The sequence below is a fragment of the Zingiber officinale genome, chromosome 5A (genome assembly GCF_018446385.1).
Source record: "Zingiber officinale cultivar Zhangliang chromosome 5A, Zo_v1.1, whole genome shotgun sequence".
In the NCBI taxonomy this organism is placed as follows: domain Eukaryota; kingdom Viridiplantae; phylum Streptophyta; class Magnoliopsida; order Zingiberales; family Zingiberaceae; genus Zingiber; species Zingiber officinale.
This window is the reverse complement of record NC_055994.1, coordinates 98,237,773-98,309,861: the sequence shown is the minus strand read 5'-3', so window position 1 is coordinate 98,309,861 and position 72,089 is coordinate 98,237,773. Positions and strand designations below refer to the sequence as shown.

Genomic DNA, 72,089 nt, shown 5'->3' with positions numbered 1-72,089 from the left:
CACAACCTGAATCAATTAGCCAACTTTGAGAACTAAAAAATTTAGAAGAGTTTGAGCAATTACCTTGATCATTTATAGATGTTTTTACTTACTCGAGTAGTTTTGAGATGTCATTGATGGTGATTTCCAGAGTTGCAATTTTGCCCGAGTTGTGGGATGATTGATCCTTTTTATTTAAGTGACCAGGCCTTAGGTGTGGATGAAGTCGCCAACATTTTTCCTTCGTGTGATTTGGCTTCTTGCAGTATCTACACACAACTTTGGATTCTTGGACTTTATTCGCCTTTTGTTCTTCTAGGTCTATATTGAAGCCATGACCCTTTGATTATGAGACTTCAAGTCTCATGCTTGCTGCAGCTCTTTGAATCATAGCCCTGACCTCTTGATAGGGAGGAAAACTTTTCATCCTCAAAATCTCTTGACGTAGAGGAGCATAAGTTTCTTCTAGCGACATAAAAAGGCCAAATATCATATCTTCCTCTCTTTGTTGTTGTAAAACTTTGAAGTCGGTTGTAATCGGCCTCAAAGTATTATATTCATTCCATAGATCTTCGTAGTCACCAAATAGTTGGGAAAGAATCTTTTCTTCCTTTTTTATATCTACAAATTTTCTTTTAATTTCGAAGATCCTTCCCAGATTTGATTCTTGTCCATACAAATTACTCATTTGTTCCCAGAGGACCTTCGACGTTGGGGCGCAAGTGACCATTGTTCTATGAGTTTTATCCATAGAATTTGATGGAAGAATAAATACCTCATCATCCTTCTCTTTCCAAGCTTTGAAAGAAAGGTCCGACTCTACAGGAGGATCATTTGTAATATACTTCAAAAGCTTCCTTGAGTTTAAAGATCTCTTAATATGAGTGACCCAAGAGGAGTAATTAGATGAATTGAGAATCATAGATGAAAAAAATATAAGGTTGTGCTGAACTTGCTTACAAATCTCCCATATCTGTACAACGTATAAAGGTTCGTCAAGGTTGATCGAACTAGTGCCGAGAATAAGCTTGCAACGTCCTATCAGAATCAATCAACTTGCTCTTATATATACATGTTGAAAATTGACAGTGATACAGATTGCATGAGATGAAGCACCGTTCTTAAAAAACTCACTCTTGTATTCATAAGATATGTTACAAGGAAAGTATTACAAAGAGGAATAAAAAACTTCTCTCAAAAGAAGGGAAGATTGCCCCTCTTGTTTGAGGATAAGAAACGTGGAGAAGGAGATGCTTAGCCTTTTTGTAGAAAATAGGAAATAGAAAATAGAATTTTTTAATTCATCCAGTGAGAGATGCAACTCCCATTTTATAAGAGATGAAATGATTATTTAGCCGTTGTCATCCAGCCAAATATTAATTATATTATAGCTAAAATAATGACAAGTAATTAATGGATGATGTGACACCAATTAATAGCTGATAAATTTGTCAAAAGAAGCTAATTTGATAACCAAACAATGGTTAGGTGGCCAAATAATGATTTGCATAATGGTGAATTTCCATCTGTTTTATCTTCCTTATTTTCAACACTAGCTAGTTATGAAGTGAAACCGATAACGATCTATTTATACTCAAAAATATCATTTATTTATTTTTTTCCATATTGTTGTAATTATGAAAATATAGTTGCTACAATGGTTTAGAAATTACATGATCATAGTTACATAGTTGCTACTATACGTAAGCAAGATGATTTAAGATTTAGACAATAAATATAGAAGAAAGATAATAATCGAACAATATTATGAGTATAGTTAAATCATTTTACAAGGTACTGCAACACCCTCTCAATAAAAAAAATTAAAAGGGGACATATGATTTCAAAAACTAAGGATACTTTTTTATTTATTTATGTATTTTATTAAATTATACGTAGAGTGAATAATTTTATTTTTTTAATAATAGATATAATTATGATTTTTTAAAAAGTATTTTTTATGTTTTTATTCGAGGCATCCCACATTTTTATTAATCACATTTAATTTAAGATATCCGACCTCGATGTCTGTCTCCATCAGCGAATGGGTTCGCTTCCGGTGTAAACAGCCAAACTTAGCTACTTCCTGTCGGACAGATTAGCAGCACTGGGAACTTTCAAAACGCATTTTTTTTTACCAAGAAAAAAAAGAGAGAGGCTTTTTCATTAACTTTATCGTATTCTGATTCGATTCGATCAATCACACACAACCGAAGACTAGCTAGCAGCAACCTTAAGTTCTATTCCAACTGGATAGATATAGCTCAATGGAATGCTCTTCCGATTCCATTCCCTTCCCTTTTGACTAATTAGCTGGTTAATTTTCTCCCTTTAATTTCTTTCCTGCAAAATCTCAATGTAGTTCGATATATGATGTAAGAGGATCCTAACTTTCCCAAATCATAATTTTTAATTCAGGTTGAACCACTTAAATCAAAGTTCGTTTAGAGATTTACAATTTATAGAACACGTCGTTTAAAATCTTCTCCGAGGCTCCTGAGATTTTTTTTTTTTTTTACAATTTTGGTGACTTTCCTTCATTTGCCGATTTTTTATTTGATAATTCCTCTCTAATCTTTGCTTATAGAATAATGGCTATTATGTTGAGTATCATTGGCCAACAAGATGAAGCCGGAGAAGGCACGAGAGAAGGCCGCGCAGAGGAGTGGAAAGGAAAGTTGGCGTGCCATTGTTGAGCGTGTGCAGCTTTGGCAGAGAAGGTCGGCGAGTCGTCGCCCACCACCAGCTGCAGAAAACAGAGTCACTCATTTGCTCATGACAGTAAAGAAAACAAAGAGAGACGACTGGACCAACCGGGACACGATGATGGTCCCGTAGATTGATAGGTAGACCAAGTGCTATGGACCATGGTGCATGGTGTTGACCAACAGAACGCATTTGCTAGGACAAGTATTGTACCAAAGTCAATGCCCTGCTTCCTTTCTAGCATGAGTACACACATTGGCTAGCCAGCCAGACAACATCGTAGAGTACAGTACGAAGCTGCTGTTCATTATCTTAACCCTGGTGTTCAAGGAGGTATGGTCCTGTGCTCGGAGAGATGGCCTCAACCCTCAGGGGCTCCTCCTCGCACAAAAGCTGAATGAAAAAAATCCTACTGTACCTAAACAGCTGGTTCTACACGTGAATCCTGACATGTGTGGGTTTCACCAGCTGATTGATCCCTGGAGGGGGAGAGGGTGAAGAAAAAAAGAAAGAAAGAAAGAAGCAGAGTAAAATAGCTCGTTACGTTGTGTGTTTACTTTGAGGTGTTCCCTTCTCTTCTCGGCATGTTTGTGGAAAGGGATGCAAGAAAGAAGTGGACTGGATTGGACCACGTACAATATGTGTCCCCTACCTTCCAACTGCTTCCTCCTCACTCTACACCAGTTACTGCCTCCTGCAGCAGCAGCGGCAGCTGCTTCTGCTGCTGCTGTTAAAACGCACCAATAAATGAGGGGGGAGGCTTGGCGTTTGCGGCCCCCCTCCATCCCTCTGCGACATGCATCATCATCACTGTCTCTCTTCTTTGCTTTCACTTGAGCCTGGGCGATTGCGGCCCCCCCTCATCCATCCCTGTACGACATCATCGCTGGCTGTCCCTTCTTAATTTGCTTTCACTCCGTGCACAGTGACGGTGCATGCATGGCTTTCACTTCGGGAATAGGGACAGTAAGATGCTATACGCCGAAGCGTTCTTCCTGGCCCTTTGCGGCAGAGGAGTGGTGAATCCACTTGCGGAGGGAATTGGAACTTGCGGGAAATGGGACAAGTTGGAGACGGAACAAATGCGAGATAAGGATTAAGGGAAAGAAAAGGAAAGGAAAGGAAAGGGGTTCTACTCTACACAAATCGAGCAGCGCGAGTGAGCCCCACTCCCTCCCATCCATCGCGTTGCAGTGCGAGGAAAAGCGATCCACTAGCGATCAAGATTTTTAAAAAAGAGAGATGAGAAGACAGGAGTCCCATAGTTGCTAAAGATTCCAGCAAACCCCGGTAATGGAGCATGCACCAGCTAGACGATTAATGAAGTGTGTATGTATCTATCATTCGTCCGAAAAGGAAACGGCGTCTGGCTCCGGGCAATTAAAAAAACCCGTCCGGGATAGAATTTCAGTGCCATGCGCAACGCCTGGTTGTGGTTGTGGTTGTGGTTGTGGCGAGAAGAGAACAAGAACCAAAAGATCGATCAGGGAACAACAACTTGTGAGATACTACACCGTGCCTTTTGGTGGATGCCTGAGGAAAGATATATGCGACGCCCTGTAAAATGAGTTGACGAGAATCCGATCGGAGGGGGTGACAGACACAGGGCTGGATTGGATCCTGTACGTTGCTGCATTCATGAAAGTTTTATTCTTTTGAGCCAGTAGGAGAGGGACCATCTCAGCTGCCTCAGCCTGAATTAAGATCGATAGATCGATCGATGAAGTCAACAGTGAAGAAAAAAAACAAGGACTGAATTATATATATATATATTTCTTTCTTTCTTTTAAGAAAAAAAAGCTAGCTTAAATTAAATATACCAACCAAATAGTGCTCTGGCTTCCTATATAAACGCCTTCATGAAAAAACCAAGCTTGGCCAAGGAAATAGGAGAAGAACAGCTAGCCATAAGTGGAAGATTTTGTTGGGACGACGCCACAACATCCATCGATCGATCGACATGTGCAATACTTCTCCTTCGTCTTTCTCCTCCTCCAAGAAGTCCCACCTCTTTGTCACTGCCAATAAACTCATGGAGGATCCATCATCTCCTGGAGATCTCCAAAGATGGCCTACTCCTCCTGAAGTGCGTCTCCATGTGATTGATACATGCAGTATCTCTGCGTACTACATTGATTGATATGCTTATGAATGATTGATACGAGTTATATATGTGTAGGTGGTGGAGGAAATTCGAGCTATAGGGAGGATTTCCGTACCTTCGGCCTTGACGGGCCTCATAATCTACTCTCGTGCCATGATCTCGATGCTGTTCCTGGGTTACCTCGGGGAGTTGGAGCTCGCCGGCGGCTCTCTCTCGATTGGGTTGGCCAACATCACCGGATACTCGGTGCTAGCGGGGCTGGCCATGGGCATGGATCCTATCTGCGGGCAGGCTTTCGGCGCCAAGCAGCGGAAGCTGCTGGGACTGACCCTGCAGCGCACTGTTCTGCTCCTCCTCTCCACCTCCGTCCCCATCGCCTTCTTCTGGCTCAACATGAAGCGCATCCTGCTGCGCTGCGGCCAGGACGAGGAGATCGCCTCGGCGGCGCAGGTTTTCGTCGTCTTCGCCATTCCTGATCTGTTCCTCCTGTCGTTCCTCCACCCCATCCGCGTCTACCTCCGATCGCAGAGCATTACTCTTCCGGTCACCTATTGCTCCTTCGCCTCCGTGGCGCTCCACGTGCCGCTGAACTATTTGCTAGTGGTGCGATGGAAGATGGGCATCGCCGGCGTGGCGCTGGCGATGGTGTGGACCAATTTTAATCTGCTGCTCTGCTTAATTCTGTTTATACTCGTCTCCGGCGTATACAGGGATTCGTGGGTCAGTCCCAGCGTTGATTGTTTGAGGGGTTGGTCGGAGCTGTTGAAGCTGGCCGTGCCCACCTGCGTCTCCGTCTGCCTCGAGTGGTGGTGGTACGAGCTGATGATCATGATGTGCGGCCTGCTAGCGAACCCCCGCGCCACCGTGGCCGCCATGGGGATACTCATCCAGACCACCTCGCTGGTCTACGTCTTCCCCTCGGCGCTGAGCTTCGGCGTGTCCACCCGGGTGGGGAACCAGCTGGGCGCCAACCGCCCTGAGAGGGCGCGCAACGCCACCGCCGTCGGGCTGGCCGCCGCCGCCCTGCTCGGCCTCGCCTCCATGGCCTTCACCACCTCGGTGCGACACCGGTGGGGGCGGCTGTTCACCGACGACCCGGACATCCTGGAGCTCACCGCCGTGGCGCTGCCCATCGCGGGGCTCTGTGAGCTCGGAAACTGCCCGCAGACGACCGGCTGCGGAGCGTTGCGCGGGAGTGGCCGCCCGGGCACCGGCGCCAACATCAACCTGGGCTCGTTCTACCTGGTGGGCACGCCGGTGGCCGTGTTGATGGGCTTCATGGCCGACGTGGGTTTCCCCGGACTCTGGCTGGGGCTGCTGGCGGCGCAGGCCTCTTGCGCCGCCCTCATGGGCTACGTCATCTTCAAGACGGACTGGGAGGTGGAGGCAGAGAGAGCCCGAGCCCTGACGAAAGCTGCTGCTCCTCCCGATTCCAACACCACCATCTCGTCTCTCCCCACCACAAATCCTGCTTCCTCCCCCGACGACATCAAGCAACAGAGCAAAGCAGCAACATTGGAGGAAGTCGTTTGCGTCAAAGGCACTGCAGAAACAGATCCACTCATTGATCGAGTGGAGTGATCTCATCACAGCGCATCGATCACTGTGAATATTTTTGGATACGGAGAAGATCGTTCGATCTTCCGCATCAGCTACGTACTACTGAATTGTTTCATCAACCTTTAATGGTTTCTCCTGCGAGATTCCAATTTACTCACACTCCCATCTGCTGCGTGTACGGATTGAGACTATGTATACGTGAATGTATTAATTATTGTATCCTCTGCTTCTTCAGAGGAGCCCTCTAATCAAAAATTTTCTGAGAGTTGACTTATTATCATGCCCTCCAAAATTTTATTGCCACCGATATTGTGCTCAGCACACGGATCAAGTAAAAGGGAAAGGGGAGGAAAAAGTATCTAAACTCATATCATATCGCTCAGGATGCAAACCAAAAAATTTCCTGACAATTGTCTTGTTTCTTAATTGATCCGGTCTAGGTCGAGGGATGGAACTTGGTTAAATTAATCAAGACGGATTAATTTCGGTCAGTTGGATACAAATTAGGTGGCTTTTGATCACATCGATCTGCCGACTTCTTTCAGATTGGGTTTAATAGACGATTGGACTTCTTTTAGGTCAACCTTTGGAATGCGTAGTCGCACAAAGGTCTAAAAAGACTCATGGAAGAGGTTAGGAGGGGCCAAGGCAAACATTGGCAATGCCTCTTTCAAGGCTCAAATCGATCTTGTTTGAAAGTGATAGAGATGATGCGCTAGACAGATGATTTTATCGTTGATTAAGAGAAGACTCTGAAATAAAGACTAAATGACACTTGACACTCCTTCTTGTGTACATCGTAAAGAGAGCAAAAGAGAACATTAGAGTAAGAACCAAGGAGGGGGTCCTTAGCGTAGGTCCCTGGTGTAGACATTTCGACGCTTAAGTAAATATAACAACTGAGCGAAAAGTGGAGAAGAAGATGAATAGTAGATGCGTGCATCCTCTAGCGTTGTAAAGCATACCTGGCCAATGGAGAGGAACTCTTTTTATACTGACCTTCAGAACTCCGTATCATGAGATGTCTGCTCGGGTTTATATTGAGAGTCTCACTTCTGAGAGATGGTTCATTCGAATACGTGTACTCTTATTTTGACCGTCACCTCACCTTAACTTTGACTACTACATCATCTTGACCATAGATTTCACATTACCTCTGGGTCCACTCACAATCGTATCATCAGCCCTCAAAGGAAATGTGTCAAAATGAATGGAATGGAGAAAGATAAGGAGAGTAGCTAGTTATGAAATTATTTGCCTTGACATTGGTCCACTCACAATCGTATCATCAGCCCTCAAAGGAAATGTGTCAAAATGAATGGAATGGAGAAAGATAAGGAGAGTAGCTAGTTATGAAATTATTTGCCTTGACATTGCAACCAGTTACCTTTAAATAAAAAGTGAAAGGATGACTCTAGTTCCCAAAGGGCACTACATCTCTTCCTTTCCTTACCAAGAAATACCTTCGTTGGTGATTGACGTATTAACAACCGTATCTCTTGGTGTTGTCGAGTCGAATCAAATTTTCAATTTGGATAGACCAAATTTGTATGTGACTCAGATGAAATTGACTTGAGATCTTCAATCAAGGGCTGACTTAATCCAAACTCGGTTTAACTTGATCTGAGCTTATCTTGATCAGAACTCGTCTTGACTTTGACTTTTAATTTAACTTGACTATGACACTAAAAGCAAGTAGAGATGACAATGGGGTGGACTGGGGATGGATTTATCATCCCTATCTCTGCCCCCGAATTTCATCCCCATTTTCATCCCCACCCCCATCCTCACTTTTTTGGATTTGGGGAATCCCGAACTCAAACCATCGGGAATCAAATCCCCATCCCCCACTCCATTTCCACTTTCATCCCTAAATTAATTTAATATTATTATTGTGTTTACTATTAATATTAATATTAATATTAGTATTAATAATAATTTTATTATTAATATTTTATTTTTTTAATATTAATATTATTATCAATAATAATAATAATAATAATAATATTATTATTATTATTATTATTTTCGAGGTAGGTTCGGGGATGAGAACAATATCCCCATACCCATCCTAAACTCGTCGCATCCGAGAAAAAAAATCCCTGAATTCATCCCCATCCCTGAATAAATCTAGGATCCCGTTCCCATTTCAGGTTTTCCCCATGGGACCTGAACCCATGGAGAAAATTGTCATCTCTAAAAAAAAAGTGAGTCAGATCGAATTCCACGAGACAAATTATCATCCATAAGTGAGTGAGATCGGATTCCACGAGAAAAATTGACATTCCTAAAAATAAGTGAGTGAGCCTTGGAATGGACTCTAACGGTGCCTAGTGAGCATAATTATTTTATTTTATTTTTTATTTTTAATTTGTTTACAATAACAAGCGGGTGAGCCATTTAAAAATGAAGGCCGGAGGCAGTGGAAAAGGGCCTGGTTCGAGAGGGAAGGGAGAAGAGGGACCCTTGACAATGTGGCCACGGAGCACTGCCATTATTGCTCCTGTGTCATCTTTGAAGATGACAAAACTTGCAGCAGCACTGCTGCTGCTGAGAAATCAACAAGGGTTAGTACTTACCTGCTGCCACTTCTTCCAAAATCTTTGAGGAACAACAGAGGCTACTCAATGACCTTGCTTAAGATAAGTTATCTTCTTGTCAATTTCAATTCCTTATCCTAATTATACTAAATAAGATTTATGAACTTCAAAGTTGTAACTTCAGTAGTATTTGAACAAATGCATGTAACTCCATTAATAATCTTTGTGCCAACTCTAAAGTGGGGAGGGAAACTCATAAATTAATAAAGGTTGTGTGTGCCACCCATGATCCCTTTGGCTCTCAAGTTGGAACTCTATGATATCCTGAGCTGCAATATATAATCATCATAGGCTTATAATACCTATAGTTATGTTGCACCAAATTATTATTGATCATGTTTGAAAATGGTGGAGATGACGCACTAGGAAGATGATTATGTTGTTAACTGGGAGAAGACTATAAGACGGAGAAGAAAATGACACCTTGCACTCCTCCAGGGCACTCCTTGCGCACCAGTAAAGAGAGCAAAGGAAATGTTAGAGCGAAAATCATGGAGGGGGTCCCTGGCACAAGCTCTCTAATGTCAACAACTCAAGTCACTACGGTAGCTGAGCGAAAAGTGGAGAAGAAAATGAACAGTAAGTGCGCACGCGCAATGTAGGGTGCGCGTGAGGATATTTTTATGTACCTAGCCAACGGAGAGAACACCTTTTATGTTATCTCTCATAACCTTCATAATAATGAAGCGATAGGGAATATTTATTGTCACAACATATCTAGTGATGGAAGATGTACATCCTGGAAGATATGCAGCCATCCTCTGAGGAATCATCTGTTACCGGTATATGAATTGCTTCTTATAACTTTTGCCATCAATAAGGCGATTGAGAGAATATGCCGTCAGAATGACGAGTGATGGAAGATGTATAGCCATCCTTTGAGGAAGGTTCTATCGCATGTATATATTCTAACAACAAAATATTCTCTAACAAGTAGCTGTTATTTTCTGACAGATTATTACGATTCCTTAATAATATTGTCTCCTAGAGGCAGTCCGACTGATCTAATTGCCAACCTGCTATATGATGTGAGACTGACAATAGAAAAAGGGAACTAAGTCTTTTAAGTATGACCGACTCTTAAATCGATTAGTTTTATACTCAGAATTGCCTCATACATTTGCCTTATATATAAGTGGGGTCGCTCAGCCTCGTAAGCTCGACCGACCGACCATAGTCTTGGAAATCATATTAGGTCTGGAGTCGACCGACCATATGCTGAGAATTGCCTTAGTGCTGAGATAAGGAACTATACCCTATAAACCTGACTGGCCATTGGAGTCGATCATGTTTATGCTGAGAGATAGGGAGCTATGCCCTATAAGTCCGACCGACGCTTGGGCCGACCGATTATATACTGAGAGTTATCTTAGTACCGAGATAGGGAACTATACCCTGTAAGCTTGATCAGCCAATGGGCTTGACCGGATTTATTCTATATGTCTTGGCACTGAGATGTGGAGCATTGAGATCCTTAAGTCTAATCGGCTCTAAAGCTGACTGGCTCTGTATTGAGTGTCTTAGCATTGAGGAGTGAGGAGTTGACTCCCGGTGAGAATGACTTAGCCATTTGCTTATATTTTGACCCTGATTGCCATCTCATCTTAATTTTAACTGTCACCTCATCTTGACTTTAACTTCCATATTCTTATTATTTGGTCATCTCATAACATACCATACCCTATCATTTACAATCCTAAACAATTAGGGTCATGTAGTCTGACAGTATATATTGTTAAATGCGTTGTAACCATCATTTTCTACAATATCTCCAAAGTCAATTTGTTCCTTGTTTAGGCATTAACAATCTTCATAAACACGCATTATCAACATGAAAATACTTTTGCATTCATAGTTAAATGAGAATTACAACCACAACACACATATAATAACATTATCCTCGATCACAGCAAACACATGAAATCTTGATAGTAATAAAAAAAAAATTGTTCCGATCACATCCCATAGAGTTCATTTGTCTATGGTCCTTGAGTCTGTTCCATAACCGGCAACACAGAGAATGCACTTAATGCTTAATTAAGTGGGAAATTAACTTTCTGGCAATGAGCACTAACCTTGACTTGGAAGGTGATGGTTTTCGTGTTGCATTAGGTAGTGTAATCACCATGGATTCAACCCCAAAAGGTTCCAGATTGTATATTAATTTAAGCATAGTTGAGATATGTGTCAGCGGAACCCGACAGTTTGACTAATGATATGTTTATCTACTAAAAGTCTAAAACACCAGTAGAACGCAGTTTGTTGAGTTTTAAGTTAATTATCTCTGTGGAATCATATCGTAGCACACCGAAAAGGAATCGTTAGATAGAATTAACAAGCATCTACCTATAAAGCTCAACTTTTAAGGTTATCGTGCAAAACTTGATCAGTGTCTAAATTGCTGCACTACTATTTGGGAGTAAAGATTTGTCAGAGTCTAACCTGACGCACTACGTTAATTTATTTAATCCTCTCCATCCATGGCTTACATAATCAAGATGCAGAAGGCATCTGTCGATAGAAATAATATAAGCATCCAGAGATAACTAAGCATCATTATCGTCAAGCATAACTAAAGTGGCACGATCTACTGAACCTTGAGACGTAGATCAATGGAGGACAAGCCGACAAGTGTCGTCTGTTGTTCCATGCATTTCATTGTCCAAATGCCATGCATCACTAATGAAGGTCCTAATTCCCTGGTATTCCTTTAGGTTTAATCTTGTTGGGTCGTCGATAGCTAGCAGAAGAGGAAAACCAGGAGAAAAGATATGGAGAAAGGAATAAAAGATTGATCCTGTTTTGTTGTTTTATGTAGGGTTCCTATGTGAACATGTCCAAAAGAAGTAAGTATGAATAGTTGAGTCATGTTCTCCCTCCCTCTCTCTCTTTGTCAAATCAAAGCTCTAGGTAGAGAGGAGTGAGTGCTTCTTATCCCTCCAACTTATGGACAAGCACAACAACCCAAAGCAAGTTCAAGTTGTCCACTACCGGCCATTCAGAAAGGGATGGGAGAGGTAGGGCACCCTTCTCCTGTAGGCAGTGCCATGCATGCACTTGTGCCCCCTCTAACCCACCCTAGTTCTATTTCTCCTCTAGGGACATCTCCCAACCCTAAAGATGGGAGCATAGCAGCATTCAATGAGAGTTACGACTTGTATACAAAGACAAGAGACAGATCATCATCATCATCAATTAATGTGCATGAACAACTCGAATAAAAGAGGATATTTACTAGGATGATGATCATCTAAAAAGGAAAGAATCTCATAGAGACTGATCGACCCACTACTCCCCCCAAAAAGAGAATAAAAGATCTACTCAAGTGTGTAACTTCAAGAATTTGCAACCTTTTGACATTGTAAAAAGACATGCACGATGCATGGTTCTAGAACACCGGCCGGCCGGCCTACTCGCACTTTGCTGCAATTAGCTACTTGACTTCAAACTCTTGACGAAACTCACGTAAAAGTATTGTCTTTACTTTAATTATCACACGTGAATGTATGAAAAATGTAACTGCTGCGTTTTCAACTTACAGTAGAGGTTCAGGATCAATCCGTGCACAGACAAAAGCTAGCTCCACATGGCTAATTGGCTTAGGCAGTTATCTAGGGAGTCAGGCATGTATTGCTAGCTGCTTGCTGATGAGCGGGATCAGAACACAAACAGTGGGTCCAAAGAATGAGAGCAGAGTGGTTGGTGGGAAATTTCACCTCCAATTAATCGGTTCGAATACAAGAGAGGAGGGTAGCTGCATGCCGCCCCTGCTTTCCTCAAAGCTACTTTCGGTCTCTCCGAGCGGAAACCGTGCACCGCCCTCGGAGCAATGGCGATGTATTGATTCTTTATGAGTCAATCATAAAGTCCCCCTTCCATAAATAAAGATATCTCTTGGGAGGTCAGTGGAAAAAAAGGCTCCCTAAGCCATGATTGCAGTTAATTTAAGCTGCGATCCACGTGGCCATAAGCTGGGATGTTTTTTCCGTGCAGAGAACAATGGCGACAACTGAGCATGCATTAGTTGGTGATGGTTAATTGACTACTGGTGGCATTGCGTTGGAGTTGACAGGTTCGGGGGATTAAGAAATATGGGAACGGTCAAAGGCAAAATAGAACTCGAACTGATCAAAGACTCTTCTGAGAAGAACAAGTATCTGATTCCCTGGGAAGGAAGGAAGGAAATATCGAGACGCAAGAAGAATCTGAGTTTGTGCCGACGCTGGATAAGCTCCAACTGACTCAGCCGTGCAATGCAAAATATATATATATATATATATAAATTTCAGCAGCCATTTTCATAGCAATTGGGCTTTGAGATACGGTTACCATCCTGTTTCTCTATTAACGCGCTTAACTGAAACCCGTTAACCCGCTTAACAGCCGGTGACACTGGAAAGGTTCTGGAAGTGTCGTGGGGCGGGCTGAGCCCGACGGGCCGGTACTTCTCTGGCAGTAGCAGGCCATTCCTGTAGAGATGGACAGGGAGAAGACGACGAGAGATCTCTTTCACTGCCAGCCGACCACGCAGTTGCAATGTGGGCTCTGCTCCGTTCGAGGTCGCATTCTTCTTGATCCTTTTCCGTGGCCCCAATGCGGCGATTGAAAGGGAGCCGCGAAGCCGTGGGAGCCTCGATTCGTGTTGGCCTCTTTCCTCGCCGCTGGTTAGTTGTGGTTGCGAAATAGTTGATGATTTTTATGGATGTGTTTTTTTTTTTTTTTTTCTGTTTATGATGTTCGACTGGTTTTACCTTGTTTAGGTCGAACCTTACTGCATCTGCAATTTGGAGCTTCGCGATTTCAGGATGAACAACGAAAAGAGAAACGCAAGGTTGTATTTTGTTTCATTTATTTTTACTTTGTTTGCTGTTCGCTACTTGAATTTGAAAGCCTACATCCTTAACTGAATAAAATATATGCTTCAGAATTAGATCAATCTGTCTTGTATATATTTTTTTATTACATTGCTCATTATTTTTGTCCCTGTAGGAGGGTGCACCTCTCTTAATTATGCTTTGCCGTGAGGATGGGAAACGTTATAATCTTTATTTCCTGAAGTTGTCGATTTACTGGATTTTCTCCCCTGCAAATAATTGTTTTTTCTCCATTCTGATGGTTATTAGTTCTTACTTATCTTTTCTCTTGCTATCGGGGAAAACAACCAAGTTGCACATGGTTTTGCTAAATGAAAATTTAACCTGGTAAAGAAAATAATGAAACTAATTGTCCTGCCTTTTTGACAAAGTAGGCTACGGATGAGAGAATTTGCATGAAAATGAATATTGCTCCTTTTCTATTACTAATACTTAGGTGACATGCTTGTTTCAATGGTATACAGCTTGTCAGTGATGCTCAGCTAGTTATAAGTATTCTAATTCCTTTATTTTCTAGAAAGTAGAACAGCTTATCTGGCTCAGTAAAAATACTTTTGTGATTGTAGTTAACCAGCTATGGCTTATGAAACTGGAAAAAAATGACACTTATTTTAGAAATTGCTGCCTACATTTCTGTGATTATTATTGGATTATCAAATTGTTGGTTAGCAATCGAAACGTGCAGTCTAATCTTTTCATGGCTGTACTATGTTTCATTGTATGCTTTTTTACCTAGTAAACCTTCTCTTTATCAACTTATCTGCAATTTTGATGATGCAGGTAAAAATTTCTTTCAAAAGCAGAATCTGTAATCATTTGGGGTTTTGACTGGGTTCCTCGAATCTCATCTGAATAATTTCTGGGAGAACCAATCTTCAAGGATGGGCAATCATGATCCTGCTTATGTGGATGAGCTATCTGACGCAGGACAAAAGTTCATTCCACCTCATGTCTGCCATCCAAAAACATCACCTTGGTTTGATCTGAGGGTATTTTATATCAGAGTGAGCAATTGCTCAATTGAGAAAACCCCTCCTGCTTATCTTACACTTAATCACATTCCACTTTCTCCTGATACCATCCTCAAAGTGAATGGTAGGAGAAGCAGCATATATGCTGATCAAGTTTCATCATCACTTCGAAGGGATAGGATTGATAAGTCATCTGAAGAAGCTACATTTGTTAGTACGGAGAGTATTAGCATGACTGGAAGTGTGAGATTTGAGGTCTATGATAAAGATCTTCTTTTGCTTACTGGTGTCCTAGAACTTCGTAACTCTAATGGGTTCGCAAGGGAAACAAAGAAACATTCAAACAAATGGAGCATGAATTGTCAAACTGCAAAATCAGCCAATACAAGTTTCCTGAAGAGTATGAATAATCTTAAAGCAGACTTGAACATTCCTACAGTTGAAGTATATGTTGCTGGCTGGTTCTCTGGTTCTCCCATTATTTTGGCAAAGAGTCTTCAGCTTGGTGTTCTCAAGAAGAATCGTAGAATGTTTCCATTAGGCTCCATTCCGGAGGATGAGACAACAGAAGTAAAGAAAGAAGAACCACGTGAGGATGCTTTGCAGGTAACTTTTACTCTGATTCTTACCTTTCAGAATTTTTCCATGCATATATATTGAAAGGAAAATTGGCAGCTTCACATAATTCTTTCATGTTGATGACTCCGTGTACCTCATCTAGCTTCATTGACTGATTGCACTTTTGAAAGATTTTTTAGACTATGTACAATTCATTTTAAGCAGAAATGTTTTGTTCTGCCACCCTCTGTCATTACTTCCACGCTTGAAACTGATCTAAGTAATGCTATATGCAGAAACAGATTTTTTTTGCTAATGCTTGTCCTCAATTCTCAAAGTACATAGTGTTTGCATCGTAACTTCCTCAACATGGCGTCTTAACTCTCCAATTAACTTGTATATCAATTGCTCAGAGGCTCAGAGTTTGAACTCCTGTTGCTTGCTTTCCTATTGTATGCCCTCAGCTCATTGTCCAGTTTTAAAAAATCAACCAACTCCATGAAGAAATTAAGGAATTTGTTAACATCAAGGTAGTGACCATTCACAAATAACTGAATATTTTGTGGTACACCCAATTTTTTTGCACAAGAAATCATACCTGTTAAAGGTATCAGTGAAGGTTTTCCTAATCAAATTATCTGAGAGTGAAAAATGAGGGACATTGAATTATAGTTACCTCTCAATTTAAATTTGTATTCATGTTCCATGAATTTTTTGAAGGTGTAATTACTCTTAAACATCTAATTCAAGATTGTAGCTCTATTTTTTTCTTTTGCAAATTCAACTTTATTAGTTCATACTTACTGATCAGCGGTTGTGAAGCTGTCTCCTAAAAGAACCAGATTTTTCATCTATGATGGACGCTCAACACTCCAAGTAGTATAGTTTAAGTGCAAACATTTGGAAAAATGAAGCATAGAAGAGGTAGATTCAAATACTTGTGTCCCCTATTCCTACACAGGCTGAGGCCCTATAACATAGGTCTCAGACATTTCTCAAAGTTTACATTTGCTGAAGGGAAATATGTGTGGATTTCTTGATTTCCAAGTACTAACTTTTTTCAAAATGATCCTATCCGGCAAAACTACTTTTACTAGTTTCTTCTTTTTGCGTGCTAGGCAACATGATTATTTGTGTGTTCTATCTTCTCCCGCGCTTTTATGTTTGAGAGCCTCATTAATCACTTATTCTAATTACTAGTATTGTCAATGCTGCTTTGGATTTCCATTCCAGACATCCGAGCATCCTCCTTTCAAAGAAGAGAGTGACTCCGAAAATGAATATTGTGACATCTACACAAGACATGAATATTCAGAAACAGAAGATGAACTTTCATGGTTCAATGCCGGAGTGAGAGTCGGTGTGGGGATTGGCCTTGGCATTTGCATTGGCACTGGAATAGGTGTAGGTCTGCTGGTCCGCATGTACCAAGCCACCAACCGGAATTTCAAGAGGCGAATCATCTGATGCAGAGGTAATCAGTTTCACCATTAGTCCATTACCAGCAGATATTAGCATCTAAGTAATGAAATTTTGGTTTTAAATCGCCTAGAGGATAGAGATGCAAACATATTCTATTTAATCTCGCTGGGTCCAGTGTGTACTCACCCTATAACTAGGTTTGGCAAGCATTGATAAAGCAGCCAGCATCAGCATGAGGCGCACCCACAGACCCTGGAAGTGCAAAAGGACAAGACAACGTAAACTGCACCAGACCAACTGATGGACTGGTCAAAAGAACGCATGCTTTTGCCTTTCTAAACCCTCACAAACAAGGGCAAAGATTCTAGCAGATCTCAGCTCTATCTTTGCTCCTGCACAGAATTGACATGATCCACCATGTGTTGTCCACAAACTAGGCAAAGCATCATCGACAACCATTTCAATTCTCTGTGGCTCCACTCATTGAAACGTCAGATGCCATATTAACAACTCGAGGAGGTAAAGAACATCATAATCTCATCCATGGATTCCTTTCCCTCCACAATCCATCCAGCAAAAGGCAGAAAGGGCCATCCTGTTCTCTCCCTTTCTGCAGAATAGAAACCTCTCCTCCCAATTAAGCAATCATAGCCACACTGTTACACCTGTTGTCAGCAGTGAAACAGAGACTCCCATGTTCGCATCCTTCATCATCCAAGTTCAGAAATTTATGCCCTGTTTACTCTGTAGTGCCAACAAAAGAATGAAAATGAATCAATGGTGAAAAATTATCCTCAGGAGAAGGGGAAGAGAAAGGCCAAAAAAAAAAAAAAAAAAAAAAGATAAAAGAAAGAAACGACAAAGGATGAGAGGGAAAAGAATGCTTAGGCGGCTCATGATTTGCTCGAGTTTGCTGTTGTGGTGCTGTGAGCTCACAATGGCTGTGGGAGGGTGAGTCATTGTGAACTTGCGGTGACAACAAAGAGGCTGCGAGTTCATGGCATTGCTGTTAACTTGTACAGTCTCATCCCTCGTCATGGTTGGAGAGGCAACAATCGTGGCCTCATCGCGAGTTCACGGCAAGGCCGTGATGGTCTTGACAGATGCGGAGAGGTCAGTCGTGGCCCTCGCCTGTTGTGATGGCCATGGAGAGGCCGATCTTGGCTTCGACTTGTGCGATAGCTGTGGAGAGGACAATCATGGTCTTGTCGTGAGTCCACGTAGAGGAGAGTTGCAATCTTGTCGCAAGTCTCGTGATAGTACAAAGCGGTTGATCGTGTCCTCACCCCTCACGACGACGGCAGAGAGGCGGTCAGGCGGATCACGGCCTCATCTCTCATGATGGCCACCGCCCTCGAGGCGAACTTGTGCTGTCATTGACTTTTGTTTTGGAAAAATTCTTTGTAATTGGCAAGGAGGGATAGAGAGTTTGTTCCGATCAATTTCAGGTGGACGAAAAAGGATAAAAAAAAATAATCAGTGACGAATTTAAAATCTGTTATTGATTATATTTTATATATAAACGGATGAGATTGACTCACTTTTGTGCAGTTGATTATTTTTTTAATCTGCGCTTCATAGTAAAGCAGGCATTAACCTTCAATCTAACACCAGATTGCAGTGTACCTTACAATTGGTCGGAACATGTTTTATTTACATGGCACGGAATCGAAGATGATGCTTTCCACAAGAAAAAAGAAATAGTAAAGGCGTGCTGCAAGCAAAGTCGAGATGGCAAAGCACATAGATAGATAGATCGTACGTGAAGAATGGGCACCCTTACTGATCACAAGATATGCATGAATCTGTAACCATTAATTACGGTGTTAACCTACTTTAATCACCAATTATTAGCTGACTCAGCCACACATATCCACAGAGCTATCATGTATGTATCCACATAAGATAGATCGTATGTGAAGAATGGACACCGTACTGATCACAAGATATGCATGAATCTTTAACCACTAATTGCGGTGTCAACCAACTTTAATCACCAATTATTAGATGACTCAGGCACACATATATAATCCACAGAGCTGATCGTACAGTCATTGCATGTGTATTTGACCGAGTAGACAATCATAATATAACTAAGGACAAAGTAGATATGATAACAAAGCCGAACCCCACGGCTATTTACACTTCACCCATGATACCTAGGCAGGCTAATTATATAGAGTCACGTCACAGGTGCCATGGAGATATGCACAACAAAACGTTCTCCGAGCACTAAACTTGATTTGATTTGATATGGTTTGCTAGGAAATTGATTGATTGATTGATTTGATTCAGGTCCTTGAAACAGCCATGCAGGTTAATGGCTTCTGCATCTCCAGTGACATCTTCAGGCATTCCGAGAGGTCGACGCCGCGGGGAGCGGGGAAGAAGTCGAAATTTTGAAGGAGCAGCGCGAGCCAGAGGTGGGCGGAGGCTAAGCCCATGGCCTTGCCCGGGCACACCCTCCGGCCGGCGCCGAACGGCGCCAGCCGGAGGTCGGAGCCCAGCACGCTGACGTCCTCCTCCGCGAACCGCTCCGGCCGGAACTCGTGAGGGTCTGGCCAGAGCGACTCGTCGTGGGCGATCGCCCACATGTTCACCATTGCGGTGGTGCCGGCGGGGACGAGGTGGGAGCCGACGTGGACGTCGCGGGTGGCGAGGCGAGCCCACGAAAGCAGGGGACCTGGCGGGTGCATTCGGAGGGATTCTTTTATGATGAATTGAAGGTAAGGGAGGCTGCCGACGTCGGCGTCGGAGACGGGGCGAGATCCGACGACAGAGTCGATTTCTTGACGCGCCTTGGATTGGATGTCAGGATGCAGTACCATTCTGGCCAGTGCCCATTCCAAGAGGATGGCGACTGTGTCCGTCCCCCGGAAGATCATTTCCTGATACATCGCCGGAAGTAGATAACTGAATTGAAACCTCGATTTACGATGATCCAATCGAATGAATTGCTTACCCAGAGAACAGCGACCATGTCGGCGTCAGCAAGCTTCTCCTCTGCTTCTAAACCGAGCAGAACGTCGACAAAGTCTCCTGCATCATCCATCTCTTTGCCATTGGTCTTCTTGTCTCTGTGCTGCTCGATGAGGCGACCCACGAAGACGTTCACCCTCTTCACTAGACGCCGGCATCGTCTCCTCACGCCTTGCAAGTCGAGCCAGCGCAGAAAAGGGAAGTGGTCGGACCAATTGAAGGCGCCGAGGAGCGCGTAGCCCTCCTTGACCAGCCACTCCAGCTCCGACGCCTCGCCGTCGCCCAAGTCGTCGTAGCTCTTGCCGAACACACTCATCATCACGTTGTTCAGCGACGCAAAATGCAGGACTCGTCTCATCTCCGCCTCACCGTGGTTTTTCATGAGGGCGCGGACGTCCGAGACCATTTTGTTCCCGATTGCTCTTCTCTGCTCGCCGAGCGAGGCGATGCGGCGAGGGCTGAATAGGTAGGCGGAGGAAATCCGGCGAAGATTACGCCAGTAGTCGCCGAAGGGGGCGAAGCCCATAGCGCGGTGGAAGAGAAGCTCGTAGGCGGACTCCTTGACGGGGCGGTCGGCGAAGGCGGAGCTGTAGAGAATTTCCTTCGCCGTGTTGGGGTGGCTCGACACGACGAAGCGAGTGAAGCCGACAGAGAAGGCCATCAAGTCGGTGGCTTTGAAGGAGCGTGAGAGAGTTAGGAGCTCTCGGTGCGCGGATGGGCCGGAGAAGGCGGAGACGGCGACGCCAGGCGGGCCTGGGATGGAGGAGCGGCCGTGGGGTTTGCTGAGGGCCCAGGAGAGACCGCCGGGGAAGAAGAAGAGGACGGCAAAGGCAATGAGAGCGAAGCCGATGATGGGGGAGAGGGCGGCTCGGTGGAGGAAGAGGAAGAGCGAGGCGGCGTCCATTTCCAGGCTCGTCGTCATCGGGTTTGTACCGGCGAGCGGCTACGATGGTCGAAGGGGCGATGGACAAATGGCGTGAGGGGGAGGCGGCTAAATAGGGCGTGCTAGCTAGATATTTCATTTCGCCCCTTGTACTTTGTTCTAATTTTGTTTTTCTGTTTAAAAAAATAATAATAAAAATATACTTAATTATAACATTTTATAATATGCGAATAGAAGTGAAGGGATAAAACTCGAGAACGTTATATTATTTTAAAATTGAGAGCATTTTTAAAATTGAAATTGTGCCTATTTCTAACGGAGCTAAAAATTATTTGGTAAATTATAACCACATAATTAAGTTTCCAAAATATTTAAATCAATTATTTTAATTTTAAAATTATTAAATCACGTATTTAATATCATTTTTATTCTTGTTATGATTTCCAATTGATTGCTATAGTCAATTCAGAATATTGTTCATAATGCAGTAATCAATTATTACAACTTAGTAATCGATTAAAAAAAAATTTATTTTATATTAAAAGAATCATTACTCTCAATATATTAGACCAAATTATTTTTTAAGAGTATAAATATAACTAGGAGAACTAGACGAACATATAAGTTTTAGTTTCATATCATTCCGAGTTCTCTACGTCCATCAATCGATTTCGGTCGAAACTGACTGATGGACTTAAAGAGCTCGGAATGACATGAAATTAAGTCTTATGTATTTATCTAGTTCTCTTGATTATATTCATACTTTATATCAAGAGCTTTATGTCATTCCGAGCTTTCTAGGTCTATAAGTCGATTTTGGACTTAATTTGATAAAAATCGACTGATAAACCTAGAGAAGTCGGACTGAGCTTCTTCAACATTGATATATTTGGTGGCTTGTCCAAGCAGATGATTGAAATCCCTCGGAGGCTTCCTGATGAGGGATCGGAAAAAGTCATTATCTATAAATCTCTGGGAAAAGACACTAACCAAAATTTTTGGTATGGCTGAGGGGACATCTATGACGACTTGATTAAATCACTTAATGTAGGCCCTCAGCGTCTCCTTGGGCCCTTGCTTGAGTGAGTACAAATTCACCGTCGTCTTGAGGTAACGATGATTGCTGGTAAAGTGATGAAGGAAGATCATTCAGAAGTCCTTGAAACTATAGATGTACTCGGTAGCCAGTCGTTTGAACCATTTTTGCACTGAACTTGCTAAAGTATTGTGGAATACGTGGCACTTGATTCTGTCCATGTACTGGTGGAGTATGCCCACATTTTTAAATTTTAGTAAATGGTCCTCAGGATCGGTAGCTTCTAAGTATTCCCCGATCGATAAGGATTGATAATGTTTTGGAAGTTTGTCCTCCGATATCTCTTTGGAGAAAGGCGTGCCAACCCGCTCGGGGAGTCACTCATTACGGGAGCCTTTCCCTTACGGATATCCTGGGTGGGGGTATTCTCAGAAGACAATACCTGCGTCCTTTCCACTTGGTCCATGTCCTCTATGGGCGTTCGGAACAGCGCCTTGTGATATGCAATTGGTGAATGAGGCACCGGTGGCAGGATAATCGGCGGAACAGGTACTCTAGGTTGAACCCTCCACTCGGGTTCCGTGTTTAGTGTGTTGGCCAGTTGTGGATATAGAGGGATCTTGGCAAATGACACTTGACTACTGCTTGTTGCTGTTACACTATTTTAGCCGCACACGCTTCTATCAACATCTCCAGTTCTTCTTGGGTCAAGGTTACTGTGGTGGGTCGTCTAGTCTCGTTCATCTTCACGTCTTGGATGCAGGTGAAGTTCCCATAGTCGGTGCTAAATATATTCCTATCCGAAAGCTTAGAAGATGGCTAGCTGGATACTTCGCTCTAATGTTGACCAAATGAAGACCTCAAGCAATCCTGCGTGTCACAAAGAGCGTTAGCTGTTAGGCCAAGGAAAGGGTCCTCAGCATTGAGTCTTTGACGCTCAAGTCAATAATTAATTTTGAGAGAGGAATAATGAAAAGACTATAGCAATGAGCGTGTAAAAATATGTAGCCTCGCATACCTACGTCTGTAGATGGAGACTCCCTTTTATAGTATCATCGTTGTGTATATGCATGAATTTCGAAGCACTTCCAAGAAAGGATAGGCCATAAAGTAGCTTTGACATCTTTCCTAAAATGAGTCTATAAATCTTTGTGATTTAACAAGCTGGAAGCTTCGAAAGCGTGATTTACATGCAGGATATTCTCTGTCCTCCGTAGCATAAACTGCCAAAAAATTGTATTAATTCATTGGACTGTGGGGCCCACCACAAGCTACTTTGACCAACTAATCAAATCACTGATATAGTCCGACCGGTCCTTCTTCCCAAACGGTATCCGACGGGTATTTATGAATGTAGTGGGCGATTTAGCTTTCATTTGGCTTCCTTATTTGACTCATAAGCAACCAAGTGTCTAAAGTGTTCGATCGGCTAAAACACTCGGTTAGGGTAACTGATACTTGGCTTCACGTTGTCATTGTTTAAGAAATTCGTCTTCGAGGCCCGATCAACCGGAGGGTTCGATCGGGTGAGCCCATGACTTAACCTTCCGCCTACGCACGAAGCTGGAAACCAAGTCCCGGTCGGACTAGAGGTCCGGTCAGTCCGATCGACCACTCTCTTGTTACGAATGATGTCGACCACCCTTTGACTTTGACCACCATGTCAGCATATCTCCTAGACTTTAACCCATCCTAAAGGGGTCCACCTTAAACACCGTATCAACATCCATATACAAGGTAGTAATATAAAATTTTGTAAAAAGTCAAATACGATATATTATGATCAAAATAATGTATAATTAAAAATTTGTAACAGATGTATAATTAAAATTTTTGCATATAATTAAAATTTTTGCATATAATTAAAATTTTTGCATATATGCATGTAATAAAAAAGATACCTGGATAGAATTAGATGATGATGATGATGAATATATCAATAGAGACTCTTGAAACATAAAGTAATAATATTTAGAAATGAACAGATTAGAATATCAAAATAGAATAAATATATTTTACATGGTTTATGTATAATAAATAAAAAAACTAAGTTGTAGTTGAACAAATATAAAAAAAGCTAATCAATATAGTCTGATGGGTCTTAAGTCTCCTGTGACTCAACTATGTGTTGTCAAGATCCAATTAGCAATGACCGCTCATATATGGGCTAAGACAGCTTCTCGATTCATGTCTCGTTTAGCCCTTCTCTCTCTATTAGTGCACCTCCTTTGCTCATTAGCGACCCTCCACTACTCCTCAGCGGCCACTGTCTAATCCATTGCAACTATCCTTTGATCTATTAAGGTCCGTTGAGTGTACAATTCTTGATTTTCATATCTTAAAGACTATACCTCAGTAAAGAAGAACTAGCATGCCCCCAAGGAGTCCTCAAATAATCAAATGTCACTTTGGCCTGGGAGTCAAGACCATGGAGGGTGGAGTTTTTTGTCCTTCCACCGATAACATTATAATATATCTCATTTATTGCCTCGATGGATAGAGGCTATGACTCTCCCCCTCGCCTCTGCTAGTGGCTGAGATGCCTGAGTCACTCTAGTTGTCATTTCCTCCTATGTGAGAAAAATAATATGATTAATATCCAATTTGATTACAATTACTAAAGCTAATTAAAATAGAAATGGTTAAATATAATAAAGTTAATAATCTTATGTGTATGGCTAGGGATCGAGGATCAACAAATGTGTCTTCCTTTGTCTTATGAGTCTTGAGAAAGACCTCCATACAAGCGGGCTATCGTTCTAGAGCACATTTCTACATGCACAGATAAGTTGGGCCAAAATTATACAACTTTGGTAATAAAAAAAATGTACTTATCTAACTTTAAATTAAACTCACCAAAACCATGACATACTCAACAATAGATCTCAATCCTGACGTATGCCAAGCGATTCCGGTGCTCGGGCCACCTAGCTTTGTATTTCTATTTGTTCAAGCTTTTTCAAAATTTGATTGCCACCTTTCTATAGCTCAGGTGGCCATCCATGCACCCCATATTTCATCAGAAATAACGTCGACCTCGTGCCCATCTTTCTCATATAACATAGAAAGTCTCTATACAATTTTGCACAATATATATTCCAAGTGTCTTGAAATTGTGCCTCGTGTCCTTCCTCTTAAGTATATTTTTTATGCATTTATAGGTTAAAAATTTAATATATTAAAGGATAAATAAATTATACAATACCAAATATATTAAAGTTACTTACAACAAATTTGTTATAATAGAAAATCTTTATCTCCTAATCTACATGCCTCCATGTTGTACCAGAAGTGCATGTAGGTCCCAGTTGTTGGGACCGAAATGTAGTTAGAGGGGGGGGGGGGGTGAATAGCTCGTTGCGATCTCGTGCTTGTCGTTGCTTGCTTCTTGTGATAATGTGCAGCGAAAAATACAAGAACCAACACAACAACGCTAAGTCTAGGAATTTACTTGGTATCCACCTCAAGAAGAGGTGACTAGTCCAAGGATCCACACACTCACGCACCCTCCACTATGAAAACACTCCTTTACGGTAACTACCGTAGGCGGAGAAGCCTTACAAACTCACAATACAAAAATAAGAAAGAAAGAAGCAAAATACAAGAAAATCTTACAAGATTACAATAAAACCCTAGCTTCTTCTTTTTCTTGTTGCAACTTGCCTCTTGACTTGGATGTGCCTCCAAGAACCTTCAAGAACTGGCTGTGAGGAAGAAAGGATCACTATGCGGAGTTTCTGTGATCGCCCGTGGAGAAGAGATCGAAGAAGTACCGAAGACACGCTCACCAACGGCTTTATCTGCGCTAACGGTCAAATTTCAATCGATTGGATTGCTCCCAATTGATTGGGGAGGCTTTGGATCGATCGGCCGATCGATCTAGAGCGCCTCTGTGCTCTCTAGAATCGCCCTGAATCGATTACCCGATCGATTCAAGCCTTCTCGAGCAATTTCCAGTGCTCTAATCGATCGACCGATCGATTGGAGGTTTTAATCGATCAACTGATCGATTCAGAAGTTTACTGTTTACTTAGAAACTCTCCCAATCGATTGGGAAAGTTTTGATCGATTACCCAATCGATCCAGAGGTTTTCTGCATGAAATCACGTCAACCAATCGATTGAACCCCCCAATCGATTGAAACCCAGAAAACTGTGTAGAGCTTGAAATTAGCTTCGTTTCGCATTTGAGATCACCTCATTCCGATATCTGAGTCAAAAGTTATGGCCTTCCGAAGTTTACTACGTCCGACCTTCTTAGTTCTATGCCAACTCCCTATTAGACTTACGACTGCTAAGAGTTCGGTTAACTTTTGACTCATCTAGACATTTTCTCCTCGCGCCAAGTGTCCGGTCAACCTTGACCCACTTGGACTTACCATCTCATGTCAAGTGTCCGGTCCTCCATGACCCACTTGAACTTCCTTCCACCAGATGCCCGGTCATCCTTAACCCATCTGGATTTCCTCTTGCCAAGTATCCGATCAATCCTTTGACCTACTTGGACTTCCAAACACTAGGTGTCTGGTCAACCTTGATCCACCTAGATTTCCACATGCCTGGCTTCATGTAACAACTCGCCTTCTACTAACTAAGCTGTAAGGCCGGATCGTCACATTGTGCTGTGCTAAGCTATATCCATGACCATCACTAAGTCTAGGTGCGGAAGCTGTACTAATTAAAACTTTGCTAAACTATTATCATTTCTTGATTCTATATGTGCTAAGGGGTGTAATCTAAACTATTCATGACATATATTACATCCCCCAATGGTCAAGGAACTTAACTAAGAGTTTCTTGCTGATATCAGGCCTCCCAATCGATCCACGGATCGATTGGAATGTCTTGATCGATCCATTGATCGATCCAGGTGGCTACTGTACACGGAACTTAGGTTGGATCGATCCAGTGATCGATTCAGCACGCTACTGTGCTCGGGCAATATTCTGGATCGATCGGCTGATCGATCCAGACTGGCCAATCGATCCAGTGATCGATCCCAGGGCTTTCTGTTCGCGACAGAAGGCATCCGGATCAATCGGCTGATCGATCCAGGAGCTTACTGTTCACGGTACGAACTTCTCAATCGATCGGCTGATCGATTGAGAAGCCTCCAATCGATCGGCCGATCGATTGGGGTTTCTGATTTCGTACCAGAAGTCTGATTTCAGCACTGTTTCGTGCCTTAATCACACGTACAAGTTCTAAAATGATTAGGAAATGATCTAGTATCACATAACTAATGTTCTAAGCATGGTAGAGTGCATAATTTACTAGTTCATGGCATTTAACATACTAAGGTGTGGAATAATAAAATGTTAAAAGTTCTAATGTTCAAAACAAAACTCGCTGAGATTCCCTAAGATCTTTGTTCCAAGTTCCATCCACATACATCTTCATCACTGCATTGACCTCCAGCCTCCACTAGTCCATCTTCCCTTTACCTTTATCTGCAGTATAAGGAAAATAATATCTGTAAGCTTGATAGCTTAGTAAGAAACCATCTACCTCACAAAACATGCATACGATGCAAATTATGTTTTTAAAACATGCTATTTGAAATACATACTGAATATGCTAAGCATGACATGACATACAACACATAGAAAGCAAAACTGGTCATGACAATAAAGCTAATTATAAACCATCATGTTGTATCAACAGAAAGCTAAATTGATACTAAAGCTGAGCTAAGCTAATACTAATATGATGCTAAAGCTGAACTGAACTCACATGACTAATTTGTGATGTTTGAAAACTATATTCATAAGTAGATTAAAATAATAATCAAGCTGCTGTTTGGGCCCGGCAACTGTACTTGCTATGCGCGCATCCCTAACTAGACCCGGGTTTGCAAGTCTCGAATTTAGTAGGGTTACTAGGTTGTCTGAACCTAGGGACGACTGTGGGAGTCCAACCCAATGGATATCTAATCCAGTACAGTGCCACTGAAAAAGTAAAATACTGAACATAGCTAATTATTGTTTGTCTTGCTCTTTCTAGGTTATCTGAACCTAGAGCTAGGTTGTCTGAACCTAGAGGCGACTGTGGGAGCCCACCCTTCCATAAAAGCTGTAGCAAGACCATATGAATTGTAAAAATGCTTCTATTGCATTTATCTAAGCTATTAAAATGCCTAGGATGACATTTAACTAAGCTAAGCATTTAATCAAACGCTTGGTGTGCGCTAATTCACACCCTATTGCTAAAAATCTGCATACGACTAAAACAATACATACAATCATACGAAAGCTACTTATACTGCAGGTGAGGGGTTTCTTACCTCCTGCTCGAAGTTTCTTACGATTCTAATCGCTAGATTTCCGGAGAAGACGATCCTTTCGACGATCTTCTCGCGTCTATGTGTTCCTCTCGCGGAGGGGAGCGTCCTCGTATCCAGGATGTCGCTGGAAAGTCCTCCTATGGCCCTAGGGACGGAATCCCTAGGTGTGCTTGTGGTTGGCGCCGAGAGAAGAAGAGGAGAAGGGGCGGCGTGGCTAGGGTGAGGGTGAGGAAAAGTTACGTTAAAAATAACTCTTCACTTATTAATTCCCTATTTATATTAAGTGGGTAATTTCGCCCAACTCTAATATAAATTTAATTGCCTCCCTTTTCTTTCAGCACGGCCCTGCTGGGTTCACTTGGTTACTAGAGTCCTCTATAAGTCGTAGGACCCAATAGGTCTCGGGTTCAATTCCTGCGTAGGCTATTTTACGACTCTATTTATTTTTGCTACTTCCGCTACTCTAAAAATTCCATAAAAATATCCTAAAATTCCAGAAACATACTAGGATATTTCTAATAATTATTTTGAGAATTTTTGGGCGTTACAATCCCCCATACGTTATAAAAAGTTCATCCTCGAACTTAGAATATCTCTGGGTACTTCTGTCTCATACTGGTTTCTGTCTCCCAGGTTGCCTCTTCTGCTGTGTGACTTTGCCAAATTACTTTTACTAATGGTACTTCCTTGTTCCGCAATTTCTTAACTGCTCGGTCTATTATCTGAATAGGCCGACTGTCATAGCTGAGGTCTTCGCGGACTTGTACCGACTGTGGCTCAATCACCTGGGTGGCATCTGGGATGTGCTTCTTCAGCATAGAGACATGAAATACATTGTGGACAACTGATATTTCCTGGGGTAGCTCTAGCTCATATGCTACCTTGCCAACTCTTCTGCTGATAAGGTATGGTCCAATATATCTAGGACTTAATTTGCCCTTCTTCCCAAAACGTATTACTCCCTTCATGGGAGCCACTCTGAGGAATACTGAATCCCCAACTGAAAACTCTAAAGGTCTGCACCGTGTATCAGCATAGCTTTTCTGGCGGCTCTGAGCTGTCTCTATCCTCTGGCGGATCTGCTGTATAGCTATTGTGGTATCTGCTACTAGATCTGTCTGAAGTTCTAGTTCCTTCTGTTCACCACTCTCATACCAGCAGATTGGAGATCTACACCTCCGCCCGTAGAGAGCCTCGTAAGGTGCCATGCCGATGGTGGCCTGATAGCTGTTGTTGTATGCAAATTCTGCTAAGCTCAGATATTTGCACCAACTTCCTTTGAAATCTAGGGCATATGCTCGGAGCATATCTTCGAGTACCTGATTTACTCGCTCTGTTTGACCATCTGTCTGAGGATGGAAGGCTGTGCTAAACCTTAACTTAGTGCCCAATGCTGACTGTACACACTCCCAGAAGTGTGATGTGAATCTGCTATCTTTGTCTGATATAATGGTTCGTGGGACTCCATGTAGTCTAACGATCTCCTTGAGATACAACTGTGCTAGCTATTCCATGGAGTAGGATATCCTGATAGCTAAGAAGTGGGCTGATTTAGTCAATCTATCGACTATTACCCAGATGGTATCGAAACCATTTGTGGTTCTGGGTAGTCCCACTATGAAATCCATAGAGATGTCTTCCCACTTCCATTCTGGGATCTGGATAGGCTGCAGAACTCCTCCTGGTCTCTGGTGTTCTGCCTTAACCCTCTGACAGGTTAGACAGGTGCTGACATATCGAGCGATGTCTCTCTTCATCCCAGGCCACCAAAAACGTTTCTTCAAGTCCTGGTACATTTTGGTGGAGCCAGGATGCATCGCATAGGGAGTCTTGTGAGCCTCATCTAAAATCTTTCTTCGTAGTTCCTCCTGATCTGGAATGCATAATCTGTCACCAAAGTATAATACCCCGCTATCTGATATTCTGAACTCTCCACCTTCTGCTTCTGCTATCCCTTGCTTGATTTTTTGAATTTCAGGATCCTGTTCCTGAGCTGTCTGAATGTCACCAAGCAAGGTAGACTCTAATGTCATAGTAGAGAGCTGTCCAACTATGAGTTCGAGACCGAAATCTGTGATATCTTTCTGTAGGGGCGGTGACATGACTGCTAAAGATAATAAGGTAGCATCGGACTTTCTGCTAAGTGCATCCGCCACCTTATTGGCTTTTCCTGGGTGGTAGAGGATGTCTATGTCGTAGTCTTTGACCAGTTCTAGACATCTGCGCTGTCGCATATTTAGATCCTTCTGAGTGAAGAAGTACTTCAGACTCTGATGATCTGTATACACTCTGCACTGAGCTCCATACAAGTAATGTCTCCAAATCTTGAGAGCGAACACTACTGCTGCAAGCTCAAGATCATGAGTAGGATAGTTCCTCTCATAGTCTTTGAGTTGTCTGGAGGCATAAGCGATCACCTGACTATTTTGCATCAGCACTGCTCCTAGTCCCAGTTTAGAGGCATCACTATAAATATCAAAGCTGTCTGTGTTCTCTGGTAGAGCTAGAATGGGTGCACTGGTCAGTCTTCTTTTCAGCTCGCTGAAACTATTCTCACAGTCCTCTGTCCACTAAAATTTTCTATTCTTTCTGGTAAGAGCTGTCAGTGGGGAAGCTATCCTGGAGAAGTCCTCTACGAATTTTCTGTAATAGCCTGCTAATCCCAGAAAGCTTCTGATTTCACTGGCGTTCCTGGGTCTTTTCCAATTACTCACAGCTTCTATCTTACTGGGGTCTACCATCATACCATCCTTTGAGATGATATGACCCAGGAAGGACACCTGATCTAACCAAAATTCACATTTCGTGAACTTGGCGTACAGCTGGTTCTGCTGAAGGGTCTGCAATACTATTTTCAGGTGCTCTGCGTGTTCTTCCTGAGTTCCTGAATAGATAAGAATGTCATCGATAAACACAATAACAAATTTATCTAGGAAATCCCTGAATACTCTGTTCATGAGGTCCATGAAAGTAGCTGGAGCATTTGTCACGCCAAAGGGCATGACTATGAACTCGTAGTGTCCGTATCTAGTCCTGAATGCCGTCTTGGGTATATCCCCTTCTTTAACTTTCACTTGATGATAACCTGATCTGAGGTCTATTTTAGAGAACACTGCTGCTCCCTTTAGCTGGTCGAACAGGTCATCTATTCTGGGAAGTGGATACCTGTTCTTGATCGTAACTTGGTTCAGTGCTCTGTAGTATATGCACAGGCGCATGCTCCCGTGTTTCTTCTTCACGAACAATATAGGCGCTCCCCATGGTGAGTGACTAGGGCGTATGAAGCCCTTGTCAAGCAGCTCCTGTAATTGCTCATGAAGTTCCTTCAGTTCTGCTGGAGCCATGCGGTACGACGCTTTGGAGATAGGATTCGTACCGGGAATGAGTTCTATCTCAAATTCAATCTCCCTGTCTGGTGCTAGGCCTAGTAACTCTTCAGGGAAGACTGCTGGGTAGTCACATACGACTCGGACTTCTGCTAGCTGTTGGTCCTTGTCCTGACTGACATTGACTATATGAGCTAAAAATCCCGTACATCCTGAATCCATTAACTTCTGTGCTTTCATAGCTGAGAGAAACTTCTTGGCCTTTCTCTTGGGTTCTCCGATGAACTCGAATTGCACTTCTGCTTCAGGTTGGAATATGACTTTCTGTTTATGACACTCTATAGAGGCACCGTATCTGATCAGGAAGTCCATTCCAAAGATGACATCGTAATCAGTCATCTCTAGCACTATCAGATCACAAAAGAGTTCTCTGTCTACTATAATGACTGGCACTGCTCTGAGCCAGTGCGTGGATGCCATAATCTCTCCTGAAGGTAATGTCGTCAGAAACTGACTACTGAGTACCTCTGAGGGTATCGCTAATTTCTTTGCAAATGCCCTGGATATATAAGAATGGGTTGCCCCAGTATCGAATAAGACAGTTGTACTTTGCTGTAATATACTAATCTGACCTGAAACAACTGTCGAGGCATTTGCTACGTCCTCTCTGGTCAGTGAGTAGATCCGTGCATTTGTCGTAGCTGAGGGGGCTTCTAGTCTGCCCTGGCTGATGTGGGGACCATCTAAAGCGGCCTGCATCTGATGCACCATACTGGATCGGCTGTGGTGGAGGAAAGCTGGCCTTGTTCGGACACTGCTTGGCCATGTGCCCTTCTTGTCCACACTCAAAGCATCCTCGTGTGCCCTTACGACAAATTCCTGGGTGAAATTTCCCACAAGTGGCACACTTTGGATAACTGGGCTGTTTGCTAGCTGGTCCTCCTTTTGGGTAACTCCCTGGTTTGTGCTTGTTGCTGGAGTTCCCTTTCCAGTTAGAGCCGTGAGAGCTGTGGCCCTGGTGTTTCTGAGTACCTGAGCCTCCTTAGCCTTTGGACTATGAGAGAACTTGCTTCTGCTGCTTGATGCTATTCTGGTAATGCTCAGTGATGAGGGAACTACTCACTAGTTCTTCTGTGGTTTGTGGCCTATGAACGCCACTGGCCACATTCAGTGCTATGTCCGGCCTCAGCATCTTAAACATCAGTCGGACCCTTTCCTTTTCTGTGCTGACCAATTCGGGACACAGACGAGCCAGCCTGTTGAATTTCTTCACGGCCTCCTCAACTGAAAGGATGCCCTGGCGAAACTCCGTAAACTCGTCGTAGTGGCGGTTTGTGACCTGTATATGAAAGAATTCCTCAAAGAACTCCTTCTCGAAGTCAGCCCATGTCATCTGATTTACTGGGCTCTTCGCTCTAATTCTCTCCCACCACATGCGTGCATCTCTTGTCAGACAGAAGGAGGCGCACTTCACCTTCTCATGTTCTGGCCAGTCCAGAAGCTCCATCGTACTCTCCAGTGTTTTGAACCAGGCTTGAGCATCCCATGGTTCACTGGTGCCTGAGAAGTTCTCGGGCTCGACTCTCTGCCACTAGATCAGATAGGCTTCTCTCCTTGCCTCTGTTGCTGGGGCTACTGGTGCTGCAGGCTGGACTGGTGGAACCTCTAAGACTACTGGCGTTGCTAAGTTTGGTTCCGGGGTGACTGTGGGAGTATTCTGCTGATTAGCCTTTAAGGTGGCTATCTCCTGTTGCTGTTTAGCTAGCTGCTGTTGTAACTGAGCCACTAATGCTGTAAGGTCTGGGGGAGGCACTGAACTGCCTGCCTCGTGCTGGGGCTCAGTAGCTGGTGCCCTTCTAGCTGGGCGTCCTCGTGCCATTTCTAGAGGAACAAAGGACATACATAACTAAATTATCACGTTTACATAGCTAATACTATCATGTTAGTTACTATCATAGATACACATACTTTAGTTTTATCTACAACATGAAAGCAATAAACATAACAAAGTGAAAGATATTCTTACTTGGAAGCTGCAGGTTCAATGCTGATGTGTGTGTAGGAAGTATGGAAACTGCTCTGATACCACTCTGTAACGACCCGCCTTCTACTAACTAAGCTGTAAGGCCGGACCGTCACATTGTGCTGTGCTAAGCTATATCCATGACCATCACTAAGTCTAGGTGCGGAAGCTGTACTAATTAAAACTTTGCTAAACTATTATCATTTCTTGATTCTATATGTGCTAAGGGGTGTAATCTAAACTATTCATGACATATATTACATCCCCCAATGGTCAAGGAACTTAACTAAGAGTTTCTTGCTGATATCAAGCCTCCCAATCGATCCACGGATCGATTGGAATGGCTTGATCGATCCATTGATCGATCCAGGTGGCTACTGTATACGGAACTTAGGTTGGATCGATCCAGTGATCGATTCAGCACGCTACTGTGCTCCGATCGATCGGCTGATCGATCCAGACTGGCCAATCGATCCAGTGATCGATCCCAGGGCTTTCTGTTCGCGACTGAAGGCATCCGGATCGATCGGCTGATCGATCCAGGAGCTTACTGTTCACGATACGAACTTCTCAATCGTTCGGCTGATCGATTGAGAAGCCTCCAATCGATCGGCCAATCGATTGGGGTTTCTGATTTCGTACCAGAAGTCTGATTTCAGCACTGTTTCATACCTCAATCACATGTACAAGTTCTAAAATGACTAGGAAACGATCTAGTATCACATAACTAATGTTCTAAGCATGGTAGAATGCATAATTTACTAGTTCATGGCATTTAACATACTAAGGTGCGGAATAATAAAATGTTAAAAGTTCTAATGTTTAAAACAAAACTCGCTGAGATTCCCTAAGATCTTTGTTCCAAGTTCCATCCACACACATCTTCATCACTGCATTGACCTCCAGCCTCCACTAGTCCATCTTCCCTTTACCTTTATCTGCAGTATAAGGAAAATAGTATCTGTAAGCTCGAGAGCTTAGTAAGAAACCATCTACCTCACAAAACATGCATACGATGCAAATTATGTTTTTAAAACATGCTATTTGAAATACATACTGAATATGCTAAGCATGGCATGACATACAACACATAGAAAGCAAAACTGGTCATGACAATAAAGCTAATTATAAACCATCATGTTGTATCAACAGAAAGCTAAACTGATACTAAAGCTGAGCTAAGCTAATACTAATCTGATGCTAAAGCTGAACTGAACTCACATGACTAATTTGTGATGTTTGAAAACTATATTCATAAGTAGATTAAAATAATAATCAAGCTGCTGTTTGGGCCGAGCAACTGTACTTGCTATGCGCGCATCCCTAACTAGACCCGGGTTTGCAAGTCCCAAATTTAGTAGGGTTACTAGGTTGTCTAAACCTAGGGACGACTGTGGGAGTCCAACCCAATGGATATCTAATCCAGTACAGTGCCACTGAAAAAGTAAAATACTGAACATAGCTAATTATTGCTTGTCTTGCTCTTTCTAGGTTATCTGAACCTAGAGCTAGGTTGTCTGAACCTAGAGGCGACTGTGGGAGCCCACCCATTGGACATCTAGTTCCATAAAAGCTGTAGCAAGACCATATGAACTGTAAAAATGCTTCTATTGCATTTATCTAAGCTATTAAAATGCCTAGGATGACATTTAACTAAGCTAAGCATTTAATCAAACGCTTGGTGTGCGCTAATTCACATCCTATTGCTAAAAATTTGCATACGACTAAAACAATACATACAATCATACGAAAGCTACTTATACTGCAGGTGAGGGGTTTCTTACCTCCTGCTCGAAGTTTCTTACGATTCTAATCGCTAGATTTCTGGAGAAGACGATCCTTTCGACGATCTTCTCGCGTCTATGCGTTCCTCTCGCGGAGGGGAGCATCCTCGTATCCAAGATGTCGCTGGAAAGTCCTCCTATGGCCCTAGGGACGGAATCCCTAGGTGTGCTTGTGGTTGGCGCCGAGAGAAGAAGAGGAGAAGGGGCGGCGTGGCTAGGGTGAGGGTGAGGAAAAGTTACGTTAAAAATAACTCTTCACTTATTAATACCCTATTTATATTAAGTGGGTAATTTCTCCCAACTCTAATATAAATTTAATTGCCTCCCTTTTCTTTCAGCACGGCCCTGCTGGGTTCACTTGGTTACTAGAGTCCGCTATAAGTCGTAGGACCCAATAGGTCTCGGGTTCAATTCCCGCGTAGGCTATTTTACGACTCTATTTATTTTTGCTACTTCCGCTACTCTAAAAATTCCATAAAAATATTCTAAAATTCCAGAAACATACTAGGATATTTCTAATAATTATTTTGAGAATTTTCAGGCGTTACACTTCACTCACCAGGTCTTTCAATCTGCCTAGCTTCACTAACTAGGACTTCCCATCTGCCTGGCTTTACTCACCAGGACTTTCACCTAACTTCAACCACTAGAATTTTCACCTGGCTTCACTCACCAGGATTTTTCCACTGCCCGACTTCACTCACCGGGAGTTTCACCTGCATAGCTTCACTCACCAGGACTTTCACCTAGCTTCACTCACTAGGATTTTCCAACTGCCTAGCTTCACTCACTAGGTTTTTCACCTGGCTTCACTCACCAAGACTTTTCTTTCTGCCTAGCTTCACTCACTAGGACTTCCCAGTCAAGTACCCGGTCAATCTTGACCTACTTGACTCCTCTTTAAACTCAGACTGGTCAAACCCTAACCAGAGGGGAATTGCTCCAGTAATCTCCCCAATCGGATGATTACACCTGTAATCTCCACGTATTATCTGTATTGTCAAATATCGAAACTCAAACATAGAGACTCAAGCTTGAGCCAACTCAAGCTTAGTCAACCAGGTCAACCTTGACCCAGGGATATTGCACCAACACCGGTGAGGTCGGCTAGGGGGGGGGGGATGAATAGCCCTGTAAATTTAATTAACACTTTATTTTTCTTTCTTTCTTAGTAAAGACAAATATAAGTTAGTTGAACAAGAAATAATTAAACATAAGTTAAAATAAAGAAGAGGCACACAACTTTTACTTGGTTACAACCGGGGAGGTTGTTAATTCAAGGCAAATATCAGTTCACTAGAAGTTCTCCTTCAATAAAGGCGGAGTAGCCTCTTATAGATGATGACAGCGCAATATTACAGAGCAGAATAAAAGAATTGAAAGTATAGAGTTCGTAAACCAGTGTTTTGTAGAATGAAGAGGATTAGAACCCTATTTATAGCTTATTGGTCAAAATATAATCATTGATGACATGGTGGGTTTCGTGCGCTTGGACCAGGTCTGAGTGCCTCCACTGTGGTGCCTTATTTGCCTTGCAATGGCTCCACAACAGCTTCGTGATAAGTCTCTTATCCATACCTAGGCGCTTGGACCGATTCGGGCTCTTGGAATGTTGCTAACGTAGATCCAAATTTTATCCCTATCATAACGTCTTCAAAAGGGCACCTCTGCTATCTCAAGCTGGTTACTCTTGAAATGTACATCAACCCAAGTTAAGTTAGAGTTAAACCAAACAATAAAATTGGTAATATTGCAATTAACTCCAATCATTTTACAATTATAACAAGAAAAAAATTAAATCATTAAATCAATATCAATACCTCCTACTAAACTTAATCTTAATTTTGTCTCCTTTTGATTATGTAAAAAAAATATGTTAAGAAAAAAAAATAAAAAAATAGTTCAAAAAATATTAATTCTTTTCAGCAATCTATCTTTTTACCGAATTTAAAAAAATACTAATTTTATCAATTAATTCTCTATTAAAAAAACAAATTAATTTTTTTTTTATATTTTGAAAAATCCTCAAATTTTTATCAAAGTCAAACAAAAGTAGACAGATTAGGAAAACATTTTCACCTATAAAATATTTACAGTTTAACAACAATAAATATTTTTAATCAGATAGCATTATTTTTGAAATTAATTATTAAAAGTAGTTTTCAAATCCTAACCATCTTCTTGATTTTTCTCACTAGCCAAACTACAATGGTAACTTTCCGAAAAATTAGGTTTTTTAAAATTAATTTCTAAAAAATTTTAAATTATATTTTTTGATAAAAAATTCATAAAACTCAGATAATTGTCAAAATTTTTTGAAAAGTTTTACTCTAACATAAAACAAAACATAACTTATGAACATAGAAAAATTATGTTTTTGAAAAATTAACTTTCTAAACATTTTTAATCATCAAAACTCATTTTTTGAAAGAAAAAATTTAAAAATAAATAGAAAATTTCAAAAATATTTCTGTAAGTAGATAATGTCTTTATTTTGCAAAAAAAAAATTCAATACAAAACATTAATAAAAGGCATGTGAATAATTAATTTGATAAACAAAGTTAAAAATTAAAGCATATTAAATTTAATACATGCATAAAAAATAATTTAATTTCGACTAAGCATGTTTTAGGATCTCAAAATAAGTTCCTATCTATTGAATTTATCAAAAATTTTCATAGGATATATTTTCTTTCCTCTGTTACAATTTAGACCCTATAATTTTTTAAATACTAATTAAGCCCTTTATAGTTTCTAAAATTTGGAATAGAAGAATTTGAACATGCAGAATTTTTAAGATATTTTATTTGTTCTTTTAATTTTTCATTTTCATTTTTAACTTTATCAAATTCTTCTAGTGGACATGCTTTAGTTAAGATAGTTTTTAAATTTATATTTTCCTTTTTCAATTTGATATTCTTAGTTTAAAGCTTACATAATGATTTAGACATTAATGTTATACCTGAATATAGCTGATCAGGAGGTAGCAAACATATATCATTTACCATATCTGATTTGAAGCTGGATTCTCCCTCTTCATCGCTATTTTCTTCAGATGTAGCTCCCCCTTTATTGATGCTCTCATCTTGGTGACTCGCCATTAGTGCTAGTCCAATATACTCCTCCAGTTCAGACTCTGATGATGACTTATCCCATGTTACCTTCAGATTCTTGTGCTTCAATTTGCTTAGTCCTTTGTTTTTCTCCTTCCTTTTAAGCTTCGGGTAGTTATTCTTGATGTGCTCTTCTTCTTGACAGTTGTAGCATCTGACTTTCCTCTTTCCCAGAAAAAACTTCTTGGCCCGCAACTTGTTAAATTTGATAGACTTAAAAACTTTAAAAATTTTCTTACCATGAAAGCTACTTCATCTTCACCTAACGATGTGTTGGACTCCGGTTCATCTTTTCTAGCTTTCAGCGCTAGATTCCGACTTGACTCCTTTTCTTTCCTCAAATCTGCACATTTAGATTCGTGCAATTCCAAAGTTGAAAATAGTTATTCGAAATTACTTACCTCTAAATTATTTGATATATAGTAGGCATCTACTATTGGTGTCCATTGTCGAGTTCTATAGAAGGCGTTGAGAGCATATTGGATTGAGTCCCGATTCGTTACTAATTCTCTGAGGTTTGTTAGTTTGGTGATAAACTCCTTGCTTTTTCCATACAATTGAGCTACCGTTTCTCTTTCTTGCATCCGTAGGCTTGTCAGCTGATTCTGATCAAGTCCCATCTTGCTAGCTTAGCCTCCGATGTCCCTTCATGGAGCTCTAAGAATTTCTCCCAGAGTTCCTTAGCAGAGTCATAGGGGTCGATCCAGTTGACTTCTTATGGTGGCAGAACATTTAGCAGATAGAACTCTACTTTGTCATTTGCCACAAAGTTGACTTGCTCCTTCTTGATCCAAAATTATTTCTCTTTTTTGGCTCCTTGCTGATCTCTAGGTGCTACAAAATCATATTTAATCGTAAGTAATATATCAAAGTCCGTTTTAAAGAATACATCTATTTCTTTTTTTATATCGTGAAGTCCCCCTTAAACTTTGGTGGATGAATGCTCGCTCCGGCCATTTGTGTTTTAGACAATGGTTAGTCTTTCTGAACCATCCTCGCCCTGATACCAATTGAGATCCCGGTGAGGCCGACTAAAGGGGGGGGGGGGGGGGAATAGCCTTGCAAATCAGATTAACACTTTCTTTTACTTTCTTTCTTAGCGAAGACAAACACAAGTTAGTTGAATAAGAAATAATTAAACATAAGCTAAAGTAAAGAAGAGACATAGAACTTTTACTTAGTTACAACTGGGGAGGTTGTTGATTCAAAGTAAATATCAACTCACTAGAAGTTCTCTTTCAATGAAGGCAGAGTAGCCTTTTAAAAATGATGATAGCGTAGAATTACAAAGCAGAATGAAAGAATTGAAAGTATAGAGTTTGTAAACCAGTGTTCTATAGAATGAAAAGGATCAAAGCTTTATTTATAGCTCACTAGCTGAAATATAGCCGTTGATGATGTGGTGAGTTTCAGACACTTGGACTAGGTCAGGGTGCCTCCATTGTGGCGCCTTATCTGCTCCCTAAGCATGGATAAGAGATTTATCATGAAGTCGTTGTGGAGCGGATAATTCGCCATAGTGGAGGCACCCAGAGGAGAAGAGTTTTTAATGTGTGCCAAAGGAGGAGAATATAGGGTTTAAGTTAGACCTTCATTATCCAAAGGGATATTTTACCCTCTTGGAAAGGGGGAGAATGCAAAAAATCCTCATTCATATTTTGCTATGAAGAAAAGTTGAGGCTATGGGATTAGCCTAACTTAAATGTATTATCAAATATCAAAAAGGGAAAGATTGTTGGTGCAATTTCCACTGGGCTAAGGTTGACTAGGTTGACTAAGCTTGAGTTGGCTCAAGCTTGAGTCTTGATATTTGAGTTTTGATGTTTGACAATATATGGAGATTGCAGGTGTAATTGTTCATATAGGAGATTGATGGTCAAGAGTTAACCAGAAGAGTCAAGTAGGTTAAGGTTGATCAGATACTTGACTGGAAAGTCCTAAACTGGAGATTAGGTAAGGGCAAATCCAATGGGAAGGTTGGCAGAAGAAGAAAATCCAAGTGGGTCAGTGTTGACCAGACACTTGGTGTGGAAAGTCCTGGTGAGTGAAGCGAGACAGATTGGAAAAATCCTAGTAAGTGAAGCTAGATGATGAAAAACCCTAGTGAGTGAAGCTAAGTAGATATGAAAAGTTCTGGTGAGTGAAGTCAGGTGAAAATCCCTAGTGAATGAAGCTAGGTAGTGAGAAAGTCCTAGTGAGTGAAGCCAGGTAGATTAAAAAGTCTTGGTGAGTAAAGTCAAGCAGTTGGAAAGCCCTAGTGAGTGAAGCTAGGTAGGTGGAAAAGTCTTAGTGAGTGAAGCTAGGCAATGAGGATGTAGTGCCCAAAACTAATAATCACATTGTATAATACGAATATTAACTAAAATTATTGCATTAATTACTTGATTAATATTTTGAAATAGTAGTACACCATATTCAATTAATATAATTAATTAGTGATAAATATTATTAGTAATAATATTTCTAATATATTTCAGTGAGCACAAACACAAAAAAAAAAATTGATATATGATATAATTCCATAAATGTGTATAAAAAATTTATATGATGCATGATATAATTTTTTATTAACTTACTAAATAATTATTAAATTCAGATATATATATATATATATATATATATATATATATATATATATATATATATATATATATATATATATATATAAAATTAAGATAATAATACATAATCTAAATGTCATATTAATCTTGTACAAATTAATTAGGGAAACGATAATGCATATAACTAAAAATATAAATATGTATAAAATTTAATTAAAAAACAAAGATGTATATAAAAAAAATATATAACCCATGTATATAAATTTTTATATAAAATTTATATGACTTAGTGAATAATAACTCATGAGAATAAATATATAAAAATTTATATAACTCATATGAATAAATTTTTATATAAAGTTACAAGATTTATTATGTAGATAAAAATTTATATAACATATGAAAATAAATTTTTATGACTTAATATAATAAAATTTATAAAGACTTAGTGAATAAATTTTTATGGGCTATTCATCTAATTAATGTAGAATAAAATATAAGATTAATATATTTTTTTATGAACATAACGTAACATCTATATTATCATAACTAGGAAACTATAATTGCGAATTATATATTATTTTGTATATGTGATGGATATATATAGGAAATTTTATCCATATAAATAATATAGGAAATATAAAGTATATAGCATAAATAATGGAAATATGAAATTTATAAGATATATATAGGAGATTTTAATTGAAGATATGGATATATTTTCAATGTGAATATATATATATATATATATATATATATATATATATATATATATATATATATATATATATATATATATATATATATATATATATATATATATATATATATATATATATAGTATCAAATTAACAAATGATTTTTAATTATAATATGAATTAAATATATTATATGTGAAATTGATATAATTCCATATGTATATATGAAATTAGTATATGGAAATATATAATTTGATTCAATATCAAATTAATGACATAGTATTAAGAAACTATAATATGAATTAAATATATTGCCATGTATATGTGATATATACATGGATAGATATATAAATATGAAATTAGTATATGGATATAAATACGTATGAAATTAATGCAATTAATGACTTAGTATATAAAAAGGAAGACAAGGTCTTAAGCTCCCTCTTCTATTTAAACCTCCTCACAAGCCTCACTTTAGATGTTGCGCCGACCCTAAGAAGGTTCCCCACCTCCTTTTATTTCTCCATCGGTGCTAGAGCTTCAAATGAAGACAAGGAGTTAGGAGCTAAATACTTAAGGCATGTTCCCTAACTTGTAATACTTTAGTTAGTTTTTATGGTTTGTGAACTTCGGGTACCATGGGTGTTGGAACTCCAAGGTTGTTTTGATGTGATCAAACAAATTAAGTTAGGTCCTATTTGGTTTAACCCTTGTGTCTAAGTGTGCAGAAGCTTAGGAGCACAGGAAGTCGAGCGGAAGACGTGGCTAGCGAGAAGGACGACACGGGGAGAGAGGCGACGGGCTTAGTGCGTCCGAGGGATGAGGTGTCGCGGAAGAGTACACCTGTGGACGAGAAGAACGTACGTGACATTCGAGGGACGAGAAACTAGGGAGGATGGCTGGTCAAGGAGAAGGCTGAAACTTGGGTTCGGGTGAGCCCTATTCCGGATGGCCGTGATCACCCAAGCTACCGGAGTCAGAGCGGAAGACCCGGACTGAGACGAGCAGAACCGAAGTAGAGGAATCGAACCGTAAAAAGTCAATCCTGTTGACTTTTGTGGTCCGACGCCCAGAGCCATTCCGGGCGCTCAGAACCCAAATGTTATCACAAGTGACGTGGACGCTGACCGACACGTCGGGGATAGAATTCTATCCCCCTCCAGGCACCCGAAACCCTTCCAAGCGCCCGGAATAGTGCTATAAATATAGCGCTGATTTCAACAGTTTAGAAAACAACTTGTAATTCCATTTCTTCTGTTTTACTTTTGTTTGTGAGATGTGAATGTTGTAAGAAGCTACTTTGCCCGAAGGAGATCTTCAGAAAAATACACTTCATTCTCCTTGGATTAGCAATCTTCTGATTGCAAATCAAGTAATTCTTCTTGTGTTTATTTCCTTTTTATTAGTCTCTTTATTTTTAGTTACAAGTGTTCTTATTCAAGCTATAAGTTGAGAAAGGGTTGATTTGTTTTTGTAGGACAATTCACCCCTCCCCTCTTGCTGGCCTCCAAAGGGACCAACAAGTGGTATCAGAGCGAGGATGCTTCAGAAGGACTAATCGGCGACCGAAGCAAAGCAACCAATGGCTGGACCAAGCATCGTTCCACCAAAATTCGAGGGAGACTTCACACACTGGAAACACCGTATGGAGGTATTCCTGAAAATAGACTTTGAGATTCGTTTAATAATAAAATATGGTTTTATATCTCCTACGAATCAAAATGGAGAGGAAAAAGAAGAGAGTCTTTGGATGAAGAAAGAGCAAAATGATTCCATAGCGAATAACTGAGCGGAGTATCACTTGCTGAGCGTACTATCATCTCAAGAAGTCAACTGCATCGGGAGCTACTTGTCAGCCAAAGAACTCTGGGAAAGATTCCTGGAACTCCACGAAGGCACATTCGAAGCCAAGCTCGCAAGAAGAGACATACTTCAAAACAAATTGATGAATATTCGTCTGGAAAGAGGTGAGAAGGTAGCTGATCTACACGCAAAGGTGAAAGAACTAATCATCGAACTCGAAAACCTCAGTGAAACAGTAACCAATCGGGACACAATACGCTACACACTCAATGCCTTTCCCAGGGCTCCAGAATGGACCTCAATAATCAACGTCTACTACATCTCAAAGGACCTGGAGGTAAGTACCCTAGAGGAACTCTTTTTCACTTTAAAATTATATAAAACCAGATGTGCAGGGACAACAAAAGAATCAAGCTAGATTATGACGCTAAATGCAACCAAGAAGAATGAACTCGAGACAGACTCAGAAGAAGATCAAGAAGCTTATATGGTAAGGAATTTCAGAAAATTCTTTAGATCTAATAAATTTAAAGAAATACAAAATAAAAAAAATTCCAAGAAATAGAAGAAGGGTTCGATGCTACTAGTGTCAAAAGGAAGGATGTTAACGTTCCGTAAGTGTACGGAAATGTCGTAAGTAATAATAAAAGATATCATATCCACAAGGACTGGAATAAGCACTAAAGATGTCTCAATTGGAATTAGCCAAACAACTATTCAATTGGTTTTCAAAAAGCTAAGTATGACTATGAAATGTAAACAAGAAATGAAAGAATAAGAAACAAGAATAAGGGCGACGATAAAGGGAATGTTCTAGGAGTTTTGGTTTCTTTGTAAGGATTGTTCCATGTAAATGATCTACCAAATCTTATTCCTCAATTGCCCATCATTTGTAGAAAGTTACCGGTTCTCTCTTGCAATAGACAACTGGCCTAGGATTGAAATCTATACCTAAATGTGATCAATTAGGAATGAACCTATGTTGTCCTTACACGGGCTTGCCTGTCACGTGCGTCCCTCGGATAATCAACATATGAATTCATCACTCATCAACCGCATCAAGATATAAAAGATTAATGCACACAATCTATCCTACCTCCTTGAATTATCCTATTTCACCCTCAAGATCGTTCCTCAAACGTCCTTACACGAGTATGTTCCTATCACGAATATCCCTCGGAAAATCGAATGAGATAAATCTCTACAAGATCCACAAGATATCCAACATTCAATCAAGCATGGTAATTAAGCCTTAATCACAACAATCCATACAAGATAGAGAAATAGGAAATTGGCACATCCACAAGAGTTTTACATCAAATCATCCTTACAATTACTCCCTCCATCCTAGAACAAGAAATCTACTCCATAAAACAAGGAAAGAAACCCAAAGAAAAGAAGATTACAAGCATTCTTAATCCCCTTAAATCCAAGAAAAGAGAGAAAGAAAACTTATCTACAAAGAAGAACGTCTTCGGATCCAATCCTTGTTTTCCCGGAGTCGATTTGGTGAAGATCCACCCTTAGATTGCTAGAAATCCCTCCAAGAATGGCAAGGAACACCCCAAATCTTGTCCCTCCCACAAAGGGAGAAGATCCCCTCTCAAAACATGAAGGAGGCTTTATCTAGAGCTGAGGTTTGGGCGCCACACGGCCCCGAGGCACGGCCGCGTGAGGTCCACACGACCAAAGCCATTCCCTTCTTTGCCAACCTTACACTGCCATGTGTGGTACATGGTCGTGACATGCATCTTCCATGACCCCCCATGCATGGCCATGTAGATCTACACGGCCTAGACTGCTTCTGCCTCTGGAAACCTGGCATGGCCGTGTGGTGTACACGGCCAGAGCCCTCTTACTCACTGGAAACCCTGCACGACCGTGTGGTGGACAAGGTCAGGGCTTCCCTGGTCTATGGAAATCTTATATGGCCATGTGGTGTACACGGCCTGGCTCCTTTTGGCTTCAAATCTTGGCACGACCGTGTGAGGTTTACACGACCGAGCCATCTTCCTTTCCTGCTGCAGCTACACGGCCAAGGATCTCCACACGGCCTGGGCAACCCCCCATGGCAGAGCCATGTGAAGTTCAGGTGCAATGCCTTCCTCCCTCGCTTCGCTTGCAGTTTTGGCCTCGAACATGCATCCTTCACCAAATTTGACTCCTATGTACAAAAAATGCACAAAAGCAAATCTCTGAACAAAAAGAGTAAATATGCTAAAAGGAAAGCCGGAAGTATGAAAATGCATAGATAAAGCATGCTTAAAGTATATGAATGTGCATCAAAACATGCATAAAAGTATATATAATCTACGCACATCACACCCTCAGACTTAAACCTTTGCTTGTCCTCAAGCAAAATGCTACAATCTAAATTCATATGTTCTACAACGCACTCATATCCCCAATGTTTTTTCCTAACTCTATCAAAAAGTTTCATTAGTAAGCATGATCATGAAAACAAGTTAAGTATGGTTCAAGCATTAGTACCCTGTGTACAGTGCAAATAAAATAACTCAAAACTCTTCAAGTTTCAATCTATGTCCTAGTCAAGTCATCATCAAGTTTGAATTCCTAATATTTCCAGTGATAGACAAGTAACCAGTGATAGACACTTACTTTCCACACACTTGGTTCATATTTTACAATCAGCCCAAGGTCTCAAAGGCGTGCTCAACCTCAAGAGAAGCTAAGCAGTCATTTCCCCAGTAACCTAACTCGGTCTCAAAGGGGTGACTTGCTAGATTCCACTCATGACAGCTTTTTTTATATCCCTTATTCACTTTTTTTTTCTATTTTTTTTTCACTTTTTTTTACAGTATTTGCATTTTGCAAATCTTATTTACAAATGTACTTTTAGCACAAATGTTGGGATATTTTGATTTTTCCAAATGAGCTTACATGAGTTGAGCCTCATCTAGTAACTAAAATGAAGTTTGAGAAATCACCATGGAAATCAGGTACTAAACAAACAAGATGAATCATAACTATTTCAATGATATCAACCATTCAAGTATCAAGTAGAAATGAAGTGAAGATAAGATTCTTAAGGTCAAGCCAAAACTAAAACTCATCTCCATAAGATACTTAGCTTATTTCATGCTACCCAAGATAGAGAAAAGAGGTTCATTAAGCATACTACTAGCATCACTTAAAACATCATGAATCTAGATAATGAATGTGCTAACATTTAATCTTGAAGACAAGAAAGCATATAAGTGAAGTTTTGATGTTCTCAAGATGTATGCCACAAGATTTTCAAAAGATAGTTAAGTGATTATCAAAAATCAAGCAATCAAAGCAAGAACAAATGCAAAACAAAAACTAAGCATGCAGAAAACAAGCAAAAACTAAAAACTAATGCATAAGGAAAAATCAGGTTCGACACCCCCCAGACTTAAACTATTCATAGTCTCGATGAAATCAATATGGTGGAGGAGGTGGAGGTGGACAAGGGAAAGGAGGCCTACGACGTGGTTGGCCAATGGGAATGTTGGTTGCTACTCGGAAAACCTAATGGTTCTACTGTACAAAAATTTTGTACAAAGGTCTGAACCTTTTCCTAGCTACCATGTGTTCTTTTAAATTAAACTTGGACAGCCTGTGGAACTTAACACGTTTGATCCAAAGTTTAATCTATTTGTTCTTTTAGGTTTAGACTTGGATCTCCTGCGGAACTTAACATGTTCGATCCAAATCACCTAGGTTATTAATTCCATTAAATATTAATTTCCAAAATTAGCTTCCAGGACTGCATGGTGAGGCACATGGCCTTCTTGGATATGGGAACAACCACCACCGCCTAGATAAAGCCTTTTAAGGAAAGCTAATATTTAATTTCCTTAAATAACTTTAGGTCAACCTAAAAGAACAATCAAATCACAAGGAAAAGAAAAAACAAAGAACACAACATCGAAAACAAATTCGAAATACTAGAATCACATGCCTCTTGTATTTGGTATTTTTACATGAAGATAAAACTAGTATGATGCGGAAATAAAATACTAGTATACCTTTTCTTTTGTAAGCAAAAACCTCTAGGTCTTCTACCGTATTCATCTTCTAACCTCGGACGTTGTGTGGGCAATGGTCTTCCGAGATGAGAAACCACCAAAGCACCTTCTTCTCCTCCTTGCAAGGTTCGGCCAAATCAAGTGCAACTCCAAGGAAGAAGAGAAACAACCAACCAAGCTCTAAGGGATGAAAACTTTTTCTCCTTCTTCTCCAAGCTAGAAACCGGCCACCACTTGATCTCCTAGAGGAAGAAGAGGTTCGACCACAACAAGGAGAAGAGAGATCTTGAAGGAGCCGGCCACACCAAAGAAGAAAAGAGGGAGAAGAATAATAAAGTTATGTGTCATGAAGGCACCCCAACCCCCTCTTTTATAATCCTTAGCTTTGGTAAATAAGGAAATTTAATTACAATAAAATTTCCTTAATTTTCTTTGACATGAATTAATTAAGAAAAATTAAACAAAATTTCCTATTCCTTCATGTCATGGCCGGCCACATCATTAAGAGCAAACAAGGCTATTTCAATCAACAATTAAAATTCCTTATTTGTCTTTGGAAATTTAGAAAAAATAAAATTTCCCTTTAAAATCCCTTCATGGTTGATAAAAAGAAATTTCTATAATTTTAATTTTCAACATGTGAATAATTTACAAAGAAGAAAAATAAAATATCTTTCCAATCTACAAATAAGAAAAGAGATCTAATCTCTTTCTTTAATCTTTTGTAGATCCTTTTTAAAAGAGATATTTTAATTTTTAATCTCTCCAATAAATTATATCTTTCACATAAGAAAATTTTAAAATTAAAATTCTTTTAAATTTAATGGGGGCCGACCACCTAAGCTTGGGTTCAAGCTAGGGCCAACCACCCATGAACCAAGGCTTGGCCAGCCCTAGCTTGATCCACAAGCTAGCTTGGCCGACCCTTACATCATGGGTATGAAGGTGGGTATAGGTGAGTATAGTACTCTATAAATAAGAGGCTACGATAGGGACCGAGAGGAGGAATTGATTTTGGTCTCCCGATAAAATTAAGCATCCCATGTTCGCCCTGAACACACAACTTAATTTTATCAATAATAATTCATTCCACTAGAGAACTATTATTGAACTACCGCACTAATCCCAAATTACATTTTTGGGCTCCTTCTTATTATGAGTGTGTTAGTCTCCCTGTGTTTAAGATGCCAAATGTCTACTAATTAAGTGAGTTACTGACAACTCATTTAATTAGTATCTTAGTCCAAGAATAGTACCACTCAACCTTATCGTCATGTCGGACTAAGTCCACCTGCAGGGTTTAACATGACAATCCTTATGAGCTTATCTTGGGGACATTATCAACCTAGATCACTAGGACACAGTTTCCTTTTATAATCAACAACACACACTATAAGTGATATTATTTCCCAACTTATCGGGCTTATTGATTTATCGAACTAAATCTCACCCATTGATAAATTAAAGAAATAAATATCAAATATATGTGCTTGTTATTATATTAGGATTAAGAGCACACACTTCCATAATAACTAAGGTCTTTGTTCCTTTATAAAATCAGTATAAAAGAAACGACCTCTAATGGTCCTACTCAATACACTCTAAGTGTACTAGTGTAATTATATAGTTAAGATAAACTAATTCCTAATTACACTACGACCTTCCAATGGTTTGTTCCTTTCCATTTTGGTCGTGAGCTGCTGTTTATAATTTATAAGGTACTGATAACATCATCTTCTGTATGTGACACCACATACTATGTTATCTACAATATAAATTAATTGAACAACTACAAACAAATGTAGATAATTTGACCAAATGTGATTCTTTATTCAAAATAAATGTTTACAAAAGTTTAGGCTTTCAGTATACACTCTAACAATCTCCCACTTATACTAATGACTAAGCTGCCATATCTTCTGCCATACATCTGATTCCCATTCCCTCCACATGCCGATCGAAAGCTTTTGCCGGAAGGGCCTTAGTGAAAGGATCTGCCAGGTTATCTGCTGATGCAATCTTGGCGATGACAACTTCTCCTCGCTTCACGATATCTCGTATCAGGTGGTACTTGCGCTCTATATGTTTACTTGCCTTATGGACTCATGGTTCCTTCAAGTTTGCAACTGCACCGCTATTATCACAATAAATTGTGATGATTTTGGGCAAACCAGGAATCACATCTAAGTCTATTAGAAAGTTCCTGAGCCATACTGCTTCTTTAGCTGCCTCAGAGGCTGCTACATACTCAGCTTCCATGGTTGAGTCCGAAACGCATTTCTGCTTAACACTCCTCCATGCAATGGCTCCACCTCCTAAAGTAAACACATAGCCTGATGTAGACTTACTGTTGTCCTTATCTGATTGGAAATATGAATCCGTGTAACCCACAGGGAGAAAATCATCTTCTTGGTAAACTAGCATATAATCTCTAGTCCTTCTCAGGTACTTTAATATATGCTTTACCGCAGTCCAATGTCCTTGTCCAGAGTTACTCTGATATCTGCTAACCATGCCTACGGAAAAACAGATATCAGGTCTCGTACATAGCATTGCATACATTAGGCTTCCTACAACCGAAGCATAAGGAACTGCTTTCATGTCCTCTATCTCCTTTGATGTCTTCGGAGACATCCCTTTAGATAGAGCTACACCATGCCTAAAAGGTAAGAAACCTTTCTTGGAATCCTGCATGCTAAAACGAGCAATGATTGTATCTATATATGAAGCTTGGGACAGACACAACATTCTTTTCTTACGATCCCTTATAACTTTGATCCCAAGAATGTGTGCACAATCTCCTAAGTCCTTCATATCAAATTGTTTGGACAACCATACCCTTATGTCCGATAATACCTTGACATTGTTGCTAATTAACAAAATATCATCTACGTATAGTACAAGAAATACCACCACGTTTCTGTTACACTTCTTGTATACACAAGACTCATCCGGACACTGAATAAATCCATATGACTGGATCACTTCATTAAACCGGATGTTCCAAGACCTTGAAGCTTGCTTCAGTCCATAAATGGACCGATTGAGCTTGCACACTAGATGCTCTTTACCTTTTTCAATGAACCCTTCTGGTTGCTTCATATGGATGTTCTCTTCAAGACTTCCATTAAGAAAAGCTGTCTTGACATCCATTTGCCAAATCTCATAATCCATATGAGCAGCAATGGATAAGAGTATCCGGATAGACTTAAGCATGGCTACCGATGAAAAGGTTTCCTCATAATCGATTCCCTCTTTCTGAGTGTACCCTTTCGCAACAAGCCTAGCTTTGAAGGTTTCTACCTTCCCGTCTGTCCCTCTTTTCCTTTTGTAAATCCACTTGCATCTAACGGCTTTTACACCATCGGGTGGTTCTACAAGCTCCCAGACCTTATTAGAGTACATAGACTCTATTTCAGAATTCATTGCTTTTTGCCAAGATACTGCATCTATATCTTGGAGTGCTTCGTCATATGTACGGGGATCAGGTTCATGTTTACCCGGAATCAAGTCCGAAGACTCTCCTAAAAACATGAATCTCTCAGGTTCCCTCACCACTCTCCCACTACGACGAGGCACCGTCTGTGGTTGTGTATCATGTGTGACACGTGTTGCAGTCTCTTGTGGTACTTCATCTTGTACTGTTGGTACTAAAGTAGACGTGTCCTCTCTAAGTTCTTCTAAAACAACTTTGCTACTGGGCTTGTGATCCATTATATAGTCTTCTTCTAAAAACTGGGCATTGGTGCTAACAATGACCTTCTGGTCTTTAGGACTATAAAATAAACCACCTTTCGTTCCTCTGGGATAACCCACAAACACGCGAACTTCTATACGAGATTCTAACTTATCAGCATCTGGTTTCAGCACATGTGCTGGACTACCACAAATCCGAATATGTCTTAGACTGGGTTTTCGTCCATTCCACAATTCTGTGGGAGTAGAAGAAACTGATTTAAAAGGTACTAAGTTCAGAATGTACGCTGCTGTTTCCAGAGCGTATCCCCAAAATGAATTTGGTAATTCTGAATAACTCATCATCGATCTAACCATCTCCATAAGAGTCCTATTCCTTCGTTCTGCCACACCATTCTATTGGGGTGTACCAGGTGCGGACAGTTGGGATTGAATCCCGGCCTCTGATAAGTAATTCCTAAACTCTCCTAAGAGGTATTCGCCACCACGATCAGACCGTAGTGTCTTGATACTTTTACCTAGTCGTTTCTCCATATCAGCCTTGTATTCTTTGAACTTATCAAAGCACTCGAACTTGTGGCGCATTAGGTAAATGTATCCGTATCTTGAATAATCATCTATAAAAGAGACAAAATATTCAAAACCACCTCTTTCCTGGACAGACATAGGACCACACAAATCAGAATGAACCAATTCTAACACTTCTTTGGCTCTATACCCCTTGGCCTTGAACGACCTCTTGGTCATTTTACCTTCCAAGCAAGATTCACAAGTTGGAAAATTTTCCAACTCTAATGAACCCAAGAGTCCATCGGCTATAAGTCTCTGAATCCTACTTAAGTTAATATGACCAAGCCTTAGATGCCAAAGATATGCTTGGTTCATTTTCGAAGGATTTTTTCTCTTATTTGAGTTAGAAGATGTGTTATTAATTTCCATATTATGCTTTATGGGAGAAATTGGATTTAAAGTATACAAATTGCCAACTAATGCACCAGAACAGATAATCACTTTATTTCTCTTAATAACTACATCGTTACTAAAGGAAACTGAATATCCATCCAAAAATAGTTTAGAAACTGAAATTAAATTCTTTCTAAACTGGGTACATAAAGATAATTTCTTAAAACCAAATTTCTATTTCTATTAAAAGATAAGTAGACGTCTCCCACTGCAACAGCCGTCACCTTAGTAGCATTGCCCATGTAGACTGTAATCCCTCCTTCAGTTAGTCGTCAGGTTTTCTGGAACCCCTGCAAGGAATTGCAGACATGATCAGTGGCTCCCGTATCTACACACCAGGTGCTGGTAGATAACACCGCTAAACATGTTTCAACAACTAGAGCATGAGATGTACCTTTGTTGTTTTGATTCCTACGAGGACAGTCCGCCTTCCAATGCCCTGACTGCTTGTAGATGAAGCACTTGCCCTTCGGCTTCTTCATTCCAGATTTAGGTCCTGTACTCTGACATTTATTCACTTTCTTTGCTGAGCTAACTTGTTTCTTCTTCTTCTTTCCTTTCGGTTTAGAAGTAGAACCATTTTCAGCATAGTGAATATGAGAATTATGACGGAACAAACCTTCTGCTACCTGAAGTTCTGTCAGTAATTCTGCCAATGAATATACCCTTTTATTCATATTGTAATTCAGGCGGAATTGCTCAAAACTTCTAGGTAGTGTTTGGAGGATCATATTGATCTGGGTTTCCCCATCAATTTCTCCTCCAAGGATTTGTATTTCGTTTAGATAAGCCATCATCTTTAGGATATGATCCCTCACAGGAGTACCCTCTTGCATGGTGGTTGTCATTATCTTTCTCATGGCTTCTTGTCTAGAAACCCGATCCTGATGACCAAAGAGTTCCTTGAGATTGTTCATAATATCATAAGCTATTGGTAAATCTTGATGCTGATATTGCAATACATTTGACATTGAAGCCAAAATGTAACACTGCACCATCTCATCTGCTTTTACCCATTTCCTATGATATTCAATCTCCTCTTGGGTAGATTCACCAGTGGGTGCATCAGGGCAAGGGTCAGTCAGTACAAACTTATAGCTTTCAGCAGTAAAAACAATGTCCAGGTTCCTTTTCCAATCTATGTAGTTAGGACCAGTAAGTCTATTCTCTTTTAGTATAATGGCCAGTGGGTTGAAAGTCATCCTAAGAATCACAAATAACTTTTGGTCAGAACTCTAAATTTAGAATAATATTGATTCCTCAAACAATACTATTTAAAATTATCCAACACCTTAAAACACCGTGAATTTTGTATGCCATGATAGTGTGGACGTATGCAAATTCAACATTTGTAAAAGGAGGGGTTAACCCATTAATTTTATTATCTTGTCAACCTAACTTTTTGACAAATAAAATTAATAGTTGGTTTCCTTTGGTCACATGAATAATAGCAGTGACTCCGGTGGGGAGGATACTATTAGACATGCATAAGTGTATACCATTACTTGACACTAAGTCCATTAATAAGATTGTGCCCCTTCCGATGGGGAAGATCACACGCTCTTAATTAACTTCCTATAGTCATCCAGAATGGAAGTTTGTTCTAGTGATCCACAAATAAGCTCATTCGATATGGAGGAAGGCACTCAGAGCCAACGCGCAAGCTTGTCTGCATCACTTACAAACCAGTAATGGAGACCGTGGAATTTATTTAAAATCCCTCTCCCACTTAGTTATTTAAAATTGAGGAATTTTGACTATGCTAGCCTACTTAACATGCATACTAATAAGCACACACAGTCACAGCATAAAAAGAAATAAATAGAAAAACTAATTTTCAACTATTATGACTTTTATCTATTGCTGTCCTCCGTGTGTTGCCAACCCTAGCTGCTGCCATCTTTGGCCACCGCCACCAGGTCTAGATGTCGCATCCATCTTGCTCTTTGTTCCGCTGCGCCTCTGGTCCTCAAAAGGTTTCACGCCTTGCAAGATTCGATCCGCGACATAAATAGAATTTTACATTTTTCGATCCTATATTTCTCGAAGGAATGTACATGTAAACTAGATCGAACATAAAATAAAATTTACATCCATCGATCCTATATTCCATAAAAGGAATGTACATGTAACTAGATCAAAAATAAAATCCTAATAAAACTAAATACAACTCCTGCTGTATTTTATAATACAATCATGCACACACAATAAATGCCCTTGACATGTCCAAGGGTCCAATCACACACATAAAAAACTATAAGCCATAATAGTTGGATCCTACATCCACAAAGTTAGCACATCCTACTATTAACCTGCCTAAATTATGTATGACATGTGCATAATTAAACTAATACCAAATACACAGAGGTAAAACCCTAGCTCTGATACCAATTGTTAATCACACACATAAAAAACTATAAGCCATAATAGTTGGATCCTACATCCACAAAGTTAGCACATCCTACTATTAACCTGCCTAAATTATGTATGACATGTGTATAATTAAACTAATACCAAATACACAGAGGTAAAACCCTAGCTCCGATACCAATTGTTGGTTGCTACTCGAAAAACCTAATGGTTCCATTGTACAAAAATTTTGTACAAAGGTCTAAACCTTTTCCTAGCTACCATGTGTTCTTTTAAATTAAACTTGGATCGCCTGCGGAACTTAACACGTTTGATCCAAAGTTTAATCTATTTGTTCTTTTAGGTTTAGACTTGAATCTCCTGCGGAACTTAACACGTTCGATCCAAATCACCTAGGTTATTAATTCCATTAAATATTAATTTCTAAAATTGGCTTTCAGGACTGCATGGCGAGGCACATGACCTTCTTGGATATGGGAACAACCACCACCGCCTAGACAAAGCCTTTTAAGGAAAGCCAATATTTAATTTCCTTAAATAACTTTAGGTCAACCGAAAAGAACAATCAAATCACAAGGAAAAGAAAAAACAAAGAACACAACATCGAAAACAAATTCAAAATACTAGAATCACATGCCTCTTGTATTTGGTATTTTTACATGAAGATAAAACTAGTATGATGCGGAAATAAAATACTAGTATACCTTTTCTTTTGCAAGCAAAAACCTCTAGGTCTTCTACCGTATTCATCTTCTAACCTCGGACGTTGTGTGGGCAACGGTCTTTCGAGATGAGAAACCACCAAAGCACCTTCTTCTCCTCCTTGCAAGGTTCGGCCAAATCAAGTGCAACTCCAAGGAAGAAGAGAAACAACCAACCAAGCTCCAAGGGATGAAAACTTTCTCTCCTTCTTCTCCAAGCTAGAAATCGGCCACCACTTGATCTCCTAGAGGAAGAAGAGGTTCGGCCACAACAAGGAGAAGAGAGATCTTGAAGGAGCCAGCCACACCAAAGAAGAAAAGAGGGAGAAGAATAATAAAGTTGTGTGTCATGAAGGCACCCCAACCCCCTCTTTTATAATCCTTAGCTTTGGTAAATAAGGAAATTTAATTACAATAAAATTTCCTTAATTATCCTTGACATGAATTAATTAAGAAAAATTAAACAAAATTTCCTATTCCTTCATGTCATGGACGGCCACATCATTAAGAGCAAACAAGGCTATTTCAATCAACAATTAAAATTCCTTATTTGTTTTTGGAAATTTTAAAAAATAAAATTTCCCTTTAAAATCCCTTCATGGTTGATAAAAAGAAATTTCTATAATTTTAATTTTCAACATGTGAATAATTTACAAAGAAGAAAAATAAAATATCTTTCCAATCTACAAATAAGGAAAGAGATCTAATCTCTTTCTTTAATCTTTTGTAGATCCTTTTTAAAAGAGATATTTTAATTTTTAATCTCTCCAATAAATTATATCTTTCACATAAGAAAAATTTAAAATTAAAATTCTTTTAAATTTAATGGGGGCCGACCACCTAAGCTTGGGTTCAAGCTAGGGTCGGCCACCCATGAACTAAGGCTTGGCCGACCCTAGCTTGATCCACAAGCTAGCTTGACCGACCCTTACATCATGGGTATGAAGGTGGGTATAGGTGAGTATAGTACTCTATAAATAAGAGACTACGATAGGGACCGAGAGGAGGAATTGGTTTTGGTCTCCCGATAAAATTAAGCATCCCGTGTTCGCCCTGAACACAACTTAATTTTATCAATAATAATTCATTCCACTAGAGAACTATTATTGAACTACCGCACCAATCCCAAATTATATTTTTGGGCTCCTTCTTATTATGAGTGTGTTAGTCTCCCTGTGTTTAAGATGCCAAATGCCCACTAATTAAGTGAGTTACTGACAACTCATTTAATTAGTATCTTAGTTCAAGAATAGTACCACTCAACCTTATCGTCATGTCGGACTAAGTCCACCTGCAGGGTTTAACATGACAATCCTTATGAGCTCATCTTGGGGACATTATCAACCTAGATCACTAGGACACAGTTTCCTTTTATAATCAACAACACACACTATAAGTGATATCATTTCCCAACTTATCGGGCTTATTGATTTATCGAACTAAATCTCACCCATTGATAAATTAAAGAAATAAATATCAAATATATGTGCTTGTTATTATATTAGGATTAAGAGCACACACTTCCATAATAACTAAGGTCTTTGTTCCTTTATAAAGTCAGTATAAAAGAAACGACCTCTAATGGTCCTACTCAATACACTCTAAGTGTACTAGTGTAATTATATAGTTAAGATAAACTAATTCCTAATTACACTACGACCTTCCAATGGTTTGTTCCTTTCCATTTTGGTCGTGAGCTGCTGTTTATAATTTATAAGGTACTGATAACATCATCTTCTGTATGTGACACCACATACTATGTTATCTACAATATAAATTAATTGAACAACTACAAACAAATGTAGATAATTTGACCAAATGTGATTCTTTATTCAAAATAAATGTTTACAAAAGCTTAGGCTTTCAGTATACACTCTAACAGGGAAAACTAGGAAAACCTGGAGTTTCGCTCAGGATTATATGATACTAAAACAAAGCATCTACTTGTTGGCTAGTGACACTCATGCTCTGTATAAAATCTCTCATTCTAGCTTGATCCGTATTATAATCCTAGACAAATTCAGCCACTTGACCTTGAAAATTCCTCGTGAACTGAAAGTGATTTTGTACCTCTCTAAACTGGTCATTTGATAAAGAGAAGCGACCTTCCAACATTTCACGTTGGGCATTTTGCTTCTCATGAAGTGATTTTAGAGATGCACGAAAATCTGAGAAGTCAAATTTGGAGGGACCCGTACCATAGGCAAAAGAATGCCTAGCAAGATCCGGATGACTAGAGGGCTGCGGGTATCCAGATGTCGAGGGCTCAATGTGTGGCTCTATGTCTCCGGATATGGAAGGAACATTCTTGGGGTCTAAATCAGTGATTACCCAATTAGCTGGGTTGCGAACTGAAGTTCAATCAGGACAAGAAAGAGGTAAAGGAAAACCATTCCTCCTAGGAAATGCAAAACCATTCTCATCCCAAACAATCATTTTCATAGCAAGACATGCATCCATGTTGATCATATCATTGCCATGAATAACTTCCACCCATCTAAATCAAGTTCCAAATTAATGACTATTTGAGTAATCAAACCACCAAGCATTATTGATCCCGAAGATGCCCTCGCAGCTCTCACTAAGGTTTGCAAAAAATGAAAACCGGAGTCAAAATCAACCTTATGTAACATAGCCCATAGAGAATAAAGTTCTACTTTCTTAACGACTCCATCACTTTCCCCTCTACCAAAAATAGTTTTTCTCATGACTCGATGTAGATATCTAAAAACAAGATTTTGCATGTGAGAAGCCTTGGCTCTAGAGGGCTCATTGGGTTGATCTAATCCGGTGATTGAACTCCAAAAATTGTTCCAATTAAACCTGGAGTCAAACCTCTGAGAGCTACCGGAAGACAATCCAAAACAAGTGTTAAAGTCACTAAATGTCCATTGAAATGCTTGACTCATTAATCTAAAAGTTATCTTGCCAACATAATCATCCTCATTGGCAAAATGAACATCTAGTGAACTTAGAAACTCCAAAACAAGGTGAGGATAAGTAGGTAGATGTGCGTACAAAATGTCACTCCAATCTAAAAACCCAATCATCCAATCTATATCATCTCTAATTCCAATCATATCTAAGATGGTTGGGTCCATATACTTAGTACACACGATCTTTCTATTGACAAGAATTACAAATCTAGTTATTTGATCATCATTTCTAAACACGATATTGAATTCGTTGTCATTACCTTCGTTGCGTGAGGTCCTCTTTCCTTTGTCTTTTACCGATTGTTTCCCTTTGTCTTTGGTTGGCTCCTTCCCGTTGTCTCCACCACTAGATCCACCACTCCCCTTGTGAAGTCTCTTCAGAAGGTTTGACATATTGACGAGTTTGAGTGTGGAAAGGTACTGTTTGTGATTAGAGAAGCTAGGTCTTGAAGAAAGATATCTTGAAGAATAAGATCTTAGAGTTATGAAAGTGGAGATCTTGAGTCTAGGAATCTAGAGCTAGATGAAGTTTGTGGAAAAGAAAGAGTTTTAGACCTAGATCTGAGAAGATTTGGAGAAAAGGTTGAAGAAGAAAGGAGTTTTGGAGAGAAGAGGGTGTTGAGATGAGGGGGTGTGTGGTGGACACGACTTGAATCTGGCCGTGTATAGGAGACATGGCCTGAATAGTTTTCTCCACATGGGCCGTGTAGATCTACACGACCCCTCCCTTCTCCCTCTCGGGTTGGCTCACACGGCCGTGCCAATTGGCACGGCCATAACCTTCTTCTCCTCATCTATCCTTGCACGACCGTGTCTGGGACACGACCTCGCAAGCTTCCTTCTCTGGAATCAGCACACGACCATGTCGGATGACACGGCCAATGCATGCTTTTGTACTGGTTTCTTCACATGGCCGTATGTGAGACACGACCAACAAGCTCTCCTCCTCTAGATTCTTTACACGACTGTGTCTGGGACACGACCATGCACCTTTTCTTCTTTGGGGACTCAACATGGCCGTGTCATGTAGACACGACCAGAGCATCTCCCTTCTCTACAGCACATGCATGGCCGTGTATAGCACACGACCATACTCTGTTTTGCTCCAATTGATGATTCTTCTCCTTTCTTGCTTCTCCAATACTTCCATGCCCATGAAGAAATCATGGCCAGCTCATGGAAGTGAAATTTCAACCTGAAAACAAAGTAAAAAAAAGTAAAAATACTACTAATGAAAAATAGAAACATGGAATGAAACTAACTAAAAAGAACCCTTGGGTTGCTTCCCAAGAAGCATTTTTTTAAGGTCTTTAGCTCGACCAATCTAATCACTCATATCTTTTTCTAGCCCTTGGAGGGCAGATATATTTTTCATTTTTGTTGGGAGGCCTCCTCCCAACATCTTCCTCCACATTATTTTCTTTATTTGGTGGCCTCCCATGAGGATGGAAGTTCCATTCCTCAAGTTTATAAATGCTTGCCCTGCTACAAGCATTCAAAAGAGAAGAGACATGGGTAGAGGCATTAGATAAATCATATTCCAAACGTTTCTTACCAATTACCAAAGAAAGTTTATGATTTTTAACATCTATGATAGCTCCACTTGTAGCAAGGAATGATCTTCCCAATATGATAGGGATTTTTGGGTCCTCCTCCATGTCCAAGCAACAAAATATGTGGGAATTATACTCCCACCTATCTCTACCGGCACATCTTCAACAATACCCATAGGGTACCTGCAGGAGTGATCAGCAAGTTGCAGTGCCATAGTAGTAAGTTTAAAGTTTTTGAGACCTAATTTATTACAAATAGAGTAAGGAATGAGGCTAACACTTGCCCTCAAATCACAAAAAGATTTCTCAATAAATTCAATTCCTATATTGCAAGGAATATAGAAGCTTCCAGGATCTTTCAACTTTGGGGAAGTGTTCTTTTCTAAAAGAGCACTACATTCCTCTGTAAGTGCAATGGTCTCTATGTCTCCTTTCCTTATTTTGTTCGACATGATGTCCTTCAAGAATTTGGCAAACTTGGGCATTTGAAGAATTGCATCAATAAGTGGTACTTCAACACATATTTCTTTCACATTCTCCAAGAATTTGCCAAACTCTTCATCCTTCTTTAACATAATAAGTCTTTGAGGAAAAGGGACTGCTATACTTTGATGGTTAAGTGTGTTGGTGCAGTTAGCACTAATGGTCTAACTCAGGTTTTGATGAATGATAAAATATGTTAAGTTAGTTTTGTTGTTGATCTAACACTCTAACCAAGTGTGCAGGAGAAGCCTAAACAGGTCGACGGGCTGACCGGATGTCTAGCACAAAGCCCAGCTAGGTCGACGGACCGACCGGATAGCTGGCACGAAGTCCAAACAGGTCGACGAGCTCACCAGACGTTTGGCACGAAGTCCAGCTAGGTCGACGGGTTGACCGGATAGCTGGTGCGAAGTCCAGACGGGTCGAAGGACTGACCGGATGTCTGGCAGGTGAGTAAAGGTAAGTCACTGGAGGGGAGTGACTGTGAGGACGTGTTCCCGGGAAGGGAACTTAGGCGCCGATCCAACTTAGAACCATTTCGGAACTCTAAGTCGAGATCGTGACTAGATTTCGGTCTCGGAAAGACGAAATCTAAGTCATACTCTTTCTATCTTGAATTATGAACTGTGCTAATAATCTGTTTTACATGAGATATGAGTGTCTCGGACTAACGCTTTTCTTACAGGAAGGAATCTCCTGGAAAATAGGGTCCGGGCGCCCAGGAGGTACCCGGGCGCCCTGAGGCGAAATTTTATCCCCAACATTGCTGTGCCACGTGGAGTTCGCTGGTTGGCTCGGCTACGTCATGGTTGAGGCGCCCTGAAGGTTCCAGGCGCCCCGAACCTCCTATATAAGGAGGGTCAAGGCTGAAGCTCCAACAACAACTAAGAATCCACTCTCTTGTGCTCTTGCGACGCTGCGAAAAGTTCTCTGACAAGTGCCAGTTTATTTTTAACTTTTATTTTATTGTCGATTTTTTCTTTTCTAATTAATTATGTACTTAGTCTTGTAATAATCTTTCAAATTAATTAGTGATTTCCTATCGAAAGCACACTTGTGTGCGGGCCTTGGAGTAGGAGTCGTCAAAGGCTCTGAACCAAGTAAAAGAACTTGTGTTAGACTTGCTCTTCCTTTCCTTACTATTTTTCCGCTGCTTAACTCTTTATGAAAATTTTTATCGATATTCACCTCCCTCTATCGATTCTTCACGATCCAACAAGTGGTATCAGAGCAGGTACCGCTCTGGTTTGGTGCAACCACCAATCAGACAAGGGGGTGAGACTTTCTTTGTTACTCATTTTCGGCTTTCAGTTTTTCACATAATTCCAAACTGGTATTATTACCTTTTTGGAAAGTTTTTCGTTGCAATTAAATCTAAATTGGTGCAACACCAATTTAGTTCTTTTTATTCTTAATTCTTCCCGCACTACTAATCCAAGACCAAGTCTTGGGATTTTGCTTGTCGCTGTTTTATTGTGTGCAGGGTCATCATGTCTCAGATCGAAGGTTTCAGTACAGTACGTTCTCCCCTATTCAACGGGGATGATTTTCCATATTAGAAGAAAAGGATGGAAGTCTACCTGAAGACGGACTTCGACCAATGGGTAAGCGTCACAAAAGCCTACAAAGCACAGGTTGACAACTTCGGAAATCTACTTGATCTGGAACAATGGACGCCAGACATAAAGAAGAAAGCGTCGACGGAGAACAAGGTGATCAACACGCTATAATGCGGACTCACAAGGGAAGAGCTGAACTGGGTAGCACCGCACCAGAACACGAAAGAACTATGGAACAAGTTGATCGAGTTGCATGAAAGAACCAGCGACGCTAAGGTAACAAAACATGATTTGTTATTAAATAAAATATTTAATATAAAAATGAAGGAAGGAGAAACAGCAAGCCAGCTTCATGCGAGGATCAAGGACATCCTCAACGGGCTCCACGTGATAGGCCACCAGATGGAAAACAGAGATCTAATAAGGTACGCATTAAACGCTTTTCCGCGTAACTCTTTGTGGGCATCTATCGTGGATGCCTACAAAATTTCTAAAAATTTATCGAAATTAAAATTAGATGAACTGTTTTGCGAATTAGAATTACATGAGCAAACTAACGCCAGGGCTGAGAAAGGTATTACTTTGTTTGTAGGTTCATCCAAAGAAAAGAAGAACAAGCCTAAACCTGAAGAAGATTCTGATCAGGATTCTGAAGACGAAGAGTACCTGGTGAACTTGGTAAGGAAAATGTTCACTAGGCGGAAGAAGAGCTTCAACAAGAAGGATCTACAAAAGATCAGTTCTCCAACCGAATTGAGGAACGTGACGTGCTTCGGATGCAACAAGAAGGGGCACTACAAGAATGAGTGTCCGAGACTGAAGAACGACAAAATGAAGCCGACCAAAAAGAAGACCCTCAAAGCAACGTGGGACAACTCATCTTCGGAAGAATTGGAGGATGAAGATCAGAAGAACCAGAGTTACCTCGCGTTGATGGCCCGCGAAGCAGAGTCGGAGGACGAATTAGAAGACGGGTCTGAACCCGAATTAAGCCACGAGTCCGTACTCATTTCCGAAGGTCCCGAAGAGGTATACCTAAAATTAAATAGAAAGTTCTTTAAAATTATTTCTTGTCTAAATAGTAAATTAGTTAAATTAGAAAATGAAAATAAATTGCTCCTTGAGGAGAATCAAAACCTCAAGGAACAAATCACAAATAATAATCCAACTCAAGATCTAACACTTGAGGAGGAAAATTTGACACTACAATTAGAAATTAACAAATTTAAAGATATGTTAGAAAAATTCACAACAAGATCTAAGAACTTAGATCTAATCTTAAATAACCAAAAAACAATTTACAATAAAACTGGACTTGACTATAAGTCAAGTTCAAATAAAACATTTAATTCATTAATAACCCAACACAAACCAACAAGAAAAGCTTGAGTTTCGAAAGCATGTTTAATCATGCAAGTAGGACTTAACCAATACTACATACCTAAAGAAAAAATATACTATATAAAATCAGATAATTTAAATCAAAAACCTAAATACAAATCTAAATCAACAAATTCAAAAACTAAACATTTTAAAACCCACCAAAATTTAGAATATCATGAAGTTAAATATAATTATAAAAGAAATAGACATAAACCAATAATTAAAAACCAAAAATAAAAGGCAATAATTCAGGAGGAGGCTCCAGAATAGCTGGCACTTCCAAAACTAACCTACCCGGAAGGGTAACCAAAACTAATCTACCCGGTAGGGTACTTAAGGACTAATTAGAAAGGGATTCAAGTTTAACTTGAAAAATGGTACTGGTGAAATTTTGGATGATAGTACATTAGGGAAGCTTAGTCTATACATGTCTAGGAAGATATGACTTCGACCTGGTACATTTGGCTAAGTGGAACTGACCGAAGCTACCCTTTATGGATCTTAACTAGTTACACCAAGGTTTTTGTACTGAGTCTAGTGGATAGGACTATTTGAAAAACCTCGAAGGCATGGTTACTCAAATGATGTCCAAGTGACTCACCATAGCCCAAAAGTTTATCCAGAGAATGCCTATCTATTGAATCCAAAGCTAAACCTGAATCTAATACAAAGTTTAAACCAAATCCTGAATTTGAACCTAATTCATCTCACAAAATTATAGGATTCCCTGATTGAAAACATAGATCGGGTGATATGACTAAAGACTCAATTAAAATATTAAATTAAATTAAATTAAAAATAAAATATTAAATTAAATTAAATTTTTAAAACTTAAAAATTCATTTAAAAATCTTTTAAACTTAAAAAATTTCTTTTAAAATTAAACTTATTATTTTAAAAAAAAACTTAAAAATTCATTTTAAAATTAAACTTATTTTTTAAAAACTTAAAAATTCATTTTATAATTAAAACTTATTTTTTAAAAACTTAAAAATTCATTTTTTTAAACTTAAAAATTCATTTTAAAATTAAACTTATTTTTTTAAAAACTTAAAAATTATTTTTATAATTAAACTTATTTTTAAAAAAAACTTAAAAATTCATTTTATAATTAAACTTATTTTTTTTTAAAACTTAAAAGTTCATTTTAAAATTAAACTTATTTTTTAAAACTTAAAAATTCATTTTAAAATTAAACTTATTTAAAAAAAAAATTTTAAAATTCATTTAAAAATTAAACTTATTTTTTAAAAACTTAAAAATTCATTTTAAAATTAAACTTATTTTTTAAAATTTAAAAATTCATTTTAAAATTAAACTTATTTTTTAAAAAACTTAAAAATTCATTTTAAAATTAAACTTATTTTTTAAAAACTTAAAAATTCATTTTAAAATTAAACTTATTTTTTTAAAAAACTTAAAAATTCATTTTATAATTAAACTTATTTTTTTAAAAAAAAACTTAAAAATTCATTTTATAATTAAAATTATTTTTTTAACTTAAAAATTCATTTTATAATTAAACTTATTTTTTAAAAAAAACTTAAAAATTCATTTTAAAATTTAACTTATTTTTTAAAAACTTAAAAATTCATTTTAAAATTAAACATATTTTTTAAAACTTAAAAATTCATTTTAAAATGAAATTTATTTATTTATTTTTTAAAAAACTGAAGTCAGAAACCACGGGCGGGCGCCCCTGGTTTCCGGGCGCCTCACCCCAGCCAACCTCGGGCGCCCGGGAATGGTCCGGGCGCCCGGAGGCCCTTATAAATAGGGGGACAGGGGCGCCCTCAGCTTTTGCACCACCTCCCTTTACTCTCGTTAAGCCTCGTTTTGAGCTTTACCGCGAGAGTGATCAAATCTAAAATTTTATTCTACGGTTATTCCGTTGCTACGAATCAACCGAGGTCGTCATCTCTAAAAATTCTTGTCATGATGCCTCGGTAAAACCTTTCCTCCTAAGCTCTTAAATATTTCATTGATTTATGCCTATTATAGTTTCTTCTTAATTATTATTGTAGAAAATGTTCTAGATCTAGTGCTGGGCCCTCGATTGCTAGTATAGACCCTAGGTTCCCCATTGATGAACTTAGGATTAAGTTTGAGTCAACCATTTACGTAGCTATTAGGACTAGGTGTCTAGATAGAGAGTTCTTCTTACATTCTTGTGTTCCAGTTATAGAGGCTATTAGCCACTATAACTTATGGAACCTTGTTTACTGTACCAATTCAGTAAACATAGATTTATGTGCTGAATTCTATAATAACTTAGTTAGGGTAGATGATCTCACTTACGTTACTAGGGTAGCTAGTACAGATATGACACTATCCCCTACCATTATCCAGGACTTCTTAGGGTTACGACCATCTACGTGTCGTATTCAGTGTTACCCCCCTAGGGATCTACCATTTGGTAATCCCTACTTACACATCACCCTGGATACGATTTATTCGTATTTTTTTCAGAGGGGAGCATGTACCCACCGTCACTATGTTTAGGTCAGTTGGCCTTTGAGTTCACGATTATGCACTCTATAGGGTCTTAGTTTATTGCATATTACCACTATCCACTCGGGACATAGCGATGATGCGTCCATTCCATTCCTTTATTTTGTACGCACTTTTCCATAGATTAGATATAGATATTAGTCTACATATATTTCAGACCATTATCTATGCAGCTGGATATGTCACCAGTGCTTGAGTTCATATGCCGTATTGTCATATTTTGACAGCATATTTCACCCACCTACATATTGACGTCACCCGAGGTAATGTTCGGGCCATGACTGAGTTCAACGTCAAAGGACCTAGGAGCTTCTCATTAGCGGGTGTTCACATAGATGATGATGATGGTGTCATGTCTTGGCGGAGGGGGCCACAACATCGGCCAGACCCAGATGCCCAGGAGGCGGTAGAGCATGATGAGTTTATGGTTGCGTTATTTGGCGAGGACGCTCCGGCTCCGGTACAACCTCCACCTCCAGGCCGAGCACCTCGTCCTGCACATCGCACTCTAGGCGATCGAGTTACTAGACTCGAGCTATCCATGACGAGTGTTCGGCAGGAGGTCTCCGACCTGAGACGAGACATGAGACAGGATATTTCGGACCTTCGACGTGATCTATCCAGTTCCCGCGAGGATGCCCGGGCTTGTCACGTTGAGCTGATCGAGATGTTCCGTTCTTTCGGAGCTGGACCACCCGAATCACACCCCTCCTCCTCATCTTGATAGACATCCCGACCACTATGTATATTTCATCATGATCATTGCACCTTGACTTTGACTTTGAGTTATGATATTCTGGACTACATTTACTTAGGTGTATATTAACTTTGAAAATGATTTAGTCTGTTGTGAGTAATAGATTAGGAATTTTAAAATTATTTTAAAAAATAAGCACTTTTAAATTTAAGGTAAAATACTTTTATGTTTTCAAAATTTCCTATTTTTAGAATTTCAAAACAGTTTTAACCTTAGACTAGAAAAATTTCTTAGAAATCATGTTCCCCTAGGGCTAGTATTTGAGCATCTCACCAACACCCTAGGATTCCCTTGTTTGTGATTGCCAAATATAGAAAGGGGTGAGATGCATAGGCAGATTGCCTGGACTTAAGATGCTTATATCAATGCATCGATATAAGTCTGAGCGTTAAATACCAAACGGATATTAATCAAATTAAGTCATTCAGTGTAGTCAAACACTAACTGATGCTTAGACTTAATTTAACTAACCAAGTGAAAGTTGCTATCCTCTAATAGTCAGTGAGTAGCTAATTGGTTAAACAGATTTAACAATGTTAGGTTCAGGGGGAGCAATAATTATTTTTACACCTTTTTTTTAAATATTTTCTTGAAATTAGGTTTTGGAAAATATTCTTCTAAAAATATTTTAGAAACCTAACCTTTGTAAAACCAAGTTTTATATTAATTTTTTTAAAAAATTGTATGTTATAAACTTGGTTTGAAAACTGACTTTGAAAATCGAATTTTACAAACTTAGTTTTGAAATTATGATTGTTCAAACTTGAATATTGAAATTAATTTAAGAAAATAAAAACTTAGTTTTGCAAATTAGATTTCACAAACTTAACCCTGAAGAATTAGATTTTGAACATTAAATCTGACCTATTTTTTTAAATCTTACGTTTATAAAATTACTTTTATAAAACTCATGATTGAAAAATGTTTCAAGTTCAAACTTATTTTGAAATTAAATTTAAACTTATACACTTATGTTTGAAAATTGGCCTCTTTTGAAGTTAGCTTTAACTTGAAAATTAGCTTTTATAAATTTATGGTTGTTTAAATTATCTATTGAAAATATGCAAACCTATTACTAAATTATTTTTCTAAAATTAGCTATTTTTGATAACTTAGCTATTTTGAAAAAGTTAACAGATACTCTTTAACAGCAAAATATTTAATTATTTTAACTCCCCCGAGCCAATCTGACTTGTTTTTTGCAATTGTCCATATTTTTTATTGCAATTTTTCTGTATTTATAATATGCTTGTGTTTGATGAATGCCAAAGGAGGAGGGTTAGGTGGTTAAGTTAGCTAAAACAAATTGAAAATGCAAACTAACTTAAAAACCTGTTAATGCTTGTTTCACTTGCACTTTATACTAACTTAACCAAGTTGTCATTCCATCAAAAAGGGGGAGATTGTTGGTGCGGTTAGCACTAACGGTCTAACCCAGGTTTTGATGAATGACAAAATAGGTTAAGTTAGTTTTGTTGTTGATCTAACACTCTGACCAAGTGTGCAAGAGAAGCCTAGACAGGTCGACGGACTGACCGGATGTCTAGCACAAAGCCCAGCTAGGTCGACGGGCCGATCAGATAGCTGACACGAAGTCTAAACGGGTCGACGGGCTGACCGGATATTTGGCACGAAGTCCAGCTAGGTCAACGGGCTGGCCGAATAGCTGGCGCGAAGTCCAGACGAGTCGAAGGGCTGACCGGACGTCTGGCAGGTGAGTAAAGGTAAGTCACTGGAGGGGAGTGACTGTGAGGACGTGTTCCCGAGAAGGGAACTTAGGCGCCGATCCGACTTAGAACCATTTCGGAACTCTAAGTCGAGATCGTGACTAGATTCCGGTCTCGGAAAGATGGAATCTAAGTCATACTCTTTCTATCTTGAATTATGAACTGTGCTAATAATATGTTTTGCAGGAGATATGAGTGCCTCGGACTAATGTTTTTCTTACAGGAAGGAATCTGCTAGAAAACAGGTCCAAGCGCCCGGGAGGTACCCGGGCGCCCTGAGGCGAAATTTTATCCCCAACGTCGCTATGCCACGTGGAGTTCGCTGGTTGGCTCGGCTACGTCATGGTCGAGGTGCTCCGAAACTCCTATATAAGGAGGGTCAAGGTTGAAGCTCCAACAACAACTAAGAATCCGATCTCTTGTGCTCTTGCGACGCTGCAAAAAGTTCTCCAACAAGTGCCAGTTTGTTTTTAACTTTTATTTTATTGTCGGTTCTTTCTTTTCTAATTAATTCTGTACTTAGTCTTGTAATAATCTTTCGAATTAATTAGTGATTGTCCATCGAAAGCACCCTTGTGTGCGGGCCTTGAAGTAGGAGTCACCAAATGCTCCAAACCAAGTAAAAGAACTTGTGTTAGCCTTGCTCTTCCTTTCCTTACTCTTTTTCTGCTGCTTAACTCTTTACAAAATTTTTTATCGATATTCACCCCCCTCTCTATCGATTCTTCACGATCCAACAAAGTGGAAGAGTCTCTTCAACCTTAGTAGTACTCTCCTCATTATCTAGAATATGATTTTGTGTTGGAGGAGAGAGCTCTTCTTCAGTGTGCATCCCTTTTGGAGCAGTCACTTGGGGATCTCCCAAGGTCCGTCCACTCCTAAGCTCAATTCTATTGCAGTACTCCACAGAATTGACATCATGCTTGCCAGGTAGTTGTCCTGGTGCTCTAGAAGATGAGGAAGCTAGTTGGGCAATCTGACTATCCAGAATCTTTTGATGTTTATCAGAATTATCCATTCTCTGAGTAAGCCTTAAAATATCTTGTTTCATTTCATTCTGATTGGAGATAATTTCTTCAAACATCTTTTCAATTTTAGACATAGGAAAGCCTTGAGAAGATTGTTGTTGTTGAAAATTCTGCTGCCCAGATTGAAAACTAGGTCTTGCCCCCATAGATGGTCCTTGATCTTGGTTATTTCTGTAAGAGAAATTAGGATGACTCTTCCATCCAGGGTTGTAGGTACTTGAGTATGGGTTGTTCTGCTTTTGACTGAAACCCATGATTGCATCACATTGTTCCAATTGATTAATTTGTGCAGTTATAGCTCCCAATGGGCATGAGTCATTTGAATGTTCAGAACTTCCACATACTTCACAAGAAGAAACAATAGCATTGACCGTACTTGAGCTAGCTCCCATATTCTCAAACCTTTTTGTGAGAGCATCCAGTTTTGCAGCCAATAAAGTAACTACATCGACATCAAACTTCCCTGATGCTTTTGTTGTTGGGTTCACACAAGAATAGCCACCACTTCTTTCATTAGCCTATTGATGGTAATTTTATGCTACGAATTCAATTATTTCTTCAGCTTCATCCAAACTCTTATTCATAAGTGCCCCTCTAGCAGCTGAATCAAAGGACACATTTGTATGATAATTGATGCTATTATAAAATGTATGTAGTACTAACCACCTTTCCAAACCATGGTGTGGGCATTGTCTGAGCATACTATTGTATCTATCCCAAGCTTCAAATAAAGATTTTGAGTCGGCTTGTTTGAAACTTGCAATAAGATTCCTCATATGAGCCGTTTTACTTGGAGGATAGAATTTGTCAAGAAATTGTTGCTCACATTGCTCCCATGTGGTGATGCTATTTGGAGCCAAAGAGTTTAACCATTGCTTAGCTCTATCTTTCAAAGAAAACCCAAATAGTAATAAGCACACTGCCTCAGAAGGAACAACATTCATCTTCATTGTGCCGCATATCTCGTAGAAGACCTCCAAGTGTTGATTTGGGTCTTCATGCAGTCCTCCACCAAACTGATTTTGCTGCACCATAGATATAATTGTAGGTTTGATCTCAAAATTGTTTGCTTCAACTGAAGGCCTTGAAATACTAGATTGAAAACCCCTAGCGTAAGGTGCTGCATAATCCTTTAGTGGTCTATTAGCCATGATAGAATGTTCTTGTTCTTCTTGTTGTCTTTACAGAATTTTTCTTCTATGAAATATTCTGTCTATCTCAGGATCTAGAGGAAGAAGTTCTCCTACAAAGTTAGATCTTCACATACACAAGAACAAGATTGCAAGATATGTATAAAAGAAAAAGAAAGAAGCTGAATCAAAGATAAGAAAAACAGAGAAAGAATTAGATTAGAATGTTAGAAAATCAAAAGTGCAGAATTAGATTTGCTACAAGTAAGAAGTAGAAAGGAATACAAGAAAAAGTTATGAAATCAGAATTCTAAAAATTAGATTCAACTATGCAAATGAAAAGAAAAGAAAAGTTATGTTTAGTCTAATTCAATTGATAATCCCTAATATTATAGCGCAGTCCCCGGCAATGGTGCCAAAAACATGTTAACATTCCGCAAGTGTACGGAAATGTCGTAAGTAATAATAAAAGATATCGTATCCACAGGGACTCGAATAAGCACTAAAGATGTCTCAATGCGAATTAGTCAAACAACTATTCAATTGGTTTTCAAAAAGCTAAGTATGACTATGAAATGTAAACAAGAAATGAAAGAATAAGAAACAAGAATAAGGGTGACGATAAAGGGAATGTTCTAGGAGTTTTGGTTTCTTTGTAAGGATTGTTCCATGTAAATGATCTACCAAATCTTATTCCTCAATTATCCATCATTTGTAGAAGGTTGCCGGTTCTCTCTTGCAAATAGACAACCGGCCTAGGATTGAAATCTATACCTAAATGTTATCAATTAGGAATGAACCTATGTTATCCTTACACGGGCTTGCCTGTCACGTGCGCCCCTCGGATAATCGACATACGAATTCATCACTCATCAACCACATCAAGATATAAAGATTAATGCACACAATCTATCCTACCTCCTTGAATTATCCTATTTCACCCTCAAGATCGTTCCTCAAACGTCCTTACACGGGCATGTTCCTGTCAAGAACGCCTCTCGAAAAATTGAATGAGATACAATCTCTACAAGATCCACAAGATATCCAAACATCCAATCAAACATGGTAATTAAGCCCTAATAACAACAATCCATACAAGATAGAATGAATACAAATAGGGCAAAATCATAGAAATAGGAAATTGGCACATCCACAAGAGTTTTACATCAAATCATCCTTACAACTACTCCCTCCATCTTAGAACAAGAAATCTACTCCATAAAACAAGGAAAGAAACTCGAAGAAAAGAAGATTACAAGCATTCTTAATCCCCTTAAATCCAAGAAAAGAGAGAAAGAAAACTTATCTACAAAGAAGAACGTCTTCAAATCCAATCCTTGCTTTCCCGGAGTTGATTCGGTGAAGATCCACCCTTAGATCGCTGGAAATCCCTCTAAGAATGGCAAGGAACGACCCAAATCTCCCCCCCCGGCCCCAACCCCCCCGGCCCCAAAAAAAAAGGGAGAAGATCCCTTCTCAAAACATGAAGGAGGCTTTATATAGAGATGAGGTTTGGGCGCCACACGGGTTGTGGCACGACCGTGTGAGGTCCACACAACCAAAGCCATTCCCTTCTCTGCCAACCTTACACGGCCATGTGTGGTACACGGCCGTGACATGCATCTTCCATGACCCCCCATGCATGGTCGTGTAGATCTACACGGCCTGGACTGCTTCTGCCTCTGGAAACCTGGCACGACCGTGTGGTGTACGCGGCCAGAGCCCTCTTGCTCACTGGAAACCCTACACGACCGTGTGGTGGAAACAACCAGGGCTTCCCTGGTCTCTGGAAATCTTACAGGGTCATGTGGTGTACACGACCTGGCTCCATTTGGTTTCAAATCTTGGCACGGCCGTGTGAGGTTTACACGACCGAGCCATCTTCCTTTCCTGTTGCAGCTACACGGCCAAGGATCTCCACACGGCCTGGGCAACCCCCCATGGCAGGGCCGTGTGAAGTTTAGGTGCAATGCCTTCCTCCCTCACTTCACTTGCAGTTTTGGCCTCGAACATGCA

At 39.7% G+C, this 72,089-nt stretch overlaps 3 protein-coding genes across 6 annotated transcripts; 2 read left to right on the top strand and 1 right to left on the bottom strand.

The window, feature by feature from the left end:
• Nucleotides 1-4,525: 4,525 nt before the first annotated feature.
• Nucleotides 4,526-6,626, top strand: LOC121981169 (protein DETOXIFICATION 48-like). The gene is made up of 2 exons (XM_042533562.1): nt 4,526-4,771; nt 4,865-6,626. The coding sequence occupies exons 1-2, from the start codon at nt 4,646-4,648 to the stop codon at nt 6,368-6,370; spliced, it is 1,632 nt and encodes a 543-aa protein (XP_042389496.1). The 5' UTR covers nt 4,526-4,645; the 3' UTR covers nt 6,371-6,626.
• Nucleotides 6,627-13,461: 6,835 nt separating this feature from the next.
• On the top strand, nt 13,462-18,542 carry LOC121981167 (uncharacterized protein At1g01500-like). Of its 4 annotated transcripts, none has more exons than XM_042533561.1 (5): nt 13,462-13,613; nt 13,710-13,780; nt 14,604-15,400; nt 16,586-16,826; nt 18,389-18,542. In XM_042533561.1, exons 3-4 carry the CDS (start codon nt 14,705-14,707, stop codon nt 16,817-16,819), a joined length of 930 nt encoding a protein of 309 aa, XP_042389495.1. In that variant the 5' UTR covers nt 13,462-13,613; nt 13,710-13,780; nt 14,604-14,704; the 3' UTR covers nt 16,820-16,826; nt 18,389-18,542. The 4 variants fall into 4 exon arrangements, with proteins under 4 accessions (XP_042389495.1, XP_042389494.1, XP_042389493.1 ...); XM_042533560.1 differs by lacking the exon at nt 18,389-18,542 and adding an exon at nt 16,950-18,261; XM_042533559.1 differs by lacking the exon at nt 18,389-18,542 and adding an exon at nt 16,905-18,261.
• Nucleotides 18,543-18,774: 232 nt separating this feature from the next.
• On the bottom strand, nt 18,775-20,736 carry LOC121981166 (cytochrome P450 78A5-like). Its single transcript, XM_042533557.1, has 2 exons — nt 19,737-20,736; nt 18,775-19,662 (listed from the first exon to the last, which is right to left on the bottom strand). The coding sequence occupies exons 1-2, from the start codon at nt 20,673-20,675 to the stop codon at nt 19,066-19,068; spliced, it is 1,536 nt and encodes a 511-aa protein (XP_042389491.1). The 5' UTR covers nt 20,676-20,736; the 3' UTR covers nt 18,775-19,065.
• Between the last annotated feature and the right edge of the window lie 51,353 nt (nt 20,737-72,089).

Coding starts and splice junctions, on each gene's coding strand:
- LOC121981169 (XM_042533562.1), top strand. CDS start 4,646: ATGTGCAATACTTCTCCTTCGTCTTTCTCCTCCTCCAAGAAGTCCCAC. Junction 4,772..4,864: donor GATGGCCTACTCCTCCTGAA/GTGCGTCTCCAT, acceptor ATATATGTGTAG/GTGGTGGAGGAAATTCGAGC.
- LOC121981167 (XM_042533561.1), top strand. CDS start 14,705: ATGGGCAATCATGATCCTGCTTATGTGGATGAGCTATCTGACGCAGGA. Junction 15,401..16,585: donor CACGTGAGGATGCTTTGCAG/GTAACTTTTACT, acceptor TTTCCATTCCAG/ACATCCGAGCATCCTCCTTT.
- LOC121981166 (XM_042533557.1), bottom strand. CDS start 20,675: ATGACGACGAGCCTGGAAATGGACGCCGCCTCGCTCTTCCTCTTCCTC. Junction 19,663..19,736: donor ACATGGTCGCTGTTCTCTGG/GTAAGCAATTCA, acceptor GCGATGTATCAG/GAAATGATCTTCCGGGGGAC.